This window comes from Vigna unguiculata, chromosome 4 (genome assembly GCF_004118075.2).
Source record: "Vigna unguiculata cultivar IT97K-499-35 chromosome 4, ASM411807v1, whole genome shotgun sequence".
Taxonomy (NCBI): Eukaryota; Viridiplantae; Streptophyta; class Magnoliopsida; order Fabales; family Fabaceae; genus Vigna; species Vigna unguiculata.
Window position 1 is genome coordinate 11305891 of NC_040282.1, and position 72089 is coordinate 11377979.

A 72089-nucleotide genomic window follows, 5' to 3' on the forward strand; every position below is an offset into this window, starting at 1 on the left:
CATATGGTTCATGGACCTTGTGGAATGTCAAACAAATCTCTGTCTTGCATGAAAAACGGAAAATGCTCACGCCTATTTCCAAAAAAAATTCAAAGGACAACTACCATATCAGAGGATGGTTTTCCTCATTATCGTAGAAGGAACGATTCATTAACAGTAACCAAGAATGGGGTTTGTCTTAACAATCGGTCTGTGGTTCCTTACAATCCACAATTATTGTTGAAGTACCAAGCACATATAAATGTTGAATGGTGTAATCGTAGCACTTCCATCAAGTACTTATTCAAATATATCAAAAAGGGTTACGACAGAATTACGGCTGCTATAGTTTCCAAGCAAAATGAATTCTTTTTGAACAAAGAACCATTAGATGAAATCAAGCAATATCTTGATTGCAGATATGTATCTCCTTGTGAAGCATGTTGGAGAATATTTTCGTTTCCAATTCTTGGACGAAATCCAGCAGTAGAAAGGTTATTTTTCCCTCTTCCTAGAGAACAAGCAGTATACTTTAAAGATGATGACGTGATTGATGATATCATGGGAAAGGCAACAGTTTCGGAATCAATGTTTATAGGTTGGATGGAATGTAATAAGAAATACGCAGAAGCCAGGGAATTAACATATCCTCAATTTGTTTCTAATTTGTATATGTCAAGAAAGATAGATGTTGAAAACCAAGGAAAATGGGGAATACTATTGGAAGACTGATTTGGGTTCCTCCAAGCACTGGCGAAGTATTTTATCTTAGAAGAATGTTAACGCATGTAAGAGGACCAACATCTTACATTGATATCAGAACAATTAACAATGTAATATATTCTACTTTTATAGAAGCTTGCTTAGCTTTGGGAATATTAGCAGATGATACATAATATGTTGAAGCTATAAAAGAAGCAAAGGATTGGGGTTCCGGACATTATCTAAGAAAATTATTTGTCACTGTCATGTTGTCAAATAGTGTTGATCGACCAGAAGACCTATGGAACAAGACATGGGAGTGGTTAACAGATGGAATTCTCTACCGAGAAAGAATAATAGCAGGAATTCCAGGTTAGCTCCAATAAATTGTATTCATAAATATATATGCAAAATTAAATGTCTTAAATGTTTTTGTGTGCAGAACTGAATCTTACTCCAGAAGTAATCCAAAATCTAACCTTGATTGAGATTGAAAAGATCTTAGAATCTAATAGAAGCAGTTTAAAGTTGTTTCCAAACAATGCCATACCCAAATGAATTTGTTACCCAAAATTGTGGAAATAGATTGGTATATGCAGAACTTGACTATAACACTGGTGACCAACGACAAATATTCCAATCAAATTTCAAATCCATGACAAGTTAAGCATTATTATCGTTTTTTGTACTTGAATACTAAATCGAATTACATTATGCTATCAGTTTGAATAACCATTCAATTACATGTGAACAAAAGAATATTTTTGAAAAGATCAAGCAAGCAGTTGTTAGTAAACAAGGGGAGGTGTATTCTTCTTGTATGGGTATGGTGGAACTGGCAAAACGTTCATGTGAAAGACGTTTTCAGCAGCAGTTCGTTCTAAAGGTAAAATTGTACTCACAGTAGCTTCAAGTGGAATAGCTTCCCTGCTATTGCCAGGGGGAAGAACAACACATTCTAAATTCAAGATACCTGTTCCAACACTAGAACATTTGATGTGTAACATTTCACAAGGATCCGAAGCATCAGAGTTGTTAAAGAAAGCAAAACTAATTATTTGGGATGAAGCTCCTATGACACACAAATTTTGTTTTGAAGCTCTGGATAGAACCCTAAAAGACATAATGAACGGTATTACAAAAGAAGGTTCAGTTTTTGGAGGAAAAGTCATAGTATTTGGAGGAGACTTTAGGCAAATATTACGTGTTATACCATGAGGGTCCATATCAGATATTGTCAACGCCACAATTAATTCATCTTATATAAGGGACCACTTTGAAGTTTTAAAACTGACAAAAAACATGCGTTTGTTACAAGAAGGCCTACAATCAACTACTACATCAGAGATTCAAGAATTCTCAGACTGGATTGTTCAAATTGGTGATGGTAAGTTACAAGAACCTAATGACGGTTTGGTTGAAATTGAAATACCTGAAGAATTCCTAATTTCAGAGTTCAATGATCCTATAGAAGCAATTGTGTCTGCCATTTACCAAAATTTGATACAAAAGCATACAGACGAGTCGTATCTACAGTGTAGGGCAATATTGGCAAGTAGGGTTGAGACAGTCAATAAAATCAATCAATACATGTTATCACTAATTTCAGGTATATTAGTCTACACCCTCAAACTGATGATTATAATTTGGAAATTTAGTGTGACTAATGTTATTACTAATATAGGGGAGGAGAAGGAGTATCTCAGTTGTGATTCAATTGATGAAACAGAATCTGCTGCAAATGATAGCTACAACACTATAACTTCTAAATTCCTAAATTCTCTCTCTACGTCTGGCCTTCCTAACCATAGAATCAAACTGAAGATTGGAGCACCAATAATGCTTTTGAGGAACTTGGATTAAGCAGAAGGTTTGTGCAATGGAAGCAGATTAATAATTACAAGACTTGCAAACCATGTTATTGGAGCTAAGATGATTACAGGTAATAAAGATAATTAAGACATTTATATTCCACGAATGTCAATGTCCCCTTCACAATCCCCATGGCCATTTAAGCTAATCAGAAAACAATTTCCTATCATGCTATCATATGCAATGACAATAAACAAATCTCAAGGTCAATCTCTACATTTTGTTGGATTGTATTTACCGACCCCGGTGTTTAGTCACGGTCAGCTATATGTTGCAGTCTCTCGAGTTCAAAGTAAATCTGGGTTAAGAATCCTAATCCATGATAAGGACAACAAACCTTCGAATACAACCACCAATGTTGTATACAAAGAAGTGTTCCAAAATGTATAGTTGTTCTTAAGACAAAACCTTTTGTTACTATTTACTGAACATTTTGTACAAGATTGCCAAAGAAATTATTAGAAAAAAGATATATTACTCTATTCCGATTCCATACAAAGAAGTTCGATCTATTATTTATGTTTACAGGTGATACCAAAATACATTACCAAAGATGCGAATAAATTCTTACCTTTGTGCATAGAAAGAACCATTGCAATAAGCTTATCAAGATCTACCCATGATAAAACCTCGAAATCCCAATTGCAAACAATGATACATGTATCTTCGCAAGCTTAACTGCAAAAATGAAAAATCTTCAATAAATTACGAAAAAAAACATTCAGATCCGACTAATATGGTTTGCAGACTAATTGATCAATATGAGATTAAAAAAAGAATAACCAATTCAACGTTATTGAGGCCACAAGAACTCACCAAAACAGATATCAAGCCCCTCCCATTGTTCCAACTTTTCAATTGTTCCCAAAAGCTTACAATTTCCCCTATATGAACCCGTGACCAATGACTACTTTAGAATCTTTTCAAGTTGACCACTATTTTGTCCTATTGCACCACACATGACAATGCATTTAAACTGAAACCAACAAACATACCTAACTTATATTCAAGTTTGATAACAACATCACCAAAATTCATTTATGCACCACTACGATAAAATTTATTATATTCAGCTTTTTTTCCAATTCTAATTTTTATTAACAGCCATACATGTTTCAGTATGTTTTGTTTGACGATCCATTGGGAGTACGTCAACTTAGAACCCAATCCAAATTTTCACTAATCACACCACCACAAGCTTTAGGTACAAATATATCATTACCCATGACTATAATATCGGTACATAACAGGACCATCACACTTAATTATTTGATTAACATTAAGATTAAACAATTTTTGTTATTAATCAATTATTGCAGTTAAATATTTTCATTAAATTCCTACAAAGCTTTGGTTTATTAATTAATTTTTGGGATTAATTCTCTTTTTTAATAAATTTTCTCTGTAACTTGTACTCTATTAATAAATTTTATATAACACCCATAATTTTATGAAAATACACATTAGTTTAATTAGTACACCTGAATTTATTATTTAAAATGTTACATTCATGTAATTTGGTGCCCACGTTAATGTACCAACAAAAATTACTACATTAAAACCACGTCACCCATTTTAAGTAATGAAATATTATTACGTATACTCTCAATCAATGTCTAAAACATTTTAAGGATATTTAATATCAACTTGGACAACTTGGTCAGATATCAACGTTGACTACTTGGTCAAATATCATCATTCAACAAAATAACAATACAAAGTTAAACACGAGTTCACAAAACAGACATTGTCCTTGCAAAAGATTAAATTAACCAACACACCTAGACCTTTACAACATGGATGATATTTTTCTTATCATTGTCTATTACAAACTTTATGCCATCACCAGCAGCTAAGGCATTGTCCTTGCAGAACATCTTCCATCCACATGTCAGATAGCATTCAAAATTGCTCCTTCCAGGCCAACAAATTGAACAAGGCCAATATATACCAGTTTCATTTGTCAGCAAATAGTTCTTGCGGCTTTTATCCAAAAATTGTCTAGCAAAATTGGAATTCAGATACTGCAAAAAAAATTACTCTGTTAAACACCAATTTCATAACAATAAAACTATGAGAAATATACAGCCATAAACATAAAGTATACCAAACATGAACTTTGAACATCATAACGAGTTAAGTACTTCACCACTCCATCAGTAATAGGTGACGCATTATCAACAATAGGGCTAACACCAGCATTATCAGGAATGCAACTACCATCAGGTTCATTAACAGCAGCATGTTGTATATCATTTCCACTAACCGAATCCCTACAGTACACAATTTCTACTCCTTCAAGGGAGAAAATCTTATGGATAAATTGATTTTTCCCTACATAACTCAAATGTAAGAAAAAACATTTCTTGAACCCATAATACTTCAAAAATTCCGCCAAACCAAACAATACAATAGTGCCTACATTTGTTGTATCCACAGACAGCTCAAACTTTTCCTAAGAGGATCATAAAGTTCAACTTTACGATCAAGTTTTAGATCATCCTGAGAAAACATCTGAAATTCGTCTGGGAGAAGAATGTATGGCTGTTAACAAGCAATACAAATTAACCAACAATTAGTAAATATAGATAAACCTGCCCAAAATTAATCAAACTATGTAAGAATTACGAGATTTTACCGTTGATCGCAACAACTTCACTCTAAAACAATGAAAAAATCTTGGGGAACCCAAAGGGTCATACGTCATCCCAGTCCTTGATTCCCCTACCACAGGATACTCAACTTCCTTCCAATATGAGTCGAAGACTCTTAACCGAAAGTACCTATCTCCACAAAACAGAGTGCACAGGTAACACATGAATCGCAGATTATAGACCCTAATATCTGAAAAACACCACGAAATTTCCTCTCTGCCACCAGATTTTCATCAAACTTAATGTTAAGCACATTTCCCGCAGGATCACAAAAATAGTTCGTCCCTATTACTAATGATTTACCCCATTCCAAGAAGAAGCCTTCATCAAACACTAAAAAATCCTGGCAAAAACAGAAACGGAAAGGAATGCGTTCAATAATTTTTGTTTTTAAGAAATTTCCTACTCTGAAATGAAATAACATTAAAAACGACTGCTTTCAAACCAGAAGACATTAAAAAGGAAAAAAAAACATAAAACAGACAACTGCATTAATACTAACCTCAGAAGGATCCAAGAACATGACGGAGTTCTGGTAAAAATTTTTGAAACTCAAACGTTTGGAAGCTGACATTTTCCCTTCTGCCAAACAAAACCCAAACCTATGGACTCTGAACAGTTTTCTTTAGTTCTGCCTTCCAGAAACCGAACAATACACTTAATAAAGCGTTTCTCTCCTCTTTTACTCCAACGTTTCCTTTCTTCCTTTAATCAAATCGAGACGTCACATATAACAAAACGCCACATATTTCGAAAACATAAATAATAAACATAATAACTTACCGCCAAAATCAGATTCTCCAAATCGAATCTTAAACATAATCATACTACTTCTACTGTGAAAAAAATATTATATTATAATAATATTTTGCCTTTTGAATTAAATTTATTACCTAAAAACCAATATCTATAATTAAAATTTCTATTAATCAAATAATCCCATATATACTTACGTAAAACATAAATAAATGTGAAATCCAAAACCAAAAACACAAACAAAAGAAAAACGACACACGGGTCTCAACCTAGTAAATAATTAAATTAATTTCACAATACTAACAATAATGTTACCTATTAGTTCAAAACCATGTAACCAATTTTGAGTGAAAATGAGAGCTTCAACATTCTCAAGAAGAATGGAAAAATGATATTTGGTTAGCACATGAGAACCAAGAATAAAGGCAAACTCACTAGCAACGGTAGTGATTGGAATGGTAAGCACATCACAAGCCATCTTAGACAAGTTTGGATATTGATCTCGATGATCCTTCCATTAGCTCAATACATCCACCTTATCAAAAAACTTTGGATCAAGATTCCCTTGATCTAAATAAAGATCCAATTCAGACCTTCCAATGTCATTAACATGTTGGCTTAAATAATCAACATATTCCTAAGACAATATTGAAAAAATTTTAATATGTCATTCATAAGTAAGAAATAAAATATAGATAAATTTGAAAATTAAAAACTTACATCAAATGCATCCATCACCGGCTCATCATTTGAAAAAGAAGCAAGTTGTGTTGGAAGGGAAACTTAAGAACTTGAAGTATTTGACTCATTTGAATTTTATTTGACATATTCTTCAAACAACTTATATATGTTGTGCTTTAAAACATTAATCTTTTCTTCACAAGTAGAAGGATTAATCTTTGAATAACAAAATCGAATTGCTTCAAACTTGAGACGATGATCAATAATAGCCCCAATAGCAATAATGTCATAATAGTAATCCCAATACTTATTAAACTTGTTCATCATACACAATGACATATCTTTAATCGTCGGATCATCACTTTTTGCATTTTCTAGCAACAAACACTCAATTTTCCAAACTTACATAAAATAACGATTAGAAGTTAGATAAGACGAACTTGAGATCAAATAACTCAGTACATAAAATAGCTTTAAGAACTCACAGTTTTTCAGCCCCTTTCCACTCATCATTTGATGGACAATGAACATAATTTTGTTTATCTTCTATATAAAACTATTGTAACTTTTTTTTTCTTGATATAATTCAAAATGTTAAATCTCATAAGTCCTAAATATATGATTTTACTCTTTTTCTCATGATTTTCACTAGGATCTTATAAGTAGTTTTAATCTCTTTTTTTCTTTAACAAGAAACTTAAATACCTTTTATTTTAAGATTTTCCATACTGGGAAGAAAAAAAGTTAAAGAATAATAATTTTGTTGTAAAACTAAAAAAAAATTGTAGAACATAAATTGAACATATCTCTAATGATAGAAAAGAATTTACGTTATCTTTAATTTTGTTAGGATAATATTTTTTATTTCAGAAGGTAACAATTGTATAAATTCAGTAGCCCTACTCAAGTAATAATTAGGAAAAAAAAAATAAATTTTTGACTACTAAATTTTGACAACTTTACGTTTTAATGTACTCTTCCATAACTGGATCAAATTATGCTAATGATCTCAATCAAATTCAAAAAGTTTTTGTTGTTTTTTTATGTATGATTTTCGTTTGTCCTACGAAAAGTTAAATTGTGCTTCAGAAATATGTTTAACTATAATTATAGTCCTAGCAAAACAAAGTCTTCCCTTAATATTTTTTTCTCCTTAGTAATTTGTTCTTTTTTCTCTTCATCGATTTTGTGATTTTTCTTTCACAGTCATGTTTCTAAGTCAATCCATTTGTTCATATTACTTACATGTTCATGACTTGTTTCGTGAATTTAATTTGTAAAGGGTTTAAAAATGAATAATATGAAAAGGAAAGTGGTAGGAAATATTGCTTTCTAAATAAATTGTCCCACCACTCCTTTAAAATCTTCCTACCGAAACCCACTCGCCACCGAAACAAGTTTCAAAATTAAGGGAAAGAAATTAAATCTTTATTGTATATATTAAATATATTTACAAAAAAGTGGAAAAAAATGAAAAGTTGTATTTAAGTTTTATTGTTTGTTCAGGAAGAAAACTTCATGCAAACATTTGAGAAAACCCACAGTTGACACTATAAAGAATAATCTGAAACAGTGGAAAATTAAATCTTACCCTTAATTTTTGAGAAATTTTCGATGACATCATTCACTAGATTTTCAAAGTTAGGACTACAAGAATGTTTGTTTTTAGCTTTCAAAAAATGGTGTCGGTGGTGGTAGACGCAAAGACGTCGGCTATACTTATGAAAAGCCGATTCTAATAATAAAAATTATTAGAAGAAAAAAAAATATCAATTCTCGTTAACTTTAATAAAATAGGAAACATTATTAATTTACATATGGCGTCGGCTAAACCGACGCAACATAGTAAAATTGATGACGTTGGATGACTTAGGCATATTAAATGAAATTGTTTGCCTCAGCCCACACATATACTTTATAAATTAAAGAAACACATTTTGATTAGGTTAACTTAGACGAGAAAAGTTTTAGATTTCACATTCCCCACTGATGGCGAGCATAGTTTCACCGTTTCCCCTTCTCATTTTGACCTTTCCCCCCCTTTTTTTTTCAACTTTTCGCCTTTGATTGCAAGCGCGGGTTCCTATTCTTAACTCCAGAACATGAGCATAAAGAGTTGGATCGAGACTACAACGAGCCCAGCTTCTCTGACAAACGACTAGCTTTAGCTTTCTCTGTGTACCCTTTTTTGTGCGACGTGTGACAAGGGTTCAGTTTCTTTGACAAGGGACGTAGCCAGCTTTGCGAACCCCTTTTTGTGACTGCGAACAAAGTTCCAAAAAAGCGAATTGCGAGAGTCGCCCTTTTCTTTGCGAACAGCCGATTCTGGACATTGCAAGGGGTTTGGGTTTGCAATAGGTGGATTTCTGAAGCATCAAGGTTAGTGATCGAAGCCCATTGGTTGAGTAATTTTTTTTCAGAAAAGATTTTCAAAGATTTATAGTGAATAATCAAATGTATTATAGGTCAGGTCATTCTTTAAAGCTAAATAATGATGGTTAAGGCAAACCCCTGAAATGCTTTTATCAAAAACGAATTAGCAATGATATGTTTATGTGAAAATTTATTGATGCATTTGATGGAAATCATTCTGATAAATTATGCAGATTCAATTATTGTAGTTGATGTTGATAATTTACTATTCATTGTGCATTTTTTTCTCCTTCTTAGGTTGAAGATATGTTGTTGGAAGCAACAAATTACTTGAAATTGCTTCAAAAGAATTCACCTGACTCGTTGGAGATACATTCTCTTTTTTGAGTTATATATGAGAAAATAAAATATTTTATGTAGAATGAGAGCCAAAATTTTTTTATATTTTTGAGCCCATGGTTGGGGTGGGTTACAAAATCATATTTAAAGCTATTAATTGTCAGCTTTGTAATTTATTAGGATTAACAATTCAGTGTCTTCTTAGACACTTCAAGTTTAGGGGCCTCTATGTTGTATCTATGTGTTATTTTTCATTTCTTAACATTATAAAACTTGCTAGCTTTTGCAGTTTCCCATTTTTTAATATGATGTCAATTAAATGTTTTCTTCTCAATCTATTGACTTGTAGGTTCTTAAGCAATTATTGAGGTTGGATGCTTAACACCTTGATTCTCATCGTTGTTTGGTATGCTTTATTTCTATGAAGATCAAACCAACAAATCAAAGAATTTGTAAACAAGAGGAGATCTTTACAATATTTCTCTTGTGGACTATGGCTTGGATCTCACTCTTACTAGGATCATTAGGTTCAATTGTATAGTTTAGAATGTAATGACAGTGAATAGACTAGTTATAAACATCTTGGGCTTGTATTATGATATTATGTGTATCTTGAACTTTGATGGATTATGCATGACTATTGTAATTTTCTCTTTTAATTAGCTAAGTATCAATGTCACTTAATTTTAGTGTTTGCAATTTCAATTCTGAATGAATTAAATATATTGGACTATAATGATTTGGCTGAAGTAGGTTCTCGGATGTGTAACAAAATAGATTTTGCAATTCTAAAATCAATATTACTTGTGTGGGCTAAGCCGACGCAAAATCGACGCTATCATGCATGGGCTTGGCACACACATCCTTTACTAATTATGGTATTTTCCCCTTCACGTCGGTTTAGACGTTAACAAAGAAGCTACTATTCGTCGTCCTTTAGCGAAGGCAAATAGCCTTTGCATTGGTGGTTTTGACGTCCCACATCGTTTCGTTGCATGACCGATGCCATAGGCATATTAGTGTGGGCTTTCACCATGTCGCATCCCATTTTAGTCGACGCCATTTGCTAACATTCTTATAGTGGTAACCATGAAGACCATCTGATAGGCCAAATCTAGGGTAATCTAATACAATTACTCCAAATACAAAAGATTCTAACTTCCTTGCAACTCTTAAAAGCAAGATAAAATGACATATTATCTACTTCTTTTTTTTGCATAATCATATTAAACCACTCTCTCATTAATTATAAATCTTTTCATGCCTTCAAAGTAAAATGTGCAAGTGTTTGCATATCCATGACAGTAACAAATGATTGCTTTCAAACGAGAACTTTGTGGAAGACAACTTTTAGAGAATATTTTTATTCCTCTAAAAATACTTTTACCATATGCATTTCGCCCTTTGTACAATACAAGGACCGTAGTCAATATAGATAACAAATATGCTTTCTTTCAGCCAATAACAAAAGATAAAGTCAAAGAAAGAAAAATGCCAAAACAATTATTGCAATGAGGATGAAGCTATTTAAACTACTGTAGTCGCCTATGGAATCTACTTTCTTCTATTCTACAATCACAACCTTCTCTTTTAATAATAAAAAAAACAGTTGAGATACAATAACAATAACAAAAAACCAAGTCAAAGCTACAATAACACAAGCTTAAAAGAAGTAAAGAGCAATCCTAGTATTCCTTACCACACTTGACTGTGAAGGAACTTGTTTGGAGTGGTAACGCAACACTATCATCGGAGTACAGTCGTCGATCAGAGAAGTAATCACGTCGTCAGTCAGAGTCCTAAAGCAGAAGATATCAAGAAGGAGAAGAAATGAGCCTTCGAAGGAAGAGAAGAAATGAGCCTCCGTAAAGGAGAAGAAAGAAACTTTCATTTGAGGGAGAGACAAATAGGTTTTAAGGCTTCTATTTTTTAATGTAATTTCAATTAAATAATTTAATATTTAGAATTTGGTGGGTTGGTGAGCCAACCTGGCTCACCACGTGTTCAACCAGGGTGAGTCGGGCTCTTAGTGGGCCAGGTTAATTTTTTGCCCGTACAAAAAATTTCAATTTTTTTAACCCAATTCGGCTTGAACCTGTGGTGGGCTAAGTTGGATAACAGATTATAACTCATTTTGACAACTCTACTCACAACAACATAGTCACCTCAATTTATAATAATAAAAGCCATAAAACATGCTTAGCATTAATCGTAAAACATTCAAAAGATCCAAACAACAGAAATAGACAAAATAAGGCATTTGGTGCTCAGCATCATTCGCCTTGCAAAAACTGGCGCTCAGGGGCATCATGCCATCGCTCAGCACCACAACATTCATAAAAACTAGCGCTTAGCACTAGAGGCTGGTGCTCAATGCTCGAGAGCCAAATGCTCCCAGACCTACAACACACAATTGGTGCTTATCGGCACTCTACTGTCGCTCAACGCGGCACTAGATCACATCAGATGGATTTTTGTGATTCTAAGTGAACTTGAACAATCAATTACTTAAACCTTTCGCAATGAAATAGTTCAAAGTAGTTTTATACATGAAAACTCATACCAATTTGCTCAATTATCTAGATTTTAAATTCTCTTAGTCTCACCAACCCAAGCACTAACAAGAAAAAGAAACATGAACAAATTATTCAACCATACAAATCAAATCAACCATCTTTCCATTCCAAATAGGAAATAATAGAATAACATGCAAAACATCAAATTGAGAAACTCACACACACAGTTAAAGACTAGTTTCCCTTACCTGACTAAGCAGTTCAATATACCCAAATCACTCTAAGAACAACAAAACGCTTCTAACTCCACAGGATGTTGTATGTACATATAGAAACAACATAAGAACGATTAGGACATACAATTATGATCACTAATCAGAAGGGACTCATATAAAAGATTAAAACCTCACATGCAAGCGGAAAAAACCTCACATGCAACAGAAAACAAAAGAAGATCAAAGGGCCATAAGATGATGAAACTAATTTCCAATACACATCAAACACTCAAATCATGCAAGCTAGAATCATACCACTTCATACTTAGCACTTTTTTTATTTTTGTAGTGTAAATAGCTCTCAGTTTTGGGTAAAAAGAGCTTGATATTTTTTTCTATTTTGAGATTCTAGCTTAGAACAAGTTAATGAAAGGTGTCAAGATGTATTTGAACACTTAACTCCTTGTTTTATGTTAACCAATCAATTCAAAGTCATATATTCTCAAACTAGTCATGTTTATCATGCAATTTCAAATACTTCACAAGGGACAAAATAGCTTTTTATTTTGAGTTTTTTATACTGGTTAAAATCCACCCGGTATAATAAGTGACGTGATGGAAAAACAATAAATAAGTGAGCACTTTATACCGGTTTCAGTTATAACAGGCATAGAAAGTGAGTGTGGTGACACTTTTTGTAATAAAGAATAAAACTTTCTATATCAATTGTAGTTATAACATGTATAAAAAGTGGACGCGGTGAGATTTTTGTAGTAAATAAAAAATTTTCTATACTAGTTCTAGTTACAACCGATATAGAAAATAGTTTCTTTTTTTTTTTAAACACAAACACACACACACACACACCTAGGGTTCTTAAATCCCTAACCCTCATTCTCTTCTTTCTTCCCCTATCTATTCCTCTCAAGAAACCCTACACTTTCCAAAATTTTAGCACACCGTGCATTCACATTTTCAACACCGTGAAACAAGTAAGAGAAACTAGGTTTGTTCTTTTGGGTTTGAGCCACTCGATTTGGCACCCAAAGACACCAAGCAATTTGCTTCAACATAGCTTGCAATTGCGCTTTCCCCGTCCAACACTCACAACCGCCTACGTCGCTAGTTACTGCCAGAACCATCATCGATTGCATCAGATGTGTGGGCAACTTTATCATCACTAACGTCGCTATTCTCTATTCCTTGTTCTCTTTTTTTTTCATGCTTAGAACTATGTGTGTGTAAAGATGTTTCGATTTGTGTTCGTCTTATTGTGGTGAGCATAGGCAATGTTTATATAAAAAATGTCATACAGATTAAAGATGGTGGTGTTGTGACTAGGTTGAGATGGAGGTTTTGATGGGTTCATGGGGTTTTATGGTGTTGTGTTTTCTGGTGCATGTTGGAGAACATGAAAATTTAAGAAAATGTGGTGAAGGTGTAGTATACGTGAAGTGTTGAAAGATGCAATGGGTGGCTATGTGTCTGATGGATGGGTGGAGAGAAAAGATTTTGAACAGTATATGAAAATTGTTACAGTGAATTTTGAACAATTACGGGACAAAGATAAACGAAAACATAAATTTCACATGGGATACACGAAAAATATAAAGAAGGAGAAAAATGATGAACTTTTAACTTTCTATACCAATTGTAACCTTATCCAATATAAAAAATGTCTAATATAAAAAATGTTGACTTTCTATAATGCTTGTATCTATGACGGTTTTGTAATCAGTATAAAAAGCCTTTTCTACATTAGTGCTTGAGAAACAAGAAATGGAAAACTTCAATTTAGGATATGACATATGACTCAAATTCAAAAGCTAGGCACATTTAGAGACTCGCAAGATATAGGCAATGAAAAAATTGTCATGGTAACATCAACATAGCTCACGGTCGTACACAAAATAAAACATGGTCTCAACTTGGTAAAACAACAAAGATGTAGAGTGTAAGATTGTGATACTTTAACCTCAAAGTCAATTGGAAAAATGTGCCAACACCAATTTTTCTTCACTTGGTTGAGAGCTTCCCCAAACAAGAAACATAAGTTAATTGATTTTTAGGATAATAAAACACCATTATTGAAGATAACCTAGGCTTTAGATACCAAATGATAAAGACCCATTTTGCATTTTAGAGATTATGCTGTTTATGGTGATTAAGAAAACCTAATGAAGATTCCCATTGAACATTAAGATAACCAAGGTTTTCTAGATGTGAAGGTTCACTTCAATGAGATCTAGAAATGATGAGAGATTCAATTAACCAAAAATGATAACAAGATGAAGACAGAAGTATGGAAACCAAAACATATAAGAAAGTAAGTAACGAAAATGAAGCCAAGTGTTAGACGAGTCAAAACAAGGCATTAGATGAGTCAACACAAGCACACAAAGGCATTAGATGAGTATCTATGTCAAACGAGCAAAAGACAAAGTTGTTAGTGGAGTCAAAGTCAACTCAACAAGCTCAATGTTGAATAGGCTTATTAGACTAGTGCTTCCATTAGAAGACTTCAAAGAAAGAGTGACTAGATGATTAAAAATATGACAAATATATAATCAAGTTCAGATGGTGCAAAAAGGAATTATCAAATCACAAGATGATACATATATCAATTTTGAATGGTCATGGAAATCCAAATGTTGAAATTGATGACAAGTTGGTAAGAGAAAATTGTGTCGAAAGTCTTAGCATTATTAGAATATATACTTATTGATGATTGACTAAAGATATAATCTAAAGAATATAAAAAATGATAGACCAAGATAAAGAAGGAAACATTATCTGATTGAAAAATGTGAATGTTGTCATAAGTTTATCAACAAATCACAAGAAAGAGAAATACTTTGCAGATCAAATATTACGAAAGAGTTTCTAGAAGATTGAAGTAGTTATATTGCACTATCACCCTCTTTAAAAATCGTCACATATTGCCACATAATATTTTGTTACAGGAAACCTAATCACGATATCTTTTCCAAATATTTACTGTATTTAACGAAAATTGTTTTTAACTATAATTAAAATTATAAGTTTCAAAATAAAAAATATATAAATTATAAAAACATTAAATGTATAACTGTAAAATTATAAAATCAACAACTCAAAACAAAATTGATAATTTGATAATTTTGTATTTTCATAATTTCACAAATTTATAATTTTATAATTTTGTAATTTTATAGTTATATAATTATATAATTATATATTTTGTAATTTTGTAATTATGAAATTATATATCGAAAAAGCTCACATCGTTGCTCCTTAAGATTATTATTATTTTTTTCCTAAAATTTGTTTGGTACTTTTTCTTTGTTAATTTTTTTAATTAAATGTGTTAACCATGTTTGTATTATAAGAAATGTAACCTTTTATGACAAAGAAATAGTGTTGAAGATAAATTTTGTCACTATTAATATTCTAGTTGTGACAAATTTTTTATTTGTTACAAGTATTGTTTATAACAGTGACAAAATAGAAAAAAATGTCACATTAAATTTATTATAAAATTAAAATACATCTTACTAATTTGTAAATTAATAATTATTATTTATTCAAATGCTAAAATCTTTATCTGAATAATTTATATAATAAATTTGTTTTATAGTTAATAAGAAATTATATTTATGTATAAGAAATTAGATGTGAAATTGTTTTTAGTTATTATTTTATTTAGTGAAAATGAAACTAATAGTGACAAATAAAATTTTGTCACTATTTACATATTAATTATGACTAATTTTATATTTATCACAAATACTTTTCACAATAGTGATAAAATAAAAAAATAAAAACACATATGTTAAAAAAATATTACATTATAGAATTAGTTTTCGTGTAATAAGAATACAATTAATATAAAAATTATTAAATATGTATAAATTAATAATTATTTATTATTATTGACAAATTAATAATACTTTACAAATTTGATATTAGTGGAAAAAAAGTATTAAATTTATGTTATTTTAGTCAGTATTGTTTTTATTTTTTAATAATATAGTTAATAGTGATAAATTCACGAATTTTATTAAAATTGATGAAATATACATATCACAAATTCATTACTACAATCATTACTACAATTTTATATAATAAAAACTTTTTATTTGATAAAAATATAATTAATAAAAACTTTATTAAAAATAATTATTTAATTGAAATTATTATTAATCGTTAAAAACCTTTTATTTAATATTCGAACTCATAACCTTATAGCAATAAGGCTAAGTTAGACCATTATACCACTTCACAATTACTATATGCATTTTGATATTTTTTTCTTATTTAAATATAGTCTTGTACTTTTTATTAATATTAGTAAATAATATATTTACTACAAACTTATATTTAGTATGCAAAATATAAAGTGGTGCCTACATTATTTTCTCTATCTCCTTATCTCTTGATGTCTCTATATATAAAGTAAATAATATTTTCATAATTGAAAATAAATAGATAAATAGAATAAACATAACTAATAACAAAGTTTGTGTTACAAAACTATATAAAACAATAATCAATTTTCATCACTATCATCTTCAACAATAATATCATTTTCTTCATCCTCCTATAAATCAATATTTTCATCATTGCTTTCTTCATCGTCATTGTAAAAAACTTCCATAGGCATCATTGGATTTCCATCAGTTGTGGATTGGGTTAGGTCTTTTCTATCTAAAGAAAACTTGTTTTCTTTATCAAACACATTGGATATAAATGAGATTGAGCCAATCTCTTCAATTTCTTGGCATGCTTCATTTATAGCTTCTTCTGGCATATCATACCAATCTCGAGGCTTTGTTTTCACTACTACAAGCCAATTCAAGTCTTTGGTATCTTTAACATAATACACTTGTTGAACTTGGCTAGCTAAGACATATGGCTCATTTGTCTTCAACTTGTGCTTACTATTTAAATCCATACTTATCTTTTTTGTATCCTTTCCCTTTAGAATACACATCCCACCAATCACATTTAAATAAAATGAAATTATTTCCACCAGAGTAAATTAATTCAATAATATCTATTAAGATGGCAAAATAATCCAGGTTACCTGCATTCTCACCACTTTCAACTAAAACTCCACTATTTTGTGATTTCAAGGACATATCCCAATCCTTTACATTACACCTCCAACCATTTACCAAATAACTTTTATATCGAAAAACATGTGAATCTGGTTCACAAGCCAAGTGAAACAATGACTCATTTTTATGATGCATTCTCTTTTCAAATGTGCAACCTGATAAAAAAATAAAAAGAATTAGAAATGTGGTTGAGTTATATAATAACAACCAAGCAATTAATTGATTCTTACATATTTTTTGAACCATTGAAAAAATTCTTTTTGATGTCTTTGTTCCAGATTTTGTAAGTTTGTTTTCTCCAATTCTTGTTTATGTAGTTTGATCACAAAAAGACATAATTATGTTGAATTACATAAAACCACAATAATATAAATGTGTAATACAAGAAAATCGCTTACCCATTAAAAGGGAAAACATCATTGCAATTTTGGAGAACATAATTTCTTGCTTGCTTTTGTTTGACTACAATTAACTCAACATTCTTTTTTTGCATGCAATGCTTTTCCAACTTGTAGACAAATTTTTAACTTTGACTTATCACCCTCATAATTTCTTCCACATCTATTTAATCTTATCTCAACCCCATCCAAATACCTCGAACAAAAGTGCACACACTCCTGTGCAATATAAGCCTCAACAATACATCCTTCTAGACGAGCCTTATTTCTTACATGTGATTTTAGCCTACGAAGATACCTTTCAACTGGATACGTCCAATGATATTGCACTGGGCCAGCAATCTTAGCCTCATTTGCTAAGTGAATGGGCAAATGGACCATTATGTCAAAAAAGGAAGGAGGGAATATTTTCTCTAGCTTGCACAAGGTTAAAACTATAGTTTTTTTCTAGCAGGTGTAAAGTGTCTAGACTCAATGTTTTAGACATAGCTCTCTAAAAAAAAGACTAAGTTCAATTAGGCCTTCACAAACTTCCTTTCGAAGAACACCATGAATTAAAAGAGGGAGAAAGCGATGTAGAAATACATGACAATCATGACATTTCATCCCATATATTGTTTCCCCTTCAACGTCTATACACCGAGAAATATTGGGTGAATAACCATCTGGAACTTTCAAATCAACTAAAAATTGACAAAATGCATGTTTTTTCTTGAGATGACATGATATAACATGCATATAGAAATGTGTATTTTCCTTTTTCAATCATTGTTGGATGAAGCTCTAAATGTATACCCATATGAGCAAGATCAAATCGGGAGTTTATGTTATCTTTTGTCTTTTTTTCAAGATCCATCAATGTTCCTATGATGTTATCACAAATATTTTTTTCGATATGCATGACATCTAAATAATGACGTAATTTTAGACATTTCCAATAACTCAACTAAAAAAAATAATTTTTTTCTTCCAATTCTTTGGTAGTTGAACTTTTTCTTGCTTTCTTTTATGGACAAATTTACCAAATGTCACCTGAATGTATTTATCATTAATAAAAAATATGAATATACTAATTCTAATACAAAAATAAAGAATTAGTTAATGAAAAAAAAACATAGTGACTACCATTAACTAAGAAATATTAATAATTATTTTTTTAATTTATTTAATTAATACAATTTAAATTAGATATTTTTTAATTTATATATTCAATATATGTCATTTAATAAAATTATATAATAATAAATAATATTTAAATATAACCATTTAGTTAGTATATAAGATAAAATAAAAAATTAAATTAATTTATCTTTTACTTAAATTAGTTTATATTCATGTTCAAAAAGAAATATATTATCTATTACTAATGTTTAAATTTAAAAATAATTCTAACATACTAAGATAAAATTGATAATGTGGATAAAGTTAGTTACCAACGATAATACAATAAAATTTAGATATTGGATAAATTTATATATTCAAAATATACCAATGAATAAAATTATCTCATAAATAATATTATTTTATCTTTTACTTAGATTAGTTTAGACTCACGTTGAAGAAGAAATATATTATCTATCACTATTGTTTAAATTTAAAAATAATTCCAAAAATAAGATAGAATTATAATATAATACATATTGTATTAGTTTATATATTCAAAATATATCATTTAATAAAATTATCTAATAATAATATTTAAATAATTGTTTTTAAATAATATATTTTACTTTGATTTTTATTTTTAACTAAGAAAACTTTTTTAATATAATAGAAAAATAATAGTAGTTTGAAATAATGATTTTAAGCAAAATATAATAATATTAACCTGGTCAAATTGTTGATATCGTTAAACTAGATCGTGTCCAAATAATTGTGTAGGAGGTGGACGATTTTCTTTAGTGTCATTAAAAGCTTTTGCATTATTTCTCCAAGAATGACCTAGTGGCAAAAATAACATATAATAATTTTTTTTCATTTGGTAAACTTAATGACCATGTATCCTTGTTACAACAAGGACAAGTAAATTTTCCTTTAGTACTTCACCCTGATAGATTTCCATACACGACGAGAAAATCATTAATAGTCCATAAAATAGAGACATGTAATTGAAACATTTCTTTCATTGATGTGTCGTATGTCTGTACACCATTATCTCAAAGTTCTTTCAATTCATCAATCAAAGGTTGTAAATACACATCAATGTCATTTCCAAGAGCTTTGGGACCAGGAATAAGTGTTGACATTATGAAATAAGGATCTTTCATGCACATCCAAGGTAGCAAATTATAAGGAATTAGAACAACTGGCCACACGCTATATGAAATACTCATATTTCCAAATGGAGAAACCATCACTTGCTAAACCAAGTCTAACATTGCGAGGATCTGACACAAAAGATGGATATAGTGAGTCAAAATTCTTCCAAGCAATAAAATCAGTCGGATGTCTCGTTTTCCCATCTTCATTAAAAGGCCTATCTTTGTGCCACCTCATTTCTTTAGCCGTATTTGATGTCATATACAATTGTTGTAACCTTGGAGCTAAAGGAAAATAACGCACAACTTTCTTGGGTAACTTTTTTTTTTGTGGATCTTTATATCAAGAAAATTTACAAGTTGGGCAAGAAGTGAGTTTTAAATAATCACCTCGATAAAGAATGAAATCATTCACACAAGTGTATATTTTTGTGTAATCATGCCCAAGTTCACGAATAATTTTTCGAGCCTCAAAATATGAGTCAGGAACTTTATTTCTGTATGGAAATGTTTTTTTCAATAAAGTAAGTATGACATCAATTGATTTTGCACTCAAACCAAAGAGACATTTGATATTCAGTAATTGAACAATAAATGATAACTTGGAGAAGTTTTTGCAACCAGGATATAATTCTTGTTCAGCATCCTCTAATGATTTATAAAAGTTGGATGTTTTTTCATTCATTGCATTATACTTCGGATTTGTTGTATAACTTGTTTCCTTACCTTCTTTGGCGTTTTCAACATTAATAGCACTCACAATGTCATGTGGCAGACTCTGAATCATGTCATTATAATTGTGGTTGTGTTCATCTTCATCACATTTCTTTGCTACTTCTCCATGAAGATCCCATATAACATAATATCTTTTTATCCCAATTGTGATCAAGTGCCCATATATGATTCTTTTATACCTAAAGAGATTATTATTGCACTTTTTGCATGGACAACATATTAACTCTCATTCCCTAAGATCGGTAAATGCAAATTCAATAAAGTCGAGAACTCCTTTCTCATATAAAGGTTTTGTTCGATCAGAAATTTGCATCCAACTTTTATTCAATTCCATACCTATCAAATGGAAAAAAAAATTATCAAGTTAAAAAACTTTCTATTAAACATGGTAAAGAACAAATAAAATCTTATAATTAAAATCCATGAAATCTTAAAATAAATAATTAAAAATACATATTTCATAACTCACAGAAAAATTTTGATCTTTTCTCTTCAATTTAACACTCTCATGTTTCTTTTCTTTATCATGTCATTCTTTTTTCTTTTCTGCGTACTCTAAAATTTATATAGACTTCTATTATTTATTAAATTTTATCTTTTTCTAAAAAAAAATCACTATCTTTAATATTTTATATTGTTAGTTTGTTGAGAAAAATATGTTAAAAAGTTTGTTAATATGTTTAGAAAATAACAAAATTTTGTTAACTTGAATATTTATATAACACAAACTCATTAATCGGTAAATATAACTCAATTAAAATCAGTAAATAAAACATTTGTATTTGAACATTGATCATAAGAAAAATTTGCTAATTTTAATGAAAATTTATCAATGTGATTATATAGTAAAAAGAAAATTAGTGATGATTTCTTATCAAAAAATATATAATAAAGTTTGTTATTAATATCATAACTTATAATTTGTAATTATTATGTTATTACTAATAAAATAATATTTTAAAATAAATAAATAAAAAATAACAGGCGTAAATTTTTAGAAAGTTTCATCATAAAAATATTCATTTTTTAATTTACTAAATTAAATTAATAAATATAATTATAAATTATTATGTTAATTGATTTTTATTAAACTTTTAAGGTGTGTTCATCTAGGCCTGTGACAGTTACCCAACAAGTTCCCCAAATTTCTCGCTTTCCAAATTTTCACATTTACGTCTACCTCTCACTCTCACCTAAATCTTTACTTCTTCATTTTAGAAACAAAGTTATGGTTCAACCATTATTTCATAAAATTTGGTGCAATTGCAATTGGGGCCGTAAAACTTTGGTGCAATCATAATTCGGGTCTCTATTAAATTTAGCAAGATACAGTTTCAAATTCCTCCTTAAAGGTATGAGTTTCATCTTTCAAGTTTTAATTTTTACCCCTTTAAGATATTAATTTCCCAAGGTATTAATTCACGTTGTAATGAGTGTCCTCTAGTAAATGAGTCTCTTTTTCTTTCTTCCTCAGTGAGTTGTGCAATTCTGGCTCATTCTTTGCCGTTTTGTCAATTTTTCATTTTGTTTTTCTCACAATTTTAATTCCTCTAGGTTCAAGTGAAGTAATATTAAAACTGATAACGTTGCATTTGGAGATAAGATTCGAAAAGATTCAAATGCAACGTTATCAGTTTTAATATTACTCCACTTGGACCTAAAGGAATTAAAATTGGGAGAAAAACAAAATGAAAATTTGACAAAAAGGCAAAGAATGAGCTAGAATTGTGCAGCGATTTTACACAGAGGAAGAAAAAGAGACTCATCTACTAGAGGACACTCATTACAACATGAATTAATACCTTGGAAAATTAATATCTTGAAGGGGTAGAAATTAAAACTTGAAAAATGAAACTCATACCTTAAAAGGAGGAATTTGAAACTCTAGCTTGCTAAATTTAATAGAGACCCGAACTATGATTGCACCAAAATTTTATAGACCCAATTGCGATTGCACCAAATTTTATGAAATAATGGTTGAAGCTTTTGTGACAAAATAATAGTGGCAAAGATAAATTTTGTCACTATTAATATATTATTTGTGACAAATTTTTTATTTGTTATAAATATTATTTATAATAGTAACAAAATGAAAAAAAAAATGTCACATTAAATTTATTAAAAAATTAAAATATATTTTACTAATTTGTGAATAAATAATTACTAATTATCATTTATTAAAATGATAAAATATTTATTCCAATAATAATATATTACAAATTTATTTTATATTTAATAGAAAATTCATAGCTATATATATATATATATATATATATATATATATTAATTATTTCATAAATGAATGTGAAAATTTTCTTTCATTACTTAACATTATTTTATATAATGAAAATGAAATTAATAGTGATAAATAAAAATAATGTCACTATTTATATATTATTGTGACTAATTTTATATTTATCACAAATACTTTTCACAATAATGATAAAATGAAATAAAAATGTCACAATAACTATATTTAAGAAAATGAAAACACATATATTACTAAAAATATTACATAATAAAATTATTTTTCTTATAATAAGAATATAATTAATATAAAAATTATTTAATATTTATAAATTAATAATTATTTATTATTATTGACAAATTAATAATGTTTTAAAAATATAAATAAATAAATATATATATATATATATATATATATGTATAATTAGTCAAAAAAAATATTAAATTTATGTTATTTTAGTCAACATTATTTTTATTTTCTAATAATGTAGTTAATAGTGGTAAATTTTATATTTGCCACAATCTTTATTAAAATGGATAAAATATACATATCACAAATAATTATTAATGATAAAATTATTTTATTTAATAAAGATATACTCAATACAAAACTTATTGAATATTTATATATTAAAAATAATTAAATAATAATTATTATTACTAATTGTCAAAAACAAATTTAAATTAAATTCATTCTAATTATGATTTGAACTCATAACCTGAGAAAGGTGTGCCAGATTAGACCACTATATCACCTCACAATTCCTATATTTGTTTTGATATTTTTTCTTATTTATTTGTTGTCTCAAACTTTTTATTGACATTAAAAAATTAATATATTTACTTCAAATTTAGATTTATTATGTAAAATAGAAAGTGTTTAAACTTTTTTTCTATATGTCTATCTATTTATCTTCCTCTATATACAAAGTAAATAATTTTTATATAGATAGATGATGAAAATAAATAGATAAATAAAATACGCATTACAAAAAAGATATAAAACAATAATCAATTATCATCACTATCATCTTACACAATAATATTATTTTCTTCATCCTCTGTTAAATCAATATTTTCATCATCGTTTTCTTCATTGTCATTGTCTATAACTTCCATAGTTGTGAATTGGGTTAGGTCTTTTTTATCTAATGAAAACTTGCGTTCTCTATCAGATGTTACTCTGGTACCAATCGTTAGGATCGAACGTGTTTATCACTGTACCAAAAACTATAGTCATTAGTTAAGGTGCAACTCTTTTTACCTCACATTTGGTATCAGAGCCAAAGTCATGAGTTCGATTCCCGTGGACAATTGTTTAGTGAGAGATTGTTGCAGGTTGCACAATTGTCCTATGGCGGAGGTCAGATGGGCCAAGTCACAATCCAAAAGTGAGATTCCTAGTGGGACAATTGCTGAGGGGGGATTGTTGCATGTGGCATCAATTGTCCCGTGGCAGAGCCGAAGTTGGCTAGGTCACAATCGAAATATGGTGCTTGGGTTGTTACACTCTTAAGTAAAAAGAGTTGCGCCCTTACTAATAGCTATAGTTTTTGGCCTAGTGGTAAACACTCGATCCTAACATCAGACACATTAAATATAAATGAAATTGAGTCAATCTCTTTGTTTTGCTAACATACTTCATTTATAATTTCTTCTAGCATATCATACCAATCTTGAGGCTTTATTTCACTATGACAAGCCAATTAGGGTCTTTAATATCTTTAACATAATACACTTGTTGAACTTGGTTAACTAAGACATATGACTCATTTGTCTTAAACTTACGCCTACAATTAATAAGAATAATTTTATATCTATCTTCTTTGTAATACCTAATAAGAATAAATCCATATCTATGTTTAAAATACTAAAATAAATTCATAATTTATTAGATAATTTTTTTTATTTAATGATTTTTTTTTCAATTTGATAATTTTGTATATAATTATTTTTATGGTACGTAAACTTTCCCTTGGTTTTTGGGTCTTTTTAACATTATAATGACAATAGTTTTCATTTGTTACATATAATAATGAGTGTTGCTCATGTGGGAAGATTGATATTTTTGGAAAGCCGAATTTAAATCTCCTTTGAGGATTTATCACCGAGTTGCTGATGAAGATCGAAAGTAGATAGGAAGGATATGAAGAGATATCATTGATTATTGATTGTTTGCCTTTAAATCCTTTATAACAACCAATTGTTATTATCATATACTGATACACGATAAATATGTTGTGATATATTTTTAATTATAACTATGTTCAAATATCTCAATATACCAATATAGATATTTAATATACTAAATAAAATATTAAATGTATTAAATTACGAATTTTAATTAAATATACCAAATAACATTTTTAATAAATTCAAAACTAAATATTAATAAAATATTATTAAATTAATAATAAAATCTTACTAAAATATTAATTATATTTATTTGTTAAGATATTTTATCAAACTATATCTTTGATTTTTTATTTTTGAAAATCAGATTGTTCTTATTCTATTATATATACGATTAGTTTGTTTAAGAATTGAAAAGAAATATTTATTGACGTTATAATATCGAAGTACATAATTATACTTATAAAGTTGTTATTAATGAAAAATATACAGTTATAAAATTTATTTGGTTAAATATTAAATTTGTTATTATATATAAAATCAGTGTAAAAATTTTAATAGTGTTTTATTTTTTCATAACTACCATGATGTAATTTATATTTTACTATAAAAAATTATTATTTTTAATTCAATACTAGTTCAGGCGCTATTAGTCGGTGCGCTTTTAGAAGACAGTTTCCTTTATAAAATATTTGGGATATTGTTTGAAGCGTAATAACAGTGTTAGGTTTGAGTAATGATCAAAATGACTCATTTTTTTTACCACTTCTTTTATCATTTGATGTGGCCGGGTAGATTTAATTTTCAAATTTTTTATAATTTAATTAAAATTTGAAATCACAATACAGAAGTCAAATGTTTTTATGCATGCATGTTTGAAACTCACCCTCCATCACAAAACTCCTTCTCCAAACTCCTATTTTCATTTTTAATTTTCAAAAACTTCTTTACTCTGAACCTTCAATTACCTTCCCAACCACGTTTCACAAAACCCACCTCGCACACATACGAAACAAAACCCGTTCTGCTCTCCTCCACCGTGAAAAATCAAAAACCCATTTCTCCTTTTAATGTTCAAACCCCAAACCCCTTTCACTTCATCATAAAAACCTTTTCTCCTTTTAATGTTCAAACCCCAAACCCCTTTCACTTCATCAGAAAAAAACCCTTTCCCCAAACCCCTTTCTCCTTTTAATTTTTAAAATCTCCCAAACCCTGAATCTACAATTACAAACCCCCACCCACATTTGTTGTGCACACAGACAAGAAACAAAACTTGTTATCTCCTTCCCCCCCCCCCTCCACACCGTTAAATCCTTTCACCACACAAGAATTGCAAAACTGTCGAACCCCAGGGTGAATCCGAGCTACAAGAAGGACGATTTTGGAACCTACTGCAATCAAGAAGCACCTGTTTCTCCTTTCCCCTCCACGTCGTTCTGTCGACGAACACCACATCAATCGCGAACAGCAAAGAACCGCACCTGCAAGAGTCGCGAAACCCACCGAACAACCATCCCATAAAGAAGCAAACACGTAAGGGTAACATTTTCTCCATTTTCGGTTATGGTTTATCTGTGTGGATTTAATGGTTTGAAGAAGTTTGATTGCTTGTCAATTTTGTGGTTTTATTCATTTTGATTGCTTGTGGTTCTATTGGTCTTTGTTCATATTGTGATTTTTGTGACTTGATGGTTGTCGGTGAACATACAATCTAGCAAGGAATTGAGCTACCATATGATGTTAATTTCTCCATTTTCCATTTTTCTTTTTGTTGATCTGTTTCAGCAGTGGCGCAACTAATATGTTCATCAGTTTGTGAAGCTAAACCGTGATGGTTGGTTAAAATAAGTTGTTTCCCAAACTATTATTACAAATTGTATATTTATGATTAATCGTGAAGTAATAGTTGGGTGTGGTCTTCCCTATTATATTTTTTCAATAGTAGTGTTGTATTCATTGTTTTCCTCAATTATCTATTTTGGTGATCAAAGTTTTATATTTGAATACATGTGTGCATTTATGTATGTTGGAGAAGTGTTACCATTAAATGAATTATTTGATTTATATTTTTTTTTTTGTGAAGTGAAGATCTAATTTGGGAATGATGAGTGATGCTAGTGAAGACGATGGTTGTACAATTGAGAGGAAGGTATGACTTTGGAAATAGTTTATAAGCTTCTTCAATATATTTATTAAATAATGACTTTATGTGGTTTTTTTATGATGGATGTTGATTTATTTCAGACATTCATGTCGGACGCAATATGTTGGTTCTTTGAATGAGAGCCTAACACCAGAACAAATTATTTGTCTAGAAAGAACACCATTTTCCTGGATGCCGAAGTTGAAAGAGTCTATGAAGATAAGTAGAAATCTTCTGAATGAGTTGGTTAATGTGTGGGTTGAGAGGAAAGGAGGTTTTCGCCTTAGTAAATAAATTGTTAGATTTTCTTTATTAGATGTATGCTTAGATTTAGGGCTGAGGGTGGTTGGAACTAAAATTGATTTGAAAGAGGGTTTTATTCATAATGAGTTTAGGAAACACTTTGATGATGAAAATGTTGATGTCAAAATCGTTTATGAATTCTTATTGCAACATCATGAAGATTTAAGTGTAGTTGATTTTTGTAGATTTTATGTATTGATAGGGATATGTGAGTTTCTATTGTCAAGTCGTAGTGGTAGAATTTTTCCAATATTGTTCAACATTGTGGATGACATTGGAAGTCTTGGAAAATATAATTGGGGTAGTCTTGTGTATGAGTACTTGGTTGGGAGTCTATGTAATGCTTCATTGTTGTTGAGCGACGAAGGAAATGCGAAATACTTTCATGTGGATGGTTGTGTTTATTTGTTACAAGTATAATAAATTAATCGTAAATTTGTTGTTTTATAAAATATGATCCTGAATTATTAGTTAAGGCTGTTAAAATTTTGTTACAGTTATGGGCTTTTAAGTATTTGTTGATTTGGAAGAGAAAGGGAGGAATTCCCACCACCTGATTACCACGAATATTGCATTGGATGGATGTTAAAGTAGGGGATTTCGTAGTTAGTAGTAGTTTGAAGAAGAAAGCGATTAGTTTTATCTTTGTTTACAATTTATAATTTTATTGTGTTTATTAGTGCATCAATTTATTCAATGATTTAATTTAAGTTGTTGGTTGATGTTGTTAATAATGGCAGATTTTGCATGATATTGCCGTGTCAGAAGAAGAGCTTAAACATGTTGTTGTTCAAGAAGGTTTTCATGAATATGGGTGTGGATTTGGAAAAGTTCAAAGGACAGATGAAGGAGGGGGTTCTTAACAAGAGAAGGAAGAGCTTATGCGTGAAATTTTACAACAAGAAGCAGCTATTAAGGAACTTAAGCAATCAATTCATAATCTAAAAGCAAAGATGAAGGAGAGGAGCAAACAACCGCCTAACGAATATTTTCCATGTTATGAAGAAAATGGTTCTCATGCTCACACACATCATAATAGTTTTGATTTGGGTGGCAATTTTGTTGATGAAGATCATGAACTTCATAAAAGCAATGAAATTTGTGTCCAAATGGAGGAAAGCAATATGTATGCGTGAATGAAGCATCAACCACACACACGTTACAAAAGTCGTTCTATTCGAACTTCATATGCAAGTTATGGGATAAGGAGGTTGATGAAATAGTTGGAAATTATAATTATGTGTGAAATAATTTGAATTAGAAGTACTTTATGACCTTCTTATATATGAACAATGTTCTTTAAAAAGTAGTTCTTAGTATTTAATGGTATCTCTTGTAATTTCTAATGACATGTTCGTACTATATGATACTTTAATTTCTTTGTGTTCACTTTCAGTATAGAAATCTGTGGGACAATTGTTGGTCCATTTAAACTATAGAAATATGTTATAATTTATTTGTCCAAAATGTCTTTGGTGGGTTACACTTTACATGGGCTTGGATGCCAAGTTAATTTTGAATATGGTCCACCAATCTTTTTGTTTTACTCTAACCAATAAATTTATTTAAAACAAATTAATTATTGAGTGTCTAAATTGGGAGGAACACAGTGGGGTCCACCATGGTCGTGAGACAATTATTGGTCCACTTAAATTATAAAAATATGTTATAACATATTTGTCCAAAAAGTCTCTGGTGGGTTACACTTTACATGGGCTTGGGTGTTAAGTTAATTTTGAATATGGTTCACCAATCTTTTTGTTCAACTTTAACCAATAAATTTATTAAAACAAATTAATTATTGAGTGTCTAAATAGAGGGGAACATAGTGGGGTTTACCAAGGCTATGGGACAATTATTGGTCCACTTAAATTATAAAAATATATTATAACATATTTGTCCAAAAAGTCTCTGGTGGGTTACACTTTACATGGGCTTGGGTGTCAAGTTGATTTTGAATATGGTCCACCAATCTTTTTGTTCTACTATAACTGAAAAATTTATTAAAACAAATTAATTATTGAGTATCTATATAGGGGGAACACAATGGGGTCTACCAAGGCCGTGGGACAATTATTGGTCCACTTAAATTATAAAAATATGTTATAACATATTTGTCCATAAAGTCTCTGGTGGGTTACACTTTACATGGGTTTGGGTGTCAAGTTGATTTTGAATATAGTCCATCAAACTTGTTGTTTTACTCTAACCAATAAATTTATTTAAAACAAATTAATTATTGAGTGTCTAAATAGGGGGAACACAGTAGGGTCCACCAAGGCCGTGGGATAATTATTGGTCCTCTTAAATTATAAAAATGTTATAACATATTTATCCAAAAAGTATTTGGGGTCTTATACTTTACATGGGCTTGGATGTCAAGTTGATTTTGAATATGGTCTAGCAACCTTTTATGTCAGTTCTAACAAATAAATTTATTAAAACAAATTGAATATTGCGTGTATGAAAAGGGTGGAACATATTGGGGTCCACCAAGGACGTGGAACAATTATTGGTGCAATTCCACTATAGAAATCTGTTATAATATATTTGTCCAAAAAGGCTCTGGTGGGTTACACTTTAAATGGGCTTGGGTTGCATGTTAGATTTCAATACGGGTCAAGCAAGATTTCAGACAATTAAAATGAATAATTGGTTTAAATCAAATTGAATATGGTGTGTGTTAATGGTGTGCACAACATGGGGTCCAACAATCAGTACTAAAATAGTATCCTTCTCCATTGACAAAACACATTCACTCATGGAATGATAAGCACAACTGTAAGTAATTAACAATAAGTTTTTCCAAAATGTGGAAAAGGTGTTCACCAAACACATAAACGCAATACACCATTAATATTTAATAGAGTGATGACAAAATGATTACTAACATCCATAGCCGGTTTAAACATTAGGGCATTCAACATCAAATGTGGCATCAACATCGGCAGTTGCATCATATGTTCTACCTGGTGAGGTCGCACCAAACCAAATACCAACATTAGGACATGGGCCACATGATGATCCGGCAACAGATGTTTTGGAAGTGTCTTCATGGTAAGAAGTTATCACAACTTTAGGTGGAGGGACCAGCTTCTTGAGTATATCGTCAACATCAAGATATTCTCCTGGGTAGTTTCACACAACGGGCAAAGAAGCTTCAACTTCATGGCCAGTTGGTGGACTTATGTCATTCTTGAATACTTATTAATGATGAATTGAATATAAGTATAAATATAAATGTAATAAAAAAAATTTACCTTCACAATGTTGCAAATGGTGATGTTTAGGTAAGGAGGCACCCATGGGTTGTGGCCGTAAACTGAAACCTGATGAATCATATTTAAGATTTAAGATTTATATTTGATAAAAATTATCAAAACCAAATGAAGTCAAAGTACATGAGGCGGTGAAAATACATTTTTCAAAATCAGGGTTGCTCCAATAACAATATGGGAACCAAACTCAGGATCCATGACAGCTTTTCTATGGACGCTTGCCTTTGCTGTAGTTGAAGGGTCCTGAAGCAATTAAAGAAGAAAATGTGATATGCATTTCAAAATAATTACACACAACCCTTAATGGCATGTTACCTTAATTACTATGGACATGTCACCCAACCCGTTGGGATGACATTCTTTCACCACACCGACAACCAAAGGTATTTTTTCCATTGATTTCCTAGAAGAGAGTAAAATCATATTTTTGATGTCCCCTTTAGTAACTAAACCTGAAAGCATGGATGATTATTATTTTTAAACGTAATGATGTCTTTAATGTAATCCTGCTATTAGTGGTGAACATGCTTACGATGGTATTCAACAAACCTTCAAGCCCATTTCCAAGCATTTGAGTTAAAGTCTCTTGCATCACCTGCAGCAGTCATATCCTTCATTAATTGTTGTGTATTTTGAGGGTCAGAAATAAATTATTGTTGGAATTGCATCTCCGGATGAATGACATGACGTCAAACTCATCAATGTCAAGGCCATCCCACGCTTCCATTAGTTCAACCTACACATTTGTTGTAGTTGGAAAAGAATTGTTTACATTCAAAAAACGTCAGAGGAAGTGAACAAAGTAGTTGAAAAAATTAGTAATGGGTATAAGGACATAGAAAAAGGTCGTACGCACAAAAAAATTGGATTGGGGATGAGGAGAACGCACAATGTGATTAGGCAAACCAAGACCAAGTTCGCTCTAGTCGAGGTAAAGGTTTAAACCTTTAACTTTTATTTATAATTGAAAAAAGTGGGCTACTTTTACGAAATTACCCTTCGGAAGCTTGTTCTACACGTTTGAAACAACTATCTAATTAATTCCCCTATTACATTGGAAGCCACGGTCTACTTTTCCATCACCAACCACATCTCATTCATTTAATGCAATTGATGGCTTACAACAACCCATCCTCCATGGACAACGTCCCCTTTGTCTCGACTGGCTGGCGCATACACAATTACTTTTTACGAATCGACCTACTTTGCTTTATGGTGCATTCATCAAGTAAGTTGAGTAACAAATGGTTTCATTGATTATCCATTCAACTTATTTGCAGCATTAATGGCTACCTCCAGCATGTGTATTACTATACTTTAAGTTTTACGGTTTATTAACTTTTCAATAAAATGCGAAATGATTTTGTGTTGGATTGTTATCGTCAACAACAGTAAAATGTGCATTGGATATTAATTTTGTTTACAGAAAACTAGACGTCCTTACCCGTATGAATTTATTATAGACGTTATTTTGTTTTTTTCAAAATTCTATTCACAGCATGACTTATGAACTTCATTAAATTTTTATACAAGGAAAATCATGGAAGAAACACATACTTTGTGTCTGGATAGCATTACTTTATTGGAAGATGATATCCCTGAAAACAACTGTAACCTCAATGGTTCTATTTCAACAAACAAGGACTCTGGTGAATCCCACTTGGGTTTCTTTCCAAAGGTGGAGATGACTTTCGAAATTGTCGATGAACTAAAGAAATTTTATCAACAACATGCAATCAGAAGTGGTTTCGGTGTCCGAATCAGAACATCAAAGAAAGACGATGATAATGAGTTGTGCTACGTCGAACTAGTTTGTTCTCGAGAAGGAAACCATGTGTCCAACATCCCCCGGAAAAGAAGATAATCTTGACTCAAAGAAAGGCTTGCCATACACGTGTTACTATTGTTAAAAAGGAATGTGAATGGTTGATTAGAAGTGTGGTGGACGAACACAATCACTATTTAAGTCCACACAAATCAAGGCTTGTGCGCGGTAATAGGAAGATAAATATGTAGGCAACAAGAGTAATTGATATCAATGATAAGGCGGGTGTACGTTTGAACAAAATTTTTCGCTCATTAGTATTTGATGTTGGGGGTTATGAAAACTTGGATTTTGTGGAAAGGGATGTTAGAAACTATATTGGCCAGCAGAGACAAGCGCTGGTTATGGATGGCGATGGGCAAGCTTTGTGTAATCATTTCTTGAGGATGAGGGAATTAAATAACGATTTCTTCTTTGAAATCGACGTCGATAAGGAGAATAGAATTACTAATGTGTTTTGGGCGGATGGTAGGAGTAGAGCAGCATGTGTAGATTTTGGGGATGTGGTGTCATTTGACACAACATACTTAACTAATAAGTATGACATGCCTTTTGCACCATTTGTAGGTGTAAATCATCATGGTCATTCCATTTTATTAGGTTGTGGGATGTTATCATCAGAGGCCACCAGAACATTTATATGGTTATATACATGCTGGTTGTGTTGCATGTCAAATAAGGCACCACATGGAATCGTGATCGACCAATGCAAGGCCATGAAAAATGCAATTGAAATTGTCTTTCCCAATACAAGACACAAATGGTTCCCTTAGCGCATCATGAAAAAAGTGTCTGAGAAGTTGCAAGGGTATTCAAGTTACAAGCAAATAAAGCATGATATGAAGTAGTTGGTGTATGAGTCAGTAAGTGTTAATGGTTTTGAGTGTGGTTGGGATAAGTTCATCACATAAAATGGATTACATGAAAATGAATGGCTTATAACATTGTGTGAAGATAGACAGCATTGGGTACCGTGGTATTTGAAGAATAATTTTTGGGCTGACATGTCGACTACGCAGCGAAGTGAGAGCATGAATGGATTCTTTGATGGGTTCATCAATTCGACAACCACATTGCAACAATTTGTGATTCAATACGATAATGCCATTAGGCAAAAGGCTGAGAAGGAGTGTGAAGCTGACTTTGCATCCTTCAATACCAGTATTCCTTGTGGGTCACACTCCCTTATTGAGAGACAATTTCAGGCTGAATACACTCATGCTAAGTTTGCTGAGGTTCAACACGTATTTAGGTGTAAAATGAATTGTATGATTAAACATGTTTTATTTGAATCGGGAACCTCAAAATACCATGTTAAGGAAGAATTTATGTGGAAAGGTCAATGTGCAGACAAGTATCATGATGTATTGTTTGATTATCACACGCTTAAGATACAATGCACTTGCCTTCTGTTTGAGTTCAGAGGAATACTTTGTAGGCACTGCTTAGTCATGTATGGACAAGAGGGCATTAAAAGTGTGTCAGACAAATATGTTTTAAAAAGATGGAGCAAGCTGATGCGTAGAAGGCACACTTACATAAGGGTTGCATGCAATACTAAAAAGGAAGAAGCTAATTTGAAGAGGTATGATGCACTTTGTAAGCGTTTCTATGAGATTGAAGAGGTGGCATGCGAGTCAGACAACAAAACTAAATGTTTGTTTAAGAAATTGGACTCCATTGCGTATGATCATGGATTGTCATATTTTGATAATCCTAAAAAAGGGGTTGAATTCGTGACTGAAAATCATTGTCCTCTAGAAACCGTGTCAACCAACAAAAGTGTCCACAACCCTATTTCTGTTAAGAGAAAGAGAAGACCCCGATCTACGAGATTGAAATCCATAGTGAAGAAGGTTTGTAAGAGGCAAAACTCTACGGGTGCTAAAAATAAAGACTGTAGGGCTCAAATGGTATGTGCAATTAATGAAATCAAATAACTGAATATTTGAATTCAAATTTTTTTTACAATAAGATCACAATTTTTTTATTCTTTGTTATTCTTTATAGGGAAGCACATTGTATATGGATTTAATCTCATTTACTGACCATTCGGAAGTCGTTACGCATACTAACCAAACACAAGTATTTTACAGTTAACAATGTGGTGTTCTACTAAGCACTTAACTTCATCATTATTAAGCACTTAACAATGTGGTGTTCACCCAACACTCATTAAATAATTTTTTGCAGGAATGACGATGGTTTGGTCTTTTATTTTGACGATATGGGCACTTGAAAATGAAATGGCATCAATGAACATCGTTACATGAAACGTGTTTGTAAATGACATCTCTGAATTGTCCACAAATTTATTATTTTGTACGGAGTATTTAGAACATGTGGCCATGGGTTGGTCCTCTTTTTGATTTAACATGATTGTAATTTTTGTTGTGCCATAGGTATGGTGAATGGGACTTTTGTTTTAAACATTTAACACTTGAATGGATGATTTCTTCATTGTACATTGACCAACTGATTTTATAATCAATGCATGATCCACTTTGAGGACATTTTTTATTCAATGCATTTGAATAAAAACTTGTCATCATTGATTTCATTGAAAGGGAGTCATGCCAACATGTGTATGAACTTCATATAATCATTTTTACCATTCCATTATTTCTTGAATTAACATTCATACGTATACTAACATGCATCAGTCTTAAGACTACATTGTAATTCAAACTGAATTAAGTTGTAACCCACGTACGAGTTAATGCACGAGATAAGAAGTAACATATTTGAAAAGTGACAGACCAATTTTTCAGCCCTCGATAAAAGGGAAAACGACACCTATGCACAACAAGGACAGTCCACATTCCACTTATTTTAAACCTTATCTTAGGGCATTCCTAGGAAAACAACCCTACTACATTTTTTAAGTGAAGTCGCATGTACAGAACAATTAATATGAAACCCACATATATTTTTCATAAAATTAATTTGCAAAAAAGAAAAAGAACTTTATTTCAATTACCATTTTATTCTTACAAAATTAATTGTAATTGAATTTGGGATACAATTTTCCTTTAATGTTTTCCAAAGTAAGATGAAAGTTTACAAACATTAAGTAGTAACCCACCACTGAATTTTGGCACCAAATTAATGTGGACAGCTATGGAAAGCACAGGAGGATAAATTTTCCCTCCCTAATACATATATAATCAAAAGTCAAATGTTTGAATGACAATTGTCATATTCGAATCATATTTTACAATTGTTGCCAACAAAAACTATTTACGTTTATATACATCTAAAACTTGGAGTAAGTAATTCTGATGAATATTTCCAGGGTACATAAATCAATCACATATGTAATGTTTCCTGAGTGCATGAAGTTGTTCTTGCGGTATGAAATCAAGTAAATGAAATTATAACGAGTGAATACCATGAGAGCAAAACGAAATTCAATAAAAGGCACTTACAGAAGTGTATTTGGGGAAGTTTTTTTCATCAAAGATTGTTTCACCATCCCACAACTCAATATATCTCAACACCATCATGCCACAATCATATCTCCAAATATGTGAACATAAATCACAAAATCATATGAATATAGTTATATTGGATAAAATGTAAGACAAAAATTGGTACTTACAAATTGGGTTGAAGGGGAAAGTCTTGGTTAAGGACTTCAAATTTAGGTTTATCAGCATCGGTATCATTTAAAAGAAAACCAAATAAAATCTCCATGTTATGGGCCTTAAAAAAGCCAGTACAAAATATCAACATACATTTTAGTCATGAATAATTGAATTTGCCAACTATAGCAATTATATTAAGAATTAAGCTTAAAATCGCATTGTCTATTCTTTTTCTTCCATGTCATGTCTTCCCAAGAGAGTCAAGGACAAAAAATTGGCGTGTGCGACAGTTGATTGCATAACACCACCAATGTTGCTCATGGATTATAGGAGCAAATACCTTCTAAAAAAAACAAAATAGTCATTAAACATCCACAATTACTATTTAATAAATAAAATTACAAATCTTCATTCTTACAAAATCTGCTGTCAATATATCATGTACTGAAATCAGTCCACGTGTCTAGAAATTGTTGTAGTCCCCTAAGATCCATTGGCGTCACTTTGCCTTTACCTTTCTACTATCTTCTACAACTACAATCTACATTCAACATATCACAATTAAATTTTGATAAATCATCATCAACATCCATGAAATATAAAAACTTAAAAAACAATAAGCATTATAATACTGTATATAGAGGACCAAACACAACTCTCTTGATTAACCCCTTCAATTTTCTTTGTCTATACATGAAAGTGTTGCAAGCAAACAAAATGGCCTGACAAAATTTGAAAGCAACAATGTAACTTGAGTAGGCAAAATAACAAATTTATAAATATGCATGACTTAAGGGCATTACCATGTTGCACAGCTTTCCACCAGGACGAAATCCCCAACACTCAATTATGGTTAGTATTTGCTAATTTATGTCAACCACAACTTTCCTAAAAAGTGCAAATTTAGAATTAACACTATATAACCGTGAAAATACAATCATGAAATGTATATCCACAATAGTAACCTACCTGCCATTTTCTGAGACAAGAATTTGATACAATTGAGTTAAGTCTACATCCAATGAACATTTTTCTGGTTCGATAATGGGAATAATTTCCATTCCATGATGATTGTATTCAAAAGTACGTTGCTCTGATTGATCAAAATTACATGATTGAGGCTCCTCAACACCAAAGGCATCACTTTAATGAAATGAAGAGGCTCGAGGATGATGAAAGAAAGATGTGTCAGATTCCTCACTTCCACGGGCATACTCTTCTTCCATACTGCTCAATTCGTCCTTTAATTGACGAACGACCCTATAATTTCTTTTCAACTTCCTTTTGCACCATTGCTTGCCTTCAGTAAAGGACATGTCATCTATTCCCTATCTTCACCAATATCTAAGGCATCATGAACAACAGTAATGTTTTTTTCCTCTTCACTTAATTCCCAATCAAGAACAACCTGCATAATGATGTCCAAACTTTATACCTTATTGGTACATGGAATAGAACTTAATCAACTAAAGTAAAACGAATGCAATACAATACCTTGTTATATTCAAATGCGGATTTGATTCCGTGAGTCCTAATCATCAAGGACGACCAACTCAAAATTCTCAGGAAAATAACATCACCTTCATAAGACCCTAACGAAAGTATTCAACAAACCAAAAGCTGAAAAAACTAAGGAACTAATTAATCATTAACTTCACAAACACAAGGCTAACAAAATACAACTTGGCTAAAATAATAAATACCTACAAAACAGCCACTGACCCAACTACAATTATGGCAAACGTGTTTTGATCTTTCCTTAAAGTGTGGTAAGCACGATTGAAACCTTCAACTAAAAAACTATGGACAGACCTTGACCAGTTGTATTGATTCAAGTTGTCAAGGTTATTCAACAATCTAAATGACATGTTTGTCATAGGCCTAGAAGTCTTAGGAAAATACAAAAGAGCAAAACATAGCAACAAATATAAACGACAAACATTATCTACATTGTCATTGTCATCATCATCGTCACTTTGTAAATAAAAGTATATCCTATTAACAATGTCATTTATTGTTATTGGTTAATGTTCAAATAATGACCTGATCACCCTGCACACAACACTATTGAATTCTACATCAACCCCAACAACATTCAAACCCAAACAAACACAAACATCTAAAACAGACAATTGTACCAAATGTTGCCTGATACATATACTTTCATGTTCAGGGACCCACCAACTAAGAGTATGTTTTAACAACATTTCATTAATATCCAACGGTTTCACCATCTCAACACACCACCTAAATGGAGTGACTCCAATTCGAGAACGATGTCTTGGTCTCAATAAACCATTAACTTGAACAATGTAGTCTGTTTTACAACAGTTGCAAACCACAAGCTAAAATACCAATCAAATAGTTAAAAAACATGTTAGAAAACATCAAGATGTGAACTTAATTAACTATAATAAATAAATGGACCATAATCACAAACATTTACCTTCCTTGACACATCCTCTTCTTCTTCTGCCATAGGTATCCAAAATCTCCAACTCGGGTAAACACTTTATATAGGTAAGGTATTCCAATAAATAAACAACAAACACGACACCCAAATAATAGTTCGCGATTAACCAAAAATACTAAAATTTTAAATCTATTATAAAAGTTATATAAATGTTAATAATTAGACCATACAATAATTTATTAGAATTGTGAATAACAATATTATCATTTTTATAATAAAATCTTGGCTTCATAGTAACTTTTTGTAAACCAATCCTGATTTTAAACTTTTACAAAAAAGGCTGATGAATTTAAAAAATATATAAAATACCAAGTTTGGATACATGTTTTTACCAACAAGCCACTATAATAAACGCGGATAACTAGGTTGAATTACCCATCATTAATTAAAGAGACACACTATGATCAATTAGCATTGTACAAACTATCCAAAATATTACCAAAGTCGTTAAATAATAAAGAAACACCATATATATTTAGGGAAGAACATCTTTCCAAAAAATTTCAATCCATCTTTTTGTCTTACTTTGGGACTTCAATTTTTGAAATGAATATGCTAATGCACTATTGTGTACTGAACATTCAACGAAATCGACAAAATAAATGGTAAGGACACAATGTATTCATCAATTTTGTAAAAATGTTTTCAATTCACACAATTAACACAAAAATCAAATTCGAAAACTTCTTAAATCCACAAAATCAACAACTTCTTTGCAATCATCACTAACTGGTGGGGTCAAATTGGAATGTCATTTACAAAAATCAATAAACAACTACACAAAATAATGAAAAACCAACAGAAACTAAGCGTGGACAAAAACTAGTTGAAAAGGGAGAAACATTCAACCTTCTCACCAACGAGAGCAAAATCAGGGCGACGGTTTCGCAGTAGGTTCCAAAATCGCCCTTCTTGCAGCTCAGATTCGCCCCAAGGTCTGACGGTTTCGCAATTCCTGTGTGGTGAAAGGAGATAACGGTGTGGAGGGGGAGGGGAAAGGAGATAACTGGTTTTGTTTCGTGTCTGTGTGCACAACAAATGTGGGTGGGAGTTCGTAATTGTAGATTCAGGGTTTGGGAGATTTCAAAAATTAAAAGGAGAAAGGGGTTTGGGGAAAGGGTTTTTCTGGTGAAGTGAAAGGGGTTTGGGGTTTGAACATTAAAAGGAGAAAGGGGTTTTTTATTTTTCACGGTGGAGGAGAGCAGAGCGGGTTTTGTTTCGTGCGTGTGTGGGGTGGGTTTTGTGAAATGTGGAGGTAATTGAAGGTTAAACTAAAGAGGTTTTTGAAAACTAAAAATGAAATTAGGGGTTTGAGGAAGGGGTTCTATGATGAAGGGTGAGTTTCAAACAGTCAAAACATTCAACTTCTGTATTGTGATTTCAAATTTTAATTAAATTATAAAAATTTTGAAAATTAAATATGTCAGGCCACATCAGGTGGTAAGAGAAGTGGTAAAAAAATGAGTCATTTGATCATTTCACGTTAGGTTTTCAGTATTTCACTTATAGGGTTTCAGTTTTAATGCCTTTTCACTACTGCAGGTGTCTCACCTTCACCGAGCCATTCACCTTCTTCATCGACGTTTTACTCCACAGATGTTCCAATTGGATTTCATCTTCACCAGCATTTCACCTTTACCAGGTTAACTTATATATTTTACACATCAAATAGATTTAGCAATCATTCTTAAGCTCTTAATAAAATTATTGTCTGTGAGAGAACCTAATTTGTCCAAAGTTTCAATTTCTTGGTACTTGTATATAAGTTTCAACTTTCAACTTCCCATCAATTTCGAACAAAAGAAAAAAAATTACTAAGATAATGCATCTGGATACATACGTTTGAATACAAAATAGTATAAGGTTACTCATAATTCTTAAGACCAAAAAAATTTGAATTTAGACATTTGTTCAACCATTTCTAAAGACACATATAAGAAAGAAATTATAATCTTACTTGATTTTATTTTAGTATTTTTAAATTTAAATAAAAATATTTGCAAGAGAAGATTTGATTTTTAATTATTTTAGACTAACGAAAGATTTGATATGTTGAACAGGGGAGAATTTGAAAGGGATAATAGGTGTGGTATTCACATGCTTATTGTTTATTGTTGAACGCATAATATTTTGTTGATTATTATTTGTGTTCATATTTGATAGTGGTTTAATTGGTGTTGTAGCTTTTATTAGGTCAAGTAATAGATTTCCATCTCTCTAATATCAACCGTTAAATCTCCAAGGTATCAATTTCTCTAATTCTTTTCATTATAATTTATTGTTTTTTTGATTTAGATCTACAATTTATGTATAATTGTTGTTGTTCTATCTCATGGATGCTTTACAATAATTGTTGTATATGGTCTTTGTAATAGAGGAAGAGGGAGAAAAAAATACACTTAAAAGAAAGAAAGCCAAAGCAATGGGAGAGTGTATGGTAGGTGAATTTATAAAGGTGATGTAATGAAGAGCAAATAATCCCTTTTAAACTCTAAGGGAGATTGTTTAACATGGCAAGAGAAATGTGTAAAAACACACATTTATTTATTCCTTTGCATTATTAATTATACTTATTTGTATCAATTTGATCTAGGTTAGGAAAGTTTGATTGATAATATGAATTTTGTATATTTATTTACTATCCAATGTGTTTCTTATATATAATTATAGTCATTTTTATTATTTTGTTCCCTTAGATTTTAATTGCAGTGCAAATATAGCCTTTAATATTTCAAGGTTTGATTTTTTTATTACTATCTCAAATTATTTTTTGTAACATTCCTTTTATTGAAATAATTAACTTTTGTAGTCATTTTAGAGTGGTAGTACAACATGTTTAAATAAGAACAACTAAGGTTACAAAGAATTGAAAAACACAAAGCAACTATATTAATGTGTAATGAAGAACCATAAAATGTTAGTATATCTTAACTAATTTAAATGTACCAAATTTTAATTTATATATCTAGCATTACATTAGCATTAAATTTGCTTTATGTTCGAAACCTTTATTTGGTTTAATGATATTTTTAACACTTTTTATATTGGTATTATAGCATATTTATAACGTTAATTCTTCTCTTTACATCTTTGCATTACTAAAATATTAATGTTTCTTTTATTTATTTGCAGGATGAAGATGTTTGAAGATACTACCATTTATTATTGTATTTGAAATATTTATTTAATTTAAATGTTTTGAAGTAGAAATAGGTCTAATGCACATAATGTTTGGATTCATTCTTACATATTTATTGTGTATTTTTGTAATTTCAAGTGTAATAAATATTTTATATTTTAATACTTATATTTGATGTTGATTTATTTTAGAATTTTACATAATTTGTCTATTTATTATGGCAATATAGTAAAATTTAACAATTTTAAACCAACACAATTTTCAAAATGGTGAAATTTTATTATAAAAATAATTAATAATGATCATAAAAAGATATGACATTGTCACTCTCCCAAAGAATTATAATAGTGATGTGATAATTATTTTTGTCACAGTAAAAATCAATTTTTGTAAGATTTTAAAATATTGTCAAAAATACAAACAATGAATAGAATAGTGCTTGTGACAACAAATTTGTCACCATTAACTTTTATATTTGTGACAATTTATTATTGTTGCTATTGTATATAATTAATAGTGACAATTATTTTTGTCATAGTAAAACTAGATTTTAGTGACATTTAAAAATATTGTCACAAGTATAATAGTGACACAAATATTAGTGACAATTTTATTATTCTCACAAAGGGTTAGTTTTGACATATTTATAACTTTTAGTGATGAATATGTTTATCACTAAATATAATTTTTCTTGTAGTGGCAAAATATTTGATATCCAATTTCCTCCTCCCTACTTCAAGCTTTGTGGAAAACATGCAAAGTATTTCAAGGCTGAAGCAACTGTATGTATACGTCATAAAGCTCCTTTATAAGTTAAAACATGCAAAGAGATATCTGACGATGATTTAACTATAATGTGGAAACATATGGAGGTTTGTATAATTTTATTAATGTGAATGTATTTAATTAATTTTTATTTATGTATTTGATGTATTTTGGCAATGATATATTTGAAACTTTTTATTATTTTATCATATTCAGGATGCATTATGTTTGAAGGAAGAGGATAAAGAACATGCAATGAAACAATTGCAAAAGCAATATAGGAATAAACATCATCACTTGTATCAAACATACATCCAAAATAAAGGTAGATCAAATGACGTACATCCTCAAAATTGGAATTGGTTAATAAATAACAAGTGGAATGATTCAAAGTTTAAGGTAAATTTATTCTCTTTTTATATCTATATGTTAAAGTTGAATTTTCATTTTTTTGTACTTTTATATTATAATACTAAATTATTTCTACATTTATAGGAAAGGAGCTTGAAAAATAAAGCTAGTCGAAGTAAACAAGATATTAAATCAGTTATTGGCACAAAATCAATTGTCCAAAAGGCATTTGATATGGTAAAGCTACTATTATATTTTATATATACTAATTTGTGCAAATTTTAACTAGGTTTTATATGATTTGTTTTATATGTTTCACATATACAAGTTTATTTTTGTTCTTTTATTTAATCTAACATCACATTATCTTCTTTTTTATTTTTTCAAAAGAAAGAAGAATCAAAAAGTGAGGAATGGCCAAGTGCAGTGGAAGTATGGAAAGATACACTTATGAAATCTAATGAAAATTTGTGTATTCCCAATGGAGAAGAAATTATGGTAAGTAAAGAAAATATTTTAACTTCTATTTTAATATACAAGTTATATTTTACTATTACTAATTTGTGCAAATATGTTTCTTTATTTGATCTAATCAAATTCAAAACGCTTTTATTTTAATATTACTAAATATTTTAAATGTTAATTATTTTGTCTTAATATTATACAGGATAATTTGAAAAATGTGGGTGAGGTCTACGAGGAAGAAATTTCGAAAGCACTTGTACCATTGGTTAAGCATTTTTCATTTGTACTAGGAACAACACCAAATCATTCACAAGGTATGAGAACTATATCAATCACAAAGAAAAATATAGAGAGACAAATTGTACAAAATATAGTGGAGAATGCAAAAAAAAAAAAAAAGAGCAAGTGATCTAGAGTTAGAAGTTCAAAAGTTGAATAGCATCATTCAAAATCAAGAGGAAACCAACATTCAACTTCATAATGAATTACAATTTCAACGACAATTAATTGAGGATCAAGAACTTGTTTTGAGAACTCAACGTGATTAAATGAAGCAAGATATTGAAATAGAGATGAAACCTGAAATGGCTAATTTATTAGGAAACCTACCATTTACTGGATCAAATGTTTCCTCAAAATGAAGTAAGTTGTATTATTAATATTTAAATTTTTTAATTAATGTGTCTATAATTTCATCTTTATATATTTCTAAAGTATTATTAATTAATTTTTTTATTGATATTAATTATTTACTTTGTTTTATTTTGCAGGATCAAAATCCTTAAAGACACTATATTTATTGTTATTTTTAAGTAACTATTTAATTTAATTGTTCTACATCACAATTAGGTCTCATTTCACATATTATTTGGATTTATTGTTCAACATTTTAGTTTGTCATTTTAAATGTAATGGATACTTTGTGTTTACATGTTATTTTATTTTAATTGATACCTCATTTTTATTTAATTGATATTATCATTTTTAATAATAATGATAAATGATAAACTATTAATAATTAAAAATAATTATCACATAAAGTTTTACAATATAATAATAATAAGAAGAAGAATAACTATTATTATTATTATAATTAATAATAGTGACAATCAATTTATTTTCATTCTTTTTAATATTTGTGATATCTAGTTATTATCACTATTACATATAATACTCTAGTGACAATAAATGTATCACTATTGTCTTTTATATTTTTCAGATATTTTATTATTGTCACTATTACATAAAATTATTAGTGATAATTACTTTTGTCACAATAAACTTTTATTTTAGTGACATTTAAGATTATTGTCACAAGTACAATAGTAACAAAGATATTAGTGACATATTAATTATTATCACAAGATGGTATTAGTGACATATTTATAATTTTTAGTGATGAATATTAGTATCACTATAGTTACTTTTTCTAGTGTAACAAATTAACTAGAAGGTATGAATGTGGATATTATATAATGCAATTAATGACAACCACTGTTTGAGTTGATATTGATAGGGTTTGCGACCATGTAATGATCTAATAATTCATAATTAAAAAATCCTTGTCTATTTTATGTAATAATTGAAGTTATTGTTTTTGTAGTATTTCTAAATGTTCAATCGTTCTATTCTAATAAACAATGTTAGAAATATTTGGACAACTTCATTTAGAGATTTCTACAACACATTAGACTAGATGATTTATAAACTCGTTTTAGTTATTTTAATTTCTAGTTGTTTTAAAATTTTCAATCTTAACAATTGTAATGGTCCTTTAAGGTTCAATGATAATTGTTTGAATATGGTTTTGAAAGGTGTTCAAGTTGCTCAATTAGAAGAAGAAAAACTAAAAATGAAACAAATATTAAAAAAAAAGTCAAATACATGATGGTTTATCATGTTTAGTAGTGGAAGATGTTGAAGTATCATTCAATATAATGGAAGAATTAGTAGCCTTAGAAATCAAGAAAAATAATCCTATTTAAGTGAGCCAAAAAACTTTGTTTGTTGTTATCGACAAAAAAAATCGCCCATAAATTTTTCAAGCATACTTGAGAGTGACTTAATCATATTCAAGACAAACATCTTATATAATATTATCTTTGACTTTTTCAATAAAACGAAAAATGAAACAAAAAAACTTAATAGACTCTTCTCTCTAAGAATATTGGAAAAATAAAAAACTTAATTTTGTTTTAAGTCTATGATAAATTTGGAAACTTTCAATTGAGTCCCTAATAAATTTTTATGATCTATTGAGTCTTTAAAATTTAAAAAAATTTCAATTGAGTTCCTACATTTAAATGTTGTTGACTTTGTGATGTGATAGTTATCTTGCATTATCACCTTTATTAAATATTGTCATAGAATATTTTGTTACAAAAGAATCTAATGATGAGATCTTTCCCAAACATTTACCATACTTAACGAAATTTTTTTTAAAATTTAATTAAAGTTATGAAATTATAAAATTAAAAATAAGAAAATAAATTGATGTTCCTATCAATCAAATATCTATGTTATGTGTGTGTGTGGGGGGGGGGGGGGGGGGAATGGAGAGTTCTTGTGCAATGAACAAAATCATATGACATGTCTCTGTATGATGGGATTTCAATGTACCTACCAATAAAGAAGCATCCTACAAAATATTGGCTTGGTTTGTAGCTACAATGTCAATAACATAAGTCAATAACATAAAATAATGCAATTATAGGATTGTCGCTAGATACATGTCGCTTCTTTATCTTAGGGCTTTATTTGAACAATGTTGTTGTTACATGAAAAACAAGTTAAGTAAGTTTCAACTACAAATCATTGGACCTATAAATTTGTCCCAATCTATAGGTCTTGGCCCATGGCATAGGTTGGGACTAAAAAGTCCATATAAAAAAAAACCCACGAGGTTAAAAAAACCCACATAAGAAATGGCCCAAATGACAAAAATAGCAATAAAAGCCCATGAGACAAAGCCAAACTGTGGATCAATTTGTGTGAGTCGGTCTCAAGTCAAGATAGATAAGGTTGGTTTGGGGCCAAATCAAGTAGGTCGTTTCGGTTGTGTTTAAATTAGATTGCGTGTAGGTCAAGCTAAGGTTGAAGGAATTCACATAGTGCTAAGTTGAATTGAATCTACATTTCACACATTTATTGTTTTATTGTACATTGAAAACAATTTCACTATGTTTTACTTTTAGTTTTTAAATCATTTCCTTTTAGTTACTAAATTGGACTTAATGAACACAATCACTTTAATTTTGTATTTTTAGTTAATTTATCTTTGACTTACTATTTTACCCATAGATTTTTGTTTTTTATAAATATCATTTTTTGTTTGATTCTAGTTACGTTAAATTATATATTTTTATGATTTTAAAATAGATTTATGGTTGCTGGAGTTGGAGTCTTGTGATATTTGTTACAATATTTTGAAGTTGGGAGAAATTTGTTGTACTTTTACATAGAAACCCATACAAATGTTTTAATTTATTAATTTTAGTTTGAACATTTATAACATTATAAGAAAATGTCTTATTAGTAACCAATTTTAAGAACAAAAGTTATAAGTCATTATAGTGACCAATTTACAAAATAAATAATTATTAGTTACTAAAATAGTCACTATTATGAATAAAAAATTATAATTGTTCTCTAAATTGGTTTATAAAATTTAGCTACCAAGATTTTAGCTACAAAAGAAAATTTGACACTAAACATTACCTTGGTTTTTGTTACCCAATGAATTGGTTTCTAAATTAGTCTTTAATTAATTAGTGACCAATTTAGCGGTCAATCATAACTTTTTATTTATAATAATGACTATTTTAGTAATCAATAATTTTTTATTTCGTAAATTGATATCTAAATTGGTCACTATAGTGATTATCAACTTTTAATCACTAAAATTAAAATTGGTTGCTAATGAAACATTTTCTCGTAGTATAATTAGATTTAATTAAAGTCCATAATTAGGCCAAAATGCACAACCTATTAAAGAACTTATATATAGATTAAATGAGCTCTAATTAGAGAGAAAAAAAATTTAATTTACCTAGTTTTTCGGTTTAGAAATTATCTTGAACTCACCTTTTTTATTCATTTCAAAATTGATTTTTATCTTTCTCTCTTTTCTTATTTTCATTTTTCATTCATGGATAACTAATTATTGAAGTTAAATTCATTATATTAGAAATTTCCATATTAGATGAAATTTTTCTTGTAAATTTGTTAAAAACATTTGTAATAAAAGATTTGTTTCTGTCATTTTTTCTAAGAATATTAATTGGCAGGTAATTCTTTCATGGATAATTATTTCCTACAAAATTATAAAATTTGAAAGTAATTCTTACAATTTTTTTTTTGCGGAAAGTGTTTTATACAAAATATTTTGAAAAAAAATTGGTAGCAATTTCTTGCAAATTTTTTTTTTTACAACAAAATTTGTAAGTATTTCCTAAAAAAAATTCAAAACAAAATTGACAAAAAATATAAGTTTTTTTAGTAATGTTTAGAGGCTGTTCTTCTTCTATATTTGTATTTTTTTATATAATAATTTATGTTTTTAATTGTAGAAATCATTTGAATATTGATTTGATAATTAAATACATATTATATTGAATTATATCTGAATTTATTCATATCTATTTTTTGAAGATGTTTTTTATTGAATTATTCAATTGAATCAAGTCAATATTTAAAATTGTATATGAATCTTCAGATAATTGTGATAAGAGAAATTATATAAATCTTAGATATGTGAACTATCTTTTGGTTTTCAATTCTTTTACTTTTAATCGGTATTTACGTTTCACTAAGGGTTTTGATACTAAAATTCCCCAAATTAATTTGTAGAGAAAAGTATTAAATATTGCTTGATTGAGAATCGAGTTAAATCATGCTATGTATTATAAAATCTTATAAAACCCTAATATATATATATATATATAACAACAGTGAAATTCATCCAAACTACCTATATCCTTAGGTGGTGTTATACAAACTAATGTGTTAGCAATCAAAATATTCTCTCTCTCTCTCTGGCCTTTCCTTTTCATTATTCAACCGAAAAATACCTTTTTTTGTAGAGTAATATGCATATAGATTATTAATTATTGAAAGAAATAACTAACAAAGTCGATATATATATATATATATATATATATATATATATATATATATATATATATATATATATATATATATATGAAGTAAAGTTTTAGATCGTAATATTCTACTTTCCCGTAATTCTTTGTTTTCAATTTCTTTCACTCCTTTTTTCACATTTACCAAACATATTCCTAATTCAAGATTTTAATTAAAATTAAATATGTTTTTAGTAATTGAAGGATAAAAACATATTTAATATTTTTAATTATATAAGTTATATTAGCAAGTATGAAATTAGTTAATAATTAGTTAAAAAATTATTAAAAGCTACAAAAGAGCAAAAGAGGGGTGTTGTTAACCTTATATATAATTATAATAATTTCTTATAAAATACTTTTGCTTGTCAAAAATATGACGTAGACAGTTTCTTTTTTATAACCATTATGCTGCTTGTATGTTTTGGGGTGTGTTTTGTGATTTAAACTCCAACCAAAAGAGACAGAACATTTGTGTTCCTAAGTGGGTCATCATCAAACTAAAGCTTGATGACAATACTATATAGACATCTAAGCCGAATAAGAACATCGTACATCAATGACAACATTAATAATGCCAAAGTCTTTATAACATTAATATAAAATAAAATAAAAAAGAGTTTAAAAAGAAATATTGTGGGTCTTGTAAAGAGTGAAAATAATGGTTTTTTTTATGGATGCATTATTTGAAGCACTCTTTTGACATAAGATGAGTCATAAAAGGTGATATTCCACAAGTAAAGATCTCCACTTGGTTGGTAATGGGGTCTTTCCATTATAAAAAGCAATGCCCCCAACCATGGCTTTATCATAGATACTAACTTCGCCAAAGTCAAAACATCAATTCATCAAAGTAAAAAGAGGGAGAAAAGCGATAAAGCACACGCCTTAGAAAAAAAAAAAAAAGCCTTGTAAGAAGTGCACTTCAAAGCATTACCAATAATTATTAAAAAGAACGAGATATGTTAGGTTTATAGAAAGAATTTTATCGGAGATATATAACACCAATAACATATTGACACCACTCTCAACTCAAAACTTTAAGATAACAGGTTTATGGGTCTTTATTTTTATATAGTGCTCTAGTTTCTCATTTTTAGTTAATGTGAGACTTAGACTCACACTTGAATTCCTAACAATCTCCCTTTAAAGGGTGAATTCCCAACAAGATCTTCACTTAAGATCATATATGATAAGATTTTACATTGATAAGATAAAATTATAGTATATTAAATGAATACAAACTTCACTCTATATATCAATTTTATAAAATTAAGTTAAATTTAAAATTTATTTTTTAAAATTAATATTAAACTCATCTAAAATCTATTTTACAAAATTTATTGTTTGTTGAGTTTATTATATATGGAAACATAAAATTGGGAAGTAAATATTTATAAATATTTATAATAGGTTATGTAACAAAGTAAAAAGAAAAGAAAATACTCAAATATGGTATAGTCGATTGTTGCAACAAAAGTCACTTGGCTAAACTTAAATGAAAATACGTGATTGAATTGAAGTACAGATTGTGTTTTGGCACATTTTTCAATGAGAACGTTTATGAGAAAAAATGTGAAGAAAACAAAAATAAAAATGGCTTCTTCGTAAGTGAACTTTTTTGTTGTTTATTCTGTCTTATAAAATTTATTATAGAGAGGTGTATCCAAATATGTTATTAGATTTCCGTTAACAATTATTCAAGCTTAAATTCTTAAAATTATGAAAAAGTGTGTATTCTTATTTTTAATTTTATATAGTGTCATTAATTGTATATATGTAAAAGAGAAAATATAAGACAGTTGAGTTGAATTGTGTTTTTAGATATTTTAACATAATATTATATTTAAGAATGTCAAAAAATCCGTATTTGTAGATAAAATCCTCAATTGATAAGAAATAAATATTGAAAATGGATATTGGATATTTTTTATACCTACACGTTAATAGGACGGGTATGGGTATTATACTATCCGTACTCGTGGATACCTGCGTTCGCTATACTCTAATTTAAATTAAAAAAAATTATTAAAATATTAACTTATTGATTTTGAATGAGTTATTTTTTATCAATTGGTTTTAAAAAAACTTCATTTATTTATAAACTGTCATTCATCACTATTTAGATTGATTATTTGTACTTTGTTTGAAATTTATAAATGTTATGCATTGTATTTTTATTTGAATTTATAATTAAAATTTGTTGTTAAATATTAAATTTTCCTTCTTGTAAATACCCGCAAATACCCATAGATATTAAAAAAATATATGGGTACCCGCATAACGGATACCCGCACGAATATAGGTACGGGTACAGGACGAATATTTATCCAGCAAATAGGGGTACGAGGGAACTACTACCCATACCATACCTATCCCGTTGACATCCCTAATTATATTGAATTCTTAAAAAAAAAAACATCAAATTTCACTATGAATATTTTTCAATGTCATTTCCGACTCACAATGCAAACGTTCTATACTTAGTCCTACTAAGTTAATCACACGAGTATTTTTATAATTTTTTTCATGAGTATTCTTTAACAATCTTTTACAAGTTTTATATGGCGAGTATTCTTTAACACCGTAACCAATTTTATCTTTACCCACGATGAGGTGTTTGAAAGAAAGAATTTTAAACTTAAGTTTCTATTGTTCAAAACGATATGCAAATTAAACTCACTAAGCTATAATTATTCTCTAAATGAAGTGTAGAGTGTTTTGATCTACTTCTTGTTAGATATTTGAGACACTAAAAAATTAATGTGTTATTTTCTACTTTTGTAAGATGTTGGTATATTCTAACATTTATTATATCCATATTATTATTATTATTATTATTATTATTATTATTATTATTATTATTATTATTATATACATTCGACAAGTGATAAAAAAATATTTGCATATATATGAAAAACCAATAAAATAGATTCTAAAATTAATGATTTACTCTATTTTTTTAACATATAAATCAATAATTATTTTATATTAGTCAAAGTTAATAATAAGGATCTATTTTGGTTTGAACTAAAAATGTGAATTTTCAAAATTGAACGAAAAACTTGTTTGACCTCACTAACTTTTTGTCAGTAACTTGTAGTTCTTTATACGTTAATTGAAATTTTTTTACACATTCATTTTTAGCTTCTGACTTTATATTTTATTTTCCTCTTTATTTTTAAACCAATTCTTAAATTTTGCTTTTAATATTGTTTATATAAGGATGTTTATTTTGTTCATATTTCCACTTGTCGATAAATTTTTTTTTATATAAGATTTTTTATTACATAAACAATTAGTTTCTATTAATAATTTTATGCTACATTATTTATTTTACTATTATATTGTACATGATACTTATTTTACTGTTTCAACTTTAAATTTGAAGATATGGAAATTATCATACGGTAGTTTTTTTTTATTATTGCACTATATTTTAACTATTATATTAATTCACATAATGAAAATAAGATGTCTACTTAAAACTTTAATATTTTCAGTTTATTTTAAATTAGATAAGAAAATATTAGTAAAATATCACAAAAAATATAATATTTTAAAGTAAAATATATAATTAAAATGATTGTTTGCTAAATAGAAAACTACAAAAGTTTAAAATCAACTTGCATATTTCTATAATTTTATATTTATGAACTACAAAAGTATACTATAATAGATAATTTTACCATATCCACTAACTAACTTAACATATTTTAACTACCAACTAACACGTTTTCAATAATTAACTTTTATTTACGACCTACTAATAATACAGATGAATTTCCAAACATGGAGGAATATAATTAAAGTATTTACCGGGTATATAAACATGCAAAACTTTCATTTTTTTTTTGTTCTTTTCCAATCCATAGTTTGTGTAAAATTTTATTTCTATGATTTTGATATTTTAATAAATTAAATTATTTTTAGATATACATAAACTAAGAATTGAATCAAATTTATAGAATTTCTCTGAAATTTCAAATAGAATAAAGACTCAAAAATTATAATTTAATCAAATATTTTATTTTCATTGAAGAGTGTGAAAACCAAAATCCATTATGTAATATCTAATAAAACTTAAAAGTATGTCATGCAAATTTATGAAAGATATTTACCCCTTCATTGTACTTATAGGCTTTTAGATAGTGTTGTTCTAAAAAATGTATTATATACTATTTTAACCTTCTTAATTTTCTTCTTTTGGCCCAACAACTTTTCTCAAGAGCTGCTATTTTCCCGAACCGGGAATCGAATCAAATTCAGAAACAACCTCTTCTGTTTCGTCCAAAACCATTACTTTGTCTATGCAAAAAGAACCAATTGATGCCACGTGAACTGATTATGATAACACAAACACAAGATTTTTCGTGACCAATATACATATATCATTACAGTGCCATGTTTTTAATTGATTTGGTGTAGCATTATTTTCAGAGAAACTAAGAATTCTTCGTTAGAACAAGGGACAAGAAACCTAAGAATTTGTTACAGACAACAATGACTAAACTTGCCATTTACACTACCTGAAATGGTGAGTGATGCAGGGATCACTGTATTATTGCTGCACTAGCTAGCGTCTCCAAGAATCAACAATTTCAGAGATCATAACTCAAAAATAGATTTAAAACAACAGAATGTAGATACAAAATGTACTGCACAAACTAAAAACGCTACCTGCAAAACAAATTTTATGCATGTGAACCAACCAATATGCACAGGATTACGAAGGGGAAGTGGAGGCTAGAAACTCATCAAATGCCCTCTTGGAATGCATGAGCACGAGAAATCGCTGCAGGGTTAGCTTCCAAGATTTGAGACACACCCAAGACACGGTCTTTCCCTTCTCTAGCCTTTGCCCTTTTTGAAATAGCACCTTCTGGTACACATTGCTGGTTATCAGGGTTGGTTCCTGATGAGGCCAATTTTGAGGCCCCATTTGGATCATCAATTGTAAGGGTCGTTGGAACCAACACACACATGTCTGATTTTTGTTCATCTGTTGAAAGGTTGTCTCTTGTGTGTTTTCCAAGTGTTGGGGAGCCGTTGCCGGAGCAGCAGCTATTACTGGTAGAGGAAGTAGGTGAAAGGCAGCCATTGAAACCCGTTGAAGCTGCTCCTGTTCCACCCCAGTATGATCCAGGAACAAATTGCAAGGGAAAGCTTGGTGGGTAGATTGTTGGAACTGCCATGATCGGTGTAGGACACCACTGCATTGAAGCAGGGTCGGCACTGGTATAAGGGTTGCAAATTTGTAGTGAAGAGGGGTGAACTGATGCAGTGGAAGCAACATTGTTCCAATCTTGATTCCAAGGGAATATCCACGGAGGAACAGGATAACACTGCAGAGGTTTTGATGCAGTTGGTTCAGTTGATTTGTTTCTTGGAGTGCAAGCATTGGTCATAGATGATGATCCACATAAGGATACTTCCTCCTCCACTTTTTCATGATTTTGTTCTTTGAGATTAAGCATTGACTCCATGGATTCACAGAGAGGAGGGGCATCAGGAGAAAATTTCAACACAGTACCATTATCTGTTGAAGACCTGAAAACAGCGGCAGATTGAAGTGTTGTTGAAAGTTGGTGACAAGAAGAGTCACTTGTAGTTGGAATTCCGTCACAGGATACAATAATGTGACGATATTGAGAAGCTAGGTGCTTGTTCTTTCGTCTCCCAGCACCCACTGGAACATTTCTCATGGTTCCACCTGCAGTCCAATACCTTTGGCAGTTCTTGCAGAAATGCCGAGGTTGATTCACATTGTAGTTATTGAAATAACAGAATTTGGTGTCTAAACTGTTGCATCGAGGACAATGCAGAATCTTGTCTGGTTTCTTCAAGATTTTATCTTCATCTGTGCTGCTACTCTCTGTGTTATTTTCTACTGCTTTGGAGTTTACTTTTGACTCATTTTCCTGCGGATTATTATGTGGGGTCTCTTGCTTGCTATTCTCAGAGTTTTCAGCACAGGGCATTTCAACTTCTTTTTTCTTTATGCCATTGTAAGCATTCTGAAATTAAAGCTCTAATCAGTGACAAGCCAAGTAGAACAATGTTGTGGGAAAATTAAGAATAGACGAGAAACAAAATCAACATTTATTTCCTATGAAAAATATACAATACCACACAAGAGGAACAATTGGAATTCAATTCAGCAATTTCTCAGTAATAGCATATAGCAGTTTCTCAAGGAATAGCATATTGGTTCGTTCATACATAAAACCATGTTCATCTCCTGTTTACTAATCTGTCTCAACTTCAGTTTCTCTCTCCCATCAAACTGATATATTCATGAAAATGAATCATACTAGAACTGGTAACTTATAAACAGCAACAATTGCATAAATTTACTGATAAATGACCACAAAGAGCACCTAGAAACTTTTGGACTTGATTGTTGCGAAGTGTTGACAAGGGAAAATTGAGTAAGTAACTAAATGAAAGATTCTAGTATAATGAACCCACATTACTCCAAAGAAAATATTCATCGCATTTATTAACATTTTTGTCTAAAGATGGAAAGGAAATGATTCATAGATAATCAACGCCATTGCTCCAATAAAGATGAAACAAGTTAATGTTTTAAAAGAACAGAAAACCACCATAGAGGTGTAGCAGAACCTATTTGAAATCTGAAACAAAACTACACTCTCAAGACAACAAAAACGAAATGTTAGGCATATTTTTCTTTAAAAACTCAATTACTCGCACAAGACAACTTCACCAACCTCGGTCATAATTCATCAAACTCCTGTGAAACCAGAAAACACAAGGACAAATTGTGAACCAAAAGTTTACTAAAAATGAACGATTGAGACCACCCTTTGTTCCCATGAATCTGAACGTGCATCAGATACACATTCCCAAAATGTTAAAAGGGAAAATTGATAGGAATAAATGGTCTTTATATTTCACACTATTCTAAAGCTAGAACATAATTCTAGTACTACCCAGTTATGGCATAGATAAAGGAATGGTATTTTTTTAATGAAAACCCCATAAAATAAAATGGCTTTTGGGCATGCTTTATGAGTAAGTACCATGGTTGCAGAGTTGGCCGGAATCTGATATCCCACCTGAGAAGTGGCCGGAATCTGAGATTCCGGCAACGGAATCTTCCTGCCAAAGAGCCTAATACCCGGATCCTTATTAGACATGTCCCCTTGTGTATTAATTAATGGTAGTGTTGTTGTTGTTGAATGGTTTTTTTCCACAAGAACAGTGTGAAGCTTCTGAGCAGTTCCAAGATACATAGATATAGATAGAACAGAGAAAGAAAGAGTGAGAGAGATAGAGAAAGAGAGAGAAAATGAGATGGTAAAAAAAGCAGCTTTTGTTTCCACGGAACTTTTCAAGGGTGAAACTTTGCACTAAAAAAGCTAGAAAACCCTCTGAGGGAAAAAGTCACCCTGCAAAAAGCACCAACAACATGAGGCATCAGAGACACAATACCGTTCCTTTAAACTTTCTTCTTTTTCCCTTTTGCTCTTTTACATTTCTTCCTTATAAAAACCACTTTCTCTTAAATGCACCTTTTTTTTTTTTCTTTTTTTTCATTCTTTTTATAGATAAATAATGGATTTCTATTTTAATATTATAAAAAAATTATAATGTCAATACATAAAATATATTTCTTTTAAACTATATTATTGGTCACATGAATAGTAATATATTAATATTAATTTCTTTAATAAACACGTGATCATTAAACAGAATTAAATATTTATTCAATTAAATTAATTTATGTTACAAATAGAATGACAAGAGAGTGTGGGTTTCATTACCCTATCCCATCCACCCAATAAAATTTTATTAACATCTTCAAAATATAATTTTTTTTCCTCCACTCCATTTCCATTGATAACGAATATACTAATATACCTATATTCACACACATTTCTTATTTCTATTAAAAAAAATAAAAATCACACGAAAACATTATTATATTATTAAAATATTTAATATTAAAATATACTAATAATTTGAATTTAAAATTTCATGTTTTGGACGATATATATGATGCTCATAACAAAATGAAACATATATAATTACGGTGATAAAGTTATTTTTATGAAACTAATTATAATATATAGAATTATATAAAAAATCAACCGAATAATATTCTATATTATCAAAATATTAAAAAAATATTATTAAATAAATATTTTTAAAATAATTTGATATATTATTGAATGAATTATAAAAAAAATATAATTAAGGGTATGATAAAAAAAATCTGAAAAATATAAAAAAACTTGTTAGTTATGAAACTGAAACTGTTGAATCATATCGAATGATATTGAAAATTATTTAACAATGATGTTCTTCTATTGAAAAAACAAAAAAAGAAACTAAAATTCAAAAACAATAAAAATCCTGATAAGTTTTTTTTATATCACCTAATCAATTAAAGGTTTATGTCATTGAGTTGAATTAAGAGTTAAACACTCTCATAAAAAAATAAATATTAAATAAAAATAATAAAGAAAGAATAAAAATTATTGTATGACTAAAAAATTATTTAATTAAAAACATCCATCTAAACTTAACCACACACAAAATAAAATAAAATAAAATGTATTACTAAGGATGTGATCCTTTAATTTGTTCCCTCATTTATACATATGTGTTCGTTGATTTCTATAATAACTATTTAAAAGTAATATTTTTTTACCTTAATTTTAAAATCAATGGTAATTGTGATTAATTCGTTTTCATTTTTAAGATTCGAATTCAGTAACAATTTCATTCTTAAAAAAAGTATTTTAAAACCGATTAAATGTAAGAAAAGAAATAACAAGTATGCTAAGAAAAGTAATTATGATATCCTTTGGTTGATTTGTTGGTATGTACCTTTGCAATTTGATAGTTGAGAAAAAACAAAATGAGTAGCTTTTATTCGTAGGAAACAGTGTTGAAATTAAGACATTGGACCGTACCTTGGACTTTTGGATTTATGTTTAATTTTAATATTTTGAGATTAAATTTTGAATTAAAATTTTACAGTGAGGGTAAATAAAAATAGAAAGTGTTAATTTGAATTTTGAAAAGATAATGGTAAAATGTTTATTAGGAATTATTAAAGTGGTGAAAAGCTAGGGTGGTGACATGTGGCAGATGAGCGAGCAGAGAGGTGAATGAGAGCCAAGAGATGTAGTGGCTAAGGACCAAGATGAGATGACGTAAGAGAAAAAGGTGGGTCCCACAATGGAAAAAGGGCAAAAAGGTGATGCACACTTCAACCACACCTCATTCACCCTATTCTCTTCTCGCGCTGCCTTCAATTGCTGTACCTATTTTATTCTTTAATTATATTATTATTTAAATATATTTTTGTCTTTATCTTTTAATAAATTTTGAAATTAGTTTATTTTTAAATTTTGGACCAGTTTATTCTTTTATTTTTCAAAATATATAAATTTAAATTTAGTTATTTTAATCAAATTTTGTTAAATTTATTTAATATTTTATACGTATTTTATAGTTATATTTGAATTATTTATATTGTTTGATACAATGTTAAATCAAATATTATTATAAAAATGTTTGAAATGTTAAATAAATTTAACAAAATTTGATTAATAAAACTAAATTTATGTGTTTTGAGAAATAAAAAACTAAATTAGTCCAAAATTTTAAAATAGACTAATTTTAAAATTCAACAATTTAAATATTTTTCGTACTGTATTTATTAAAATCATAAAATATACAATAATGCGCGACAAATTCGTAGGATAAAATTTGTAAAGCAATCATTACATAATTGCGTGACATAAAATAAGGCTCTTCTTTTGCACTAAAAAGCAAAAACATATTATTTTATTCACATTCTTACAAACAAATCAAATTCTTATGAGATATTTTCAATATGTTTCCTAAAAGTTTCTATTTTTATCCACTTTTAATATAAAAAAAATATTTTCAACTTAAATTTAGCAAGAAAATAAGTTGTTTCTTGAGTATGAAAATAAAATTAACTGAAAATTTTACGTCAAAGATAAAATAAATTTACAATAATATGATAATTAGAATAAAATAAGTTACTTTATGAATATAAATAGTTTTTTTATCCTATTCTATCAAAAAAAATTTACAATAATTTAATAGACTCAAACATAAACTACAATAAATTTGTAATGATTTGTATATCTATTTAAATAATATGATTTTTTAAATACATGTCGAAAATGTAAAGTATTTAAATCGAAAATATTAAGCATACAAATTGTAAAATGTTTAATAATGAATATTATAATAGTGTTGTTTTTTTTTCATCAGTAAAGAATAAAATAAATTAAATAGAGCACTTGAGGAGTACTCTAATCCTTATACAAAGAAGCAGAACCTAGACAAATAGATGCAATAGCTTAGATCAAAACAAAAGATCATCCAAAACTATATGATTACAATTTGGAACAAATTTGTGATCCACAAAACAAAGGGGACAAAGAGTATGCATACCTAAAAACAGACTTCACCAAATTTCCAAATAGTATAATAATAGTATACATTAATCAGACCACATTTTTTCTAATACCAATACTTCAAACGTTTGAACACATCTTCCACCTCATAGAAGGAGGATAGATGCATCCAAATGGTCCTCCAAGAGAACAAGAAAGATTAAAGTACGCTTAATACATTTCATTCTCATTGCATTTGTTAAACTGGACAATTTCACTTCTGTCCCAAAGGAGATTGATCAACATGTACTAATGTATTTATGATTTGTCTTGGTCCCTTTGTCAATAGTGACCTGTATAAGCTTGCCTGACATACTTAAACACATAGCAGTTAATCATATCATAATAGTGTTGTTGTTCTAGATATGAAGCATGATGGATGACCTTATATTAGAAAATTCATTATTGTTCCTCTATTTAACATGAATGATCGATGAATAAAGTATCCATCAAATGATAGAATTTGACTTCAACTCTAACACTACAAATTTAAAATCTAAATGAAGATAAATTTTTGATGACTTTTCTGTAATCGATAGTTAATCTTATTGAATTTATTGAATTTTAAATGGAGAAATGGAGCCAAACGGGTCACTGTTACGAACTTTTGAAGAACAATTTCCTTCCCCAGTGGCACTTTTGGATGTGGGTGGGTCATTCGGTAAGTGGTGTTTGTGAGTGCTGGTGTTGTTGTTCAATGTTTGTTGGTGTTGTTTCATTCTCACGAGGCAAGTGTCTTTTGTACAATGTTTTAAGGTCTTTATTTGTATCCCAACTTGCAAATTAAGGTTCCCTCATTCTTCACAAACCAAACCTCTTCTTACAACTTGCGATCTTCTTCTTACTTTGAATTTCGGGCAAGGGGGAGTGTACCCCAATATTTGGTTTTCAAAATTTGTTATCTAATTCTTCGTTTGTCACTATCGTAATCATATCAAAATCTAATTACATATTTGGTTTGCTTAGTTACAATTTTCTTTTTACTGTTAGTATTTATATTTCAAAACATCACATTTCAATCTTTGTATACAATATTTTTAATATTTTTTCTTTTATTTTAAAATATTTATAAAATTTGTGTTAGTAAGGGATTAAGAAGTTAAATCTAATATAATATATCATATTTAAAAAAAGAATAATTTCAAATTATATTAATAATTCATTATCCTCTTAAGTGATCTCAAATTGGAGTTTTGTGAATGAAAGAAAAAAAAAATCATTGAGAAAAAATCTCACTAAAATTGGTTAACTAAATCTCCCAACAAAAATGAGCCACCAACATGATAAATGATGAATGCTATCTGTCAATAGTATAACCATAAAAAACGTATCTTCATCCATGTCTCTACAATTAAAAATAAATAAATAAAACTTAATTAATTTTTTCCTATAACTTAATTATCTTATTAAATTGGTTAATTAGTAATTTGGTTTTGTTATTTAGGATGACTGAGTGTGTTGACCTTTAGATCATGCATTGCATCCATGTGATTATGATTTGTCAGTTTTAGTCAGTTATTTTTACTTTCAGTCAGTTGAATGTATCAGCTTTATGCCTTTTTTTCTCAGTTTCCAGTTCCTATTGGTTGTATCGTGTTTCATTATTAATGAAATGTTGTTCTTTGTTTGTTCTTTTAATGCACTACTTCTATTTGATGAATCCAAATGGGGAGAAAAAATTGAAATTGATCAAATTGGACAAAATTGGAAGCATTAAAAGTGGAATTAATATTAGTGATAGGGGGAGCATTTGCATCTGTGTGTGCTTGTTAGCTTGTTTGTACTGCTCTTGGAAATGATTTTTAGGTTCACAAGTTCAAGCTTAGGTGACACTTCATCAACTCAATGGTATCCAACCAATGGAAGCAATTTGCAATGGAAGATAGATGTTAGCTTTATCAAATCAAAGGGAGAATGTTGACATGCAAAGCCTGGATGGTGTGTTTCTTGAAGATTTGATGAAGCTTTGTTGAAGAAACTTGAAGTCATTACTTTGGAATCATGCCTACATTGATGAAGTCATGGAGATTTGATGTTGCTCATGTTGAACAAGCCTTGAACGCTTGCCCTCCATATGGATCAATCATTAGGAAAACAAACTTGAAGTTTGTAATTCTCTTTGTAGACCATCTAGCATTTGTTAGATGTATAAGGTCTTTAGTGTGTCTTTTAATTTGTTGAAATATTTTTCAACAGGTTAAAATGTGTCTTTTAATCTGTTGAATGGATTTTTAACAGATTAAAAGGTTAGTTGTAGTAGTCTTAAATTGTGACTTATTCAATCAATTGATTTATTTTTTAATCGACTGATTTCACTTAAGTTAAGTGAAATCAATCGATTGATTTAAAAATCAACCTATTGAATTTCATAACAGTTTGACTATAAGAGTTGTACTTTTTGAAAGAGGGGTAGCAAGACCATTTTTTAGCACGAAACTGTTCTGGAAACCTTGGAATTCTCTCTTTTTCGTGATCATATATATTGTAGCTGGTGAAGATTGATCTTAGATCAATTCTTGGAGCATTTTGATTTCGTTTGAAGCTTGGAGAAGGTGTTTGTGGTAGGTAGGGTTGTGCTACCATTGAGATTTGATCTTTCTCAAGCTTTATGTATGTGTTTGGTGGTTTTCCAGCTCTGCAAGAGGTGTCTTGTTGTGCTGTTGTGAATCTTATGTGATTCAAGAGTCTTTTATGTGTGCTTTTACTTATTTTGAAAGTGTAAGGGTGGAAACTTTGTAAATCTTTTGAAATAGTGCAAAGTCATGCTCGAGTTGCCTTGACATACTGGATGTAGCTCAGGTTTGAGTGAACCAATATAAAAATCTTGTGCATCAATCTTTTCTCTAACCCTTCTCTCTTGCATTGTCATTTAAAGTTTAGAGAATTTGGATTTAAACCATCTTTTTTATATTTTTGAGTGTTTTGGTGGCATCTGCAGCATTGAGCATGTTTGTATAACTCATTAGAATCTGTCTTGATTGATCTTTTACATTGTTCTTGCTTTAAATCACAAATTTGTATTTCTGTATTTTTCCTAGTATTTTAGTCGACTATTTTTCTGATTCAATTGATTGATTATAACAGTATAGAATCTGTTTAGTAAAATCAATCGACTAACTTTATTTTTATTGGTTGAAAGTGTACTATTCAGAGGTGTTTGCAACCAAACTTGGTGATCGAATTGATTCAATTTAAAACAATTTTAAACGTTCAAAAGACATCCTATTTTTTAACTAGCCAATTCAACCCCCCTTCTTGACATTTCAACCATTTCAAAAGTTACACTTGGGTGAGTAAATGATCCCGCTAAGCTAGTCTACTAAAATTCAAAAATGATTTGTGTAAGGAATTATGGAGGAAACTGATGTGAAATTTCAAGGAAAATGAGGTAATGATTTTAAGGAGGTGTTTTCAGTATGAAGTGATGAGATTGATTGGTTTTTAAATTATATGATTTTTTTTGTATGGCAATATCATTATTAAGGATGAATGGTATAACAAGTTGGTCTAGTGTTATGCATTGATTAGGGATACTCATTTTGAAGCCATACTTAACTCTACTAGACTCACATACTCATATAGAAAATGAGGTCTAGGTGGTGACGAGTGAAGGAGGTTCCTATAGTTAGTTCTGGGGTCGAGGTACCCTTTTCTATTAAGTTATAAGTGAATGTACATAAACCTGATATGTATGTGTGTGTGTGTGTGTGTGTATGTGTGGTGTGGTTGTGTTATTGTATTTGGAAACTAAAATTGAATGATGTACTCTTTTTGAAAAACTTTTGTAGTAAAGTTTGTGACTACTCTATATATGTTTGGTTATGTATGTTCTCTATTTAAGTTTGGTTGGGATGCTACATACTAATAGTGTGATAATGCTATGTATATAGACTTGCTCTATATTTTAGGGTTGTTAAAACTACATTCTTAGGTAGAAAAATTACAACCTAACTATCAACTATAACTTTTGGTCAAGTAAGTACTAGATCCAATAATTGGTATCAAAATTAGAGTCACAAGCTTAATTTGTAAACATATAGACTATCTAACAAACAACAACAACAATAACAAATCACATTGTTTCATCTATAAATCTTAAGCCATATCCAATTATCCTTTAAGAAACTTTTTTAAGGATTTTTCAAACTAAAATATTGATTACAAGATGAGTACACAAATCACTCTTAATTGTTCTTTCTCATTCTCTTCTTGAGACTAAGAACTTGAGTATTCTTTCAATTGTCGTTCATACCTTATAAACATAAATCACTCAAATGCATTATAAGACCATCTTTTTTGAAAGGATATACATTAAATGAAAAATCATAAAATATCTCACATTGTATTGACTACAACGTTCCAATTATTGCATAGTGACAAAGAGCACAAAATACAAACCTCGAAGAAGCATAAACATATATTTTGTTTATAAATATACTCTTTAATGTAATAATACTCCTTATGCTTTTGTGTTTTTCAATCCATACTTTTCGTGTTTATCTAATGAATGTGCTCTCAACAACATCTTTTATCTTGAGTTCTTTAACCTCAAAATGGCACCAAAGAGATCATTTCCCACTATCACCACCATCGTTGAGGCCATGTTGATTTCCCTTAGAGTTAGTTCCTAACTGGATTGTTAATCAATTTTCAATAAATGACACAAGTTAGATTCAAGATTAACAAGGTTTTTGAACCTGTCAATTGGATAAAGTTTCTATCTTTGTTCAACCATATATCTTAGAAGGCGATGTAGAGACTTGCCCCCAACTAAGGTTGCTTATAGATCGCATAATGATGTTAGATAGGGGAGGATCATATGGATTATGTTCTTAAAATAGGCGACATTATCTGTGGTGGTCACATGGCTCCCCACATGATGAGAAAACTACCACAACCTTATATTGGCGCTCCCTAAAAAGAGGTTGGAAATCGTGGAAAAGCGCTCACCACTTAAGGGGACATGTATCTAAGTAATGCACTGTGAGGCCTTTGGTTTCATCAGTATATAAGGAACAATAACTGCCTCGAAATGTTCTTGGTCAAACTCGTCTCAAGAGTTTAAGTAGGAATAACAACTATTTTTCCTTGAGTAGGACTCTTCAATTTCAATTTTTGCATCAACTCTAATTTCTTTAACAACCCATATATTTAACAATTTTGATCTCCGTCTTCTAGGAATAATCTTCAGCTTAGGTTGACAAAACTTCATGGTTTGACCAATTGAGAATCTATTTTCTTCATTCACAATACCATGATGATCCTATTTATCACACTTTTCGTTCAATTAGGTGATTCTATTAAGTTGATGTACGTCATTGACCATTCCTTGCACTAATGCCTCTTTCTTCTCGTTGTTAGATTGTGAAGGGAAACCTCGAGCAATTTGCTCAGCTTCAAACATATTGAATATCACCTCTCCATCTTGAGTTCTTATTTTCAACTTTCCACCATCAACATCAATGACGACTTTAGTTGTTTTATTATAAATGGCTGCACAAGGGTGAGAGAAATCTCAACATCTTCCTCTATATCAAGAATGACAAAATCCATTGGAAAAGTGAATTTGTCCATCTTTACACGTACATCTTTGATGACTTTGTAAGGGTATTTAATGGACCGATCTAATCGTTGTAATGTCATCCTTGTTGGTTGACATCAAGTCCACCAATCCTCTTCAGTACAAAAAGCAACTTCAGATTAATACTAGCTCTGAAGTCAATGAAAGCCTTTCTCATGTGTTGATTTCTAATGGTGCAAGAGATGGTAAAACTCCCAAGATCTTTGAATATTGGAGGCATAGTCTTCTAAATTATAGCACTATAATTTCCTTGAACTTCAATAGTTTCCTCTTCTATATATTTATTTTTCTTGTTGAGGAATTTCTTCATGAATTTGGCATAAGAAGGTATTTGTTGTAGTGCTTCAAAGAAAGGAATATTGATCTCCAACTTTTTGAATATATCCATGAATCAAGCAAATTGTTTTTCCTTGTCCTTTGAATGAACTAATGGATATGGAATAAATTTATGACTTCTTTATCACCTTTTCATCTTCCTCTCCTTTCTAAATTCCTCCTCAATTCTCTCATCATTTTTCTCTTATTTTCTCTCCATTCTTTTTTTTCTTACTCTCTTCATTTTTTTTCAACCTTTTTTTTCTCTCTCTTCCAACTCATTTTCACTTTTAATAATGATAACATTACAATCATCTATTGGGTTTACCTTAGTGTTAGCAGTGAATGTTTTTTCAAAATTTTCCTCTAACTTCTTTGTCAATTGACCCAATTGGGTCTCCAGATTGTGAAGAGAGGCTTATGTGCTTTTATGATTGTAGATGGAAAGTTGCATGAATTGTTGAAGTGTCTCTTTAAGCTTTGAAGTCATTTCATGCAAAAAGGGTTGTTGGTGTTGGTGTTATTGTTGTTGAAATGGCCTATTTGAAGGTTCGACTTGTCCCATGGTTGGATGAGGCTTCCATCCTTGATTATAATGCCCGCAATTGCCTTGTTTACCTTGCTTTCCTATGTAATTAGCTTCCTCCTGAGGCTTGCTTTGCATAATGCACTACCCATTAGAATGATCTCCACCACATAACACACAACTTTGAACTTGTTGTTGGTGTTGAGCTTGAGAAACATTTTGGATCTCTTGAGGAAGTGTTGAGAGTTTCTTCATAAGAGCTTCCAATTGTTGATTCATTAGCTTATTTTAAGCTAACAACGCATCTTGAGTTTGAAGCTCCAATACACCTTTTTCTTTGTACTTGAGTTCTTTCATTTTGTATTAAACCATATTCTCTATCAACTCCTTAATATCTTTAGGTATCTTTTATTTTATCATACCTTTAGTTAAGGCATCTAACATTAACTTTGTATGCACTATCAATCCTCTTATAAAGATATTGATCTGTGTTGGCTCATAAAATCCATGAATAGGAGTTTTCCTAAGCAACCCTTTGAATTTATCCCATTCTTACCTCAATGATTCATCATACCCTTGGCGGAATGAAGAAATCTCATGTTTCCCTTGATTAACCTTTAATTGAGGAAAAAATATGTGTAGAAATTTTGTAACAACTTCATCCCATACAATCACACTAGGAACCTGGTGAATCTTGATCGTGTTGTAAATCTCTAAGAATGTGATCAAATGGGTGTATAGGTTCTCATAAGGTAACCCCTAAAACTGATTGTTCTACACTAGATGAATAAGAGCATGCTTCATCTCCATGTTGGTTGTGTTCACCACTAGCTTGACAGCATTATTGAAATTCAACATCCCGGTGAATGTTGAATAATTTCCAAAAGTACATTGTCTCGAACCCCCCTCAGCCATTTCTACCTCTTCTTCTTAATCTGATGACTGAATATGAGAAAAATCTGATACAATTTATGCTTCTCATGTTGAGGCTTCACGTGCTTCCTTGAAAAGTCTCCTTCATGTTAGCATAAATGGTGAGATGATTTGGTGCTTGAAGATTTGATGAAAATATGTGAAGTCATTGCATTGGAATGTGTTGAAGCCATGATAAAATTGATGAAGGTGTGAAGACTTGATGATTCACGTATTGATCAAGCCTGGTGTGTGTGCTGCATCTGAGTTTCACATGAAGAACACAAAGCTTGAAGATTGATGCTCATAGTGTAGACAATTTCGCATTGTATAGATGTCTAGGGTTTAGTTGGTGTCTTTTAACTTGTTGAATTGGTTTTTAACAGTTTAAATGGTTTGTTGTAGTAGTTTTTTTGTTGCATATTCAATCAGTTGATTTATTTTTTAATCGATTTATTTCACTTACGATAAGTGAAATTAACAGATTGAATGAAACATCAACTTGTTGAATTTTTTAACTGATTAACTATATATTCTGTTTTTCTAGAGAGAGAGGTAAGACTTACCATTTTGAGCAATCATTTGATATTCTGTGAAAGACTTTTTCCCTTTGGATCATGCAAAAGTGTAGCCCTTGGTGATTGATATTTGATCTTTCTTGGAGCAATTTTGCTTGTTTCAGGAATTTAGAGAAAGTGGTTTGGTTGGTTAGGGAGAACCTTCATTCCGGTTTGATCTTTCTCAAGTGTCTGGGTGTTACCTGGTGGTTTTCTAGGTTTGTAAATGTGATCTTGTTGTGTTTATTAATATTCTTGTGGGATTCGAGAGAATTGGTTTGTATTTTTTCTTATTTTGAAAGTGTAATCTTGTAGATTGTGTAAATCTTTTGAAATAGTACAAGTCAGGCTCGGGTTGCCTTGGCAAATTGGATGTAGCTTAGATTTGAGTGATCCAATATAAAAACCTTGTGTGTTCTAGCACAACCTAAGGCATGACTCATATCTATATTACTCATTTGAATCAATATTGTAGCAATTGCATCTTCATTTCGTGGTTGATTTGATTCAAGTTAAAGGTGATTTAAGCTTTCAAAACTAATCAAAGTTTTTAATAAGCCAATTTAACCCTTGCTTCTTGGCATATTACCCATTTTAATACTCGCACTTCATATATTGTTATTCCTCCGGGTTGGTCTTTTTGAAACTCATTGTTTTGTATTAAATGAATGAGAGCATGCTTCATCTCCATGTTGGTTGTGTTCACCACTAGCCTGGAAATACTATTGAAATTCAACATCTCGGTGAATGTTGAATAATTTCCTAAGGTATAATGTCTAACACCCCCATCAGCCACATCTACCTCTTCTTGTTGATCTAATGACTGAATATGAGAAAAATCTGATACAATTCTTGCTTTTCATGTTGAGGCTTCACGTGCTTCCCTAAAAAGTCTCCTTCATATATTGTTCTTCCTCCAGATTGTTTGTTCAATTTCAAGATTGTAATTGATCAATCAAAATCTTGCCTCTCATGCAAAACAAGGAAATACTAAAAGGAACGAGTTAACAGTTAATAGTTTATTTATATGCAAAAAATTAAACTATATACAAAAATAGAAATAAAATAATTATATAAACAACTTATGAATAACTTAAACCAAAATTGGTAAATAAAACACAATTGACTAAACAAAACGCCAATCCCCGACAACAACACAAAAAACATGTTATGATATTATAAGTGTACTCAATCGCACAAGTAATAAAGTGGAAGTCCAAATATTGTTTTCCCAAGAGACTCGTGTTTGTTCAGAAAAATTATGATTATTTACTCATTAAGGCTAAGAACTTTAAAATAATGAAGAGTATTGATTTTCAATAAGATAATTTTAAATTTTAGAAAACAATTAAATTTATGAAGTAAAATATGCGGTAGAGATTTCACCAGAGTTGGATTTTGTGTTCCAATTCAATGTAAAAACACTAAATAATATACCTCCAATTTTTACTCTAGCGTTTACACCACAAGTTAACAAGCTCTAATTCCTTAGAGGTGATGTAAATGCACAACGAAATGTTTAGTGTTTGGATAAAAACCAAGAGGGGGTGAATTGGTTTTAATATTAAAATTAATACTTTAAAATTTTCTTAAAAATTTACCGTTTAATTTAAACCTTAGTTCATTTTAATGTAACAACAGATACAATAAAGAGATAGGGAAGAAAACTTGACTCAAGTATTTATACTGGTTCAGATCAAAAGATCCTACGTCCAATTGTTAATCTCTTTAAACAAAGAGATTAACTCAATCACTAATAATAACAAATTACAATCATATAATCAAGATAGTAGGGAAAAGAAAACACCTCTAACACAAGAGATGAAAGAAACTTTCTCTGAATCACATAGAGACCTTGACCTAGCTTTCCTAGCAACAACAACAACACTCAATCTCCTAGAAACCCTCTTAGGAAAAGTTATCGCTTTACTCACACTAGGCTTTTCAAAGCACTTTTAAGAACACTCAGAGTACTTTTTTGCAATCACAACACTAAGACTATGGCTCTCAAAAAGGTAAGTTCGAAGTTGAACTACAATTCTTTAAATAGGGGTTTCAAAAATTAGGTTAAAAATTTGAACATACATGTCCCAACTACCAAGGATAATCGATTATCACTTATGATAATTGATTATTCCAGTAGATTTTCTGAAAAAAAAAATTGAATAGGATAATCGATTATTCTGGGAGATAATCGATTATTCCAGTAGGTTTTTGAAAAATAAAAGTTTGCACAGATAATCGATTATCATTAGTGATAATCGATTATCATTGCGGATTTTCCAAAAATGAGAGAACACAAAAAGATGAAGTTTATGCTGCTGATTCTAATTTAATTAAAACTATTTTACAACAGCAGTTAACTTATTTTACAAGATAACTTTAAACATTTAAAAGCTTGTCTTCAATCTTGTTGGGTCATCACTCAAAATCTTTATGCTTTCTTCTTTTGCCAACAAGAGGTAAGTTTAAACCTTACTAATAAAAACCCTAATCCCTTAGACGTTTTTACCAAAAGTTCGAATTAAATTCAAATGTGTATAATTACTAATTTATTAAACTCTATGTCTATAGGCAAAATCTACTAGTTGTTCTATCCCAATCAAGGTTCTAAATTATTTTCCAATAATAATATACCTTAAAATAGGCAATCAAATATCATGAAGTTAAGAACAAGAACAAAACACAAGAGTAATAGAAAAGAAGTATATAAAATAGTAAAAATCATAAAGAGAGTAAAGATACATTATGTCAAACCCCAATAAATAAGGGAGTTAGTTACTCCTAGACATTCTGAACATTAGAAAAGGGATAGATGATGGAAATAATGGTGATGATGAGTGACTTTAGCCTCTAGAATACGCCTTTGTCTATCCCATAGGGTTAGTTCCCTAGTCCTCAAAAAATTCTTTTTCTAAGAGTGTGACACATTCTATTTAATGATTTTCAAAAACACAAGTCATTGGGCGGCATGACCCGACGAATTAGTCTTTGTCGTTGGGCAAACTGGGCCGAATTGACTAAGCTTGGAAATTATACTTGAATGAACTATAAGTGATAGTCATTAATATATAACTTTCATCTTCTCAGATTCCCACATCTTTAATATATTCTTCAAATATTATGAGATTCTCATTCAAATCTTCTAAGTTTCCCACTTATTCTATAAAATATTTCACAAATAAAATCCAAATATTTATCTTTCCAAAATTATTCAATAATCCTTAATTATTTAAAAAGATAATAAAAAATACTAATAAAAAATAAAAAATAAACATAATAAAAAATATGATAATGCCAATTATCAAGGACTATTGTTTCAAAGAGTACTTAATATCTTAGTCAAGATTGATTGTTATTCCAAAGAATACTTAGTGTCACAGTCAAGAGTATTGTTGTTCCAAAGAATATTCAACATCTTAGCCCAAAATTGATTGTTGTTCAAAAGAATACTCAATTATTTAGTCAAGAATAGCTAAGGTCAAAAAATACTTGGTTTGTAATTTGCAGCGTTAGTTTGCTTAATGGAACTTGATCGTGTTGATCAAGAATTGAACATAGCTTATTAACAAATGAACCCATATAAAAAAGAGTGCAAATATTTCTTCACTCTTAACTCTTTGATTACATTTTAATTAATAAATTTCTATCTAACATTAAGGGATGTGATATTTTTAAGCAAAATTTCCTAAAACATGTTTTGACTGTGAATCTATCAAATAAAAGCTTTGTGTGATCACTTAATGAGACATTGCTCTTGTGAATTACCGAAAAATTCATTTTATACACAATTGAACAATCCTTTTTTTATATTTGATTTATTTTAAAAAAGACAATAATGACCAAGATTGATGTTCATGCTAAATTGTTGATTAAGAAGATTGGAGAGAATCAAAGGAAAATTAACATAGGATCATTCTATTTTTTAAATAAACATTACATGATATTATTTCCAAGACTTGTTCTCTAATAATTAAAAATGATCAACACATCATAATAGAAGGTTTACCGTTAAACATAACAATTGTAAGAAATTCTAAAAGAAATTGAAAATAACAATTTGTTGTTCGAAAGTTGAATTTGCTTAATAAAATAGTTTTATAGGCTAGTTCTCGTAATGCAAAAAGACTTTATTGAAATTGAGCGTTGCACTTGCTCAATTACATAAGTGTTGATGATTTTAATTACTCCAAAGTTGGTGAATTCACTAAGGCAAAGCTAAATTCACTCAACGAAAATTTGTACAAAAGACAATGAGCTCAACTCAGTTTGATCCATCTTAACCTCGATTGGGCTTGGACCCAATTAACACGAGCTTGAGAGTTGTCCTAGGATTCAAAAGCAATTTGCCCCAAATAGGTAAAGTTTTCTTATAATGTTTTTGCTTCATTTCTCAATGAGACCAATCTCATCCTACTTTCGCGTTATCATTATAGGGAAAACGACATTGATGGGGTTTGTAGGGTTTTCCATTCTATTTTTCAGGGTTTGCAATCTTCACACTATAAAAAGACTAGTAATTATTTGGTTTAATCACACGGAAGGTCCCTATTTTCGTTACAAAATCTCAATTGGGTCCTCAACTTCAAAATTATCTCAATTGGGTCCTATTTTTTGAAAAATTGTTCCAATTTGGTCATTTTCGTTAGGGCATCATTGACGTTGTTAACTGTGTGCCATGTGTCAGCTTGTGGTTTTTTTGATTTTTTTTAAATTGTTTTTATTTATTTTTTTAATTTTAATTTTTTTTAATTTTTTTTCTTCAAAAAACAACTGACATGTGTCAAATTAGGGTTTTGCCACGTGTCAACTTATGATTTTTTTATTTTTTTATTTTTATTTTTTTAAAATTTTTAAAATTTTTAATTAAAAAAAGAAACTGCCACATGTCAAAATATGATTCTGTCACGTGTCAATTATTTATGTGAAAAATCTCGATTTGGTCCTTGTATTTGTTATTTTGTCTTAATTTAGTCATAATCTCTTTTTAAACGGAAGTAATTTCATCCCTTCCAAATTGAGACCAAATTTAACTTTTATATCAATATTATAATGATATTTTTATTGTAATAGAGATTAAATTGAGACCATATATACTTGGTTAACTTTTAGATATTTTTTATATTCAAATGTAAGTTGTTTAGAAATTATTAAAATAATTTTTTTAAATAAAGTTCAATGCAAAATTTAAATTTAAATAAAATTAATTTGGTTAAAAATATCTATTATAATAAAAATATCATTATATATTGATATAAAAGTTAAATTGGTCTCAATTTGGAAGAGATGAAATTACTTCAGT

General features: G+C 29.7%; 2 protein-coding genes, 1 long non-coding RNA gene and 1 pseudogene across 4 annotated transcripts; 3 read left to right on the top strand and 1 right to left on the bottom strand.

Moving 5' to 3' along the window:
- LOC114180491 overlaps window positions 1–2943 on the top strand; it is a 4640-nt pseudogene extending 1697 nt beyond the window's left edge.
- A 5641-nt stretch (window positions 2944–8584) lies between these two features.
- Window positions 8585–9977, top strand: LOC114182557. The gene is made up of 2 exons (XR_003604120.1): window positions 8585–9023; window positions 9706–9977. It is a non-coding gene; the product is annotated as an uncharacterized LOC114182557 (long non-coding RNA).
- Window positions 9978–33513: 23536 nt separating this feature from the next.
- Window positions 33514–34449, top strand: LOC114180492 (protein FAR1-RELATED SEQUENCE 9-like). The gene has a single exon (XM_028066806.1). It carries the CDS (start codon window positions 33514–33516, stop codon window positions 34447–34449), a length of 936 nt encoding a protein of 311 aa, XP_027922607.1.
- An 18383-nt stretch (window positions 34450–52832) lies between these two features.
- On the bottom strand, window positions 52833–55822 carry LOC114181635 (cyclic dof factor 3-like). 2 transcript variants are annotated; one of them, XM_028068142.1, is made up of 2 exons: window positions 55510–55822; window positions 52833–54444 (listed from the first exon to the last, which is right to left on the bottom strand). In XM_028068142.1, exons 1-2 carry the CDS (start codon window positions 55684–55686, stop codon window positions 53185–53187), a joined length of 1437 nt encoding a protein of 478 aa, XP_027923943.1. In that variant the 5' UTR covers window positions 55687–55822; the 3' UTR covers window positions 52833–53184. The 2 variants fall into 2 exon arrangements, with proteins under 2 accessions (XP_027923943.1, XP_027923942.1); XM_028068141.1 differs by having other exon boundaries at window positions 55474–55820.
- Between the last annotated feature and the right edge of the window lie 16267 nt (window positions 55823–72089).

Bases quoted from the DNA above. Each gene is read 5' to 3' on its own strand.
- LOC114180492 (XM_028066806.1), top strand. From the start codon at position 33,514: ATGTCGACTACGCAGCGAAGTGAGAGCATGAATGGATTCTTTGATGGG.
- LOC114181635 (XM_028068141.1), bottom strand. From the start codon at position 55,686: ATGTATCTTGGAACTGCTCAGAAGCTTCACACTGTTCTTGTGGAAAAA. The intron at 54,445-55,473 runs GTACTTACTCAT...CTTTAATTTCAG, and splicing joins CGGCCAACTCTGCAACCATG to AATGCTTACAATGGCATAAA.